The 60,948-nt window shown below is 41.2% G+C and overlaps 67 non-coding genes across 67 annotated transcripts; all 67 read right to left on the bottom strand.

Moving 5' to 3' along the window:
* Window positions 1-21,860: 21,860 nt before the first annotated feature.
* On the bottom strand, window positions 21,861-21,933 carry TRNAV-CAC (transfer RNA valine (anticodon CAC)). The gene has a single exon. It is a non-coding gene; the product is annotated as a tRNA-Val (tRNA).
* Window positions 21,934-22,030: 97 nt separating this feature from the next.
* Window positions 22,031-22,103, bottom strand: TRNAV-AAC (transfer RNA valine (anticodon AAC)). The gene has a single exon. It is a non-coding gene; the product is annotated as a tRNA-Val (tRNA).
* A 97-nt stretch (window positions 22,104-22,200) lies between these two features.
* TRNAV-CAC (transfer RNA valine (anticodon CAC)) lies at window positions 22,201-22,273 on the bottom strand. The gene has a single exon. It is a non-coding gene; the product is annotated as a tRNA-Val (tRNA).
* Window positions 22,274-22,370: 97 nt separating this feature from the next.
* Window positions 22,371-22,443, bottom strand: TRNAV-CAC (transfer RNA valine (anticodon CAC)). Its single transcript has one exon. It is a non-coding gene; the product is annotated as a tRNA-Val (tRNA).
* A 97-nt stretch (window positions 22,444-22,540) lies between these two features.
* TRNAV-AAC (transfer RNA valine (anticodon AAC)) lies at window positions 22,541-22,613 on the bottom strand. Its single transcript has one exon. It is a non-coding gene; the product is annotated as a tRNA-Val (tRNA).
* Window positions 22,614-22,710: 97 nt separating this feature from the next.
* TRNAV-CAC (transfer RNA valine (anticodon CAC)) lies at window positions 22,711-22,783 on the bottom strand. Its single transcript has one exon. It is a non-coding gene; the product is annotated as a tRNA-Val (tRNA).
* Window positions 22,784-22,880: 97 nt separating this feature from the next.
* TRNAV-CAC (transfer RNA valine (anticodon CAC)) lies at window positions 22,881-22,953 on the bottom strand. Its single transcript has one exon. It is a non-coding gene; the product is annotated as a tRNA-Val (tRNA).
* A 97-nt stretch (window positions 22,954-23,050) lies between these two features.
* Window positions 23,051-23,123, bottom strand: TRNAV-CAC (transfer RNA valine (anticodon CAC)). The gene has a single exon. It is a non-coding gene; the product is annotated as a tRNA-Val (tRNA).
* A 97-nt stretch (window positions 23,124-23,220) lies between these two features.
* Window positions 23,221-23,293, bottom strand: TRNAV-CAC (transfer RNA valine (anticodon CAC)). The gene has a single exon. It is a non-coding gene; the product is annotated as a tRNA-Val (tRNA).
* A 97-nt stretch (window positions 23,294-23,390) lies between these two features.
* Window positions 23,391-23,463, bottom strand: TRNAV-CAC (transfer RNA valine (anticodon CAC)). Its single transcript has one exon. It is a non-coding gene; the product is annotated as a tRNA-Val (tRNA).
* A 97-nt stretch (window positions 23,464-23,560) lies between these two features.
* On the bottom strand, window positions 23,561-23,633 carry TRNAV-CAC (transfer RNA valine (anticodon CAC)). The gene has a single exon. It is a non-coding gene; the product is annotated as a tRNA-Val (tRNA).
* Window positions 23,634-23,730: 97 nt separating this feature from the next.
* On the bottom strand, window positions 23,731-23,803 carry TRNAV-CAC (transfer RNA valine (anticodon CAC)). The gene has a single exon. It is a non-coding gene; the product is annotated as a tRNA-Val (tRNA).
* Window positions 23,804-23,900: 97 nt separating this feature from the next.
* On the bottom strand, window positions 23,901-23,973 carry TRNAV-CAC (transfer RNA valine (anticodon CAC)). Its single transcript has one exon. It is a non-coding gene; the product is annotated as a tRNA-Val (tRNA).
* Window positions 23,974-24,070: 97 nt separating this feature from the next.
* TRNAV-CAC (transfer RNA valine (anticodon CAC)) lies at window positions 24,071-24,143 on the bottom strand. Its single transcript has one exon. It is a non-coding gene; the product is annotated as a tRNA-Val (tRNA).
* Window positions 24,144-24,240: 97 nt separating this feature from the next.
* On the bottom strand, window positions 24,241-24,313 carry TRNAV-CAC (transfer RNA valine (anticodon CAC)). Its single transcript has one exon. It is a non-coding gene; the product is annotated as a tRNA-Val (tRNA).
* A 97-nt stretch (window positions 24,314-24,410) lies between these two features.
* On the bottom strand, window positions 24,411-24,483 carry TRNAV-CAC (transfer RNA valine (anticodon CAC)). The gene has a single exon. It is a non-coding gene; the product is annotated as a tRNA-Val (tRNA).
* A 97-nt stretch (window positions 24,484-24,580) lies between these two features.
* Window positions 24,581-24,653, bottom strand: TRNAV-AAC (transfer RNA valine (anticodon AAC)). Its single transcript has one exon. It is a non-coding gene; the product is annotated as a tRNA-Val (tRNA).
* Window positions 24,654-24,750: 97 nt separating this feature from the next.
* Window positions 24,751-24,823, bottom strand: TRNAV-CAC (transfer RNA valine (anticodon CAC)). The gene has a single exon. It is a non-coding gene; the product is annotated as a tRNA-Val (tRNA).
* Window positions 24,824-24,920: 97 nt separating this feature from the next.
* On the bottom strand, window positions 24,921-24,993 carry TRNAV-CAC (transfer RNA valine (anticodon CAC)). The gene has a single exon. It is a non-coding gene; the product is annotated as a tRNA-Val (tRNA).
* A 97-nt stretch (window positions 24,994-25,090) lies between these two features.
* On the bottom strand, window positions 25,091-25,163 carry TRNAV-AAC (transfer RNA valine (anticodon AAC)). Its single transcript has one exon. It is a non-coding gene; the product is annotated as a tRNA-Val (tRNA).
* A 97-nt stretch (window positions 25,164-25,260) lies between these two features.
* On the bottom strand, window positions 25,261-25,333 carry TRNAV-AAC (transfer RNA valine (anticodon AAC)). The gene has a single exon. It is a non-coding gene; the product is annotated as a tRNA-Val (tRNA).
* Window positions 25,334-25,430: 97 nt separating this feature from the next.
* On the bottom strand, window positions 25,431-25,503 carry TRNAV-AAC (transfer RNA valine (anticodon AAC)). The gene has a single exon. It is a non-coding gene; the product is annotated as a tRNA-Val (tRNA).
* A 91-nt stretch (window positions 25,504-25,594) lies between these two features.
* TRNAV-AAC (transfer RNA valine (anticodon AAC)) lies at window positions 25,595-25,667 on the bottom strand. Its single transcript has one exon. It is a non-coding gene; the product is annotated as a tRNA-Val (tRNA).
* A 91-nt stretch (window positions 25,668-25,758) lies between these two features.
* Window positions 25,759-25,831, bottom strand: TRNAV-CAC (transfer RNA valine (anticodon CAC)). The gene has a single exon. It is a non-coding gene; the product is annotated as a tRNA-Val (tRNA).
* Window positions 25,832-25,928: 97 nt separating this feature from the next.
* On the bottom strand, window positions 25,929-26,001 carry TRNAV-AAC (transfer RNA valine (anticodon AAC)). The gene has a single exon. It is a non-coding gene; the product is annotated as a tRNA-Val (tRNA).
* Window positions 26,002-26,092: 91 nt separating this feature from the next.
* Window positions 26,093-26,165, bottom strand: TRNAV-AAC (transfer RNA valine (anticodon AAC)). Its single transcript has one exon. It is a non-coding gene; the product is annotated as a tRNA-Val (tRNA).
* Window positions 26,166-26,256: 91 nt separating this feature from the next.
* On the bottom strand, window positions 26,257-26,329 carry TRNAV-CAC (transfer RNA valine (anticodon CAC)). Its single transcript has one exon. It is a non-coding gene; the product is annotated as a tRNA-Val (tRNA).
* A 97-nt stretch (window positions 26,330-26,426) lies between these two features.
* On the bottom strand, window positions 26,427-26,499 carry TRNAV-CAC (transfer RNA valine (anticodon CAC)). Its single transcript has one exon. It is a non-coding gene; the product is annotated as a tRNA-Val (tRNA).
* Window positions 26,500-26,596: 97 nt separating this feature from the next.
* Window positions 26,597-26,669, bottom strand: TRNAV-AAC (transfer RNA valine (anticodon AAC)). The gene has a single exon. It is a non-coding gene; the product is annotated as a tRNA-Val (tRNA).
* Window positions 26,670-26,760: 91 nt separating this feature from the next.
* On the bottom strand, window positions 26,761-26,833 carry TRNAV-AAC (transfer RNA valine (anticodon AAC)). Its single transcript has one exon. It is a non-coding gene; the product is annotated as a tRNA-Val (tRNA).
* A 91-nt stretch (window positions 26,834-26,924) lies between these two features.
* On the bottom strand, window positions 26,925-26,997 carry TRNAV-CAC (transfer RNA valine (anticodon CAC)). Its single transcript has one exon. It is a non-coding gene; the product is annotated as a tRNA-Val (tRNA).
* A 97-nt stretch (window positions 26,998-27,094) lies between these two features.
* On the bottom strand, window positions 27,095-27,167 carry TRNAV-AAC (transfer RNA valine (anticodon AAC)). The gene has a single exon. It is a non-coding gene; the product is annotated as a tRNA-Val (tRNA).
* A 91-nt stretch (window positions 27,168-27,258) lies between these two features.
* On the bottom strand, window positions 27,259-27,330 carry TRNAV-CAC (transfer RNA valine (anticodon CAC)). Its single transcript has one exon. It is a non-coding gene; the product is annotated as a tRNA-Val (tRNA).
* A 97-nt stretch (window positions 27,331-27,427) lies between these two features.
* Window positions 27,428-27,500, bottom strand: TRNAV-AAC (transfer RNA valine (anticodon AAC)). The gene has a single exon. It is a non-coding gene; the product is annotated as a tRNA-Val (tRNA).
* A 97-nt stretch (window positions 27,501-27,597) lies between these two features.
* TRNAV-CAC (transfer RNA valine (anticodon CAC)) lies at window positions 27,598-27,670 on the bottom strand. The gene has a single exon. It is a non-coding gene; the product is annotated as a tRNA-Val (tRNA).
* Window positions 27,671-27,767: 97 nt separating this feature from the next.
* Window positions 27,768-27,840, bottom strand: TRNAV-CAC (transfer RNA valine (anticodon CAC)). Its single transcript has one exon. It is a non-coding gene; the product is annotated as a tRNA-Val (tRNA).
* Window positions 27,841-28,107: 267 nt separating this feature from the next.
* TRNAV-CAC (transfer RNA valine (anticodon CAC)) lies at window positions 28,108-28,180 on the bottom strand. Its single transcript has one exon. It is a non-coding gene; the product is annotated as a tRNA-Val (tRNA).
* A 97-nt stretch (window positions 28,181-28,277) lies between these two features.
* On the bottom strand, window positions 28,278-28,350 carry TRNAV-CAC (transfer RNA valine (anticodon CAC)). The gene has a single exon. It is a non-coding gene; the product is annotated as a tRNA-Val (tRNA).
* A 97-nt stretch (window positions 28,351-28,447) lies between these two features.
* Window positions 28,448-28,520, bottom strand: TRNAV-AAC (transfer RNA valine (anticodon AAC)). Its single transcript has one exon. It is a non-coding gene; the product is annotated as a tRNA-Val (tRNA).
* Window positions 28,521-28,611: 91 nt separating this feature from the next.
* TRNAV-CAC (transfer RNA valine (anticodon CAC)) lies at window positions 28,612-28,683 on the bottom strand. Its single transcript has one exon. It is a non-coding gene; the product is annotated as a tRNA-Val (tRNA).
* Window positions 28,684-28,780: 97 nt separating this feature from the next.
* On the bottom strand, window positions 28,781-28,853 carry TRNAV-AAC (transfer RNA valine (anticodon AAC)). Its single transcript has one exon. It is a non-coding gene; the product is annotated as a tRNA-Val (tRNA).
* A 97-nt stretch (window positions 28,854-28,950) lies between these two features.
* On the bottom strand, window positions 28,951-29,023 carry TRNAV-CAC (transfer RNA valine (anticodon CAC)). The gene has a single exon. It is a non-coding gene; the product is annotated as a tRNA-Val (tRNA).
* A 97-nt stretch (window positions 29,024-29,120) lies between these two features.
* TRNAV-CAC (transfer RNA valine (anticodon CAC)) lies at window positions 29,121-29,193 on the bottom strand. Its single transcript has one exon. It is a non-coding gene; the product is annotated as a tRNA-Val (tRNA).
* A 267-nt stretch (window positions 29,194-29,460) lies between these two features.
* On the bottom strand, window positions 29,461-29,533 carry TRNAV-CAC (transfer RNA valine (anticodon CAC)). Its single transcript has one exon. It is a non-coding gene; the product is annotated as a tRNA-Val (tRNA).
* A 97-nt stretch (window positions 29,534-29,630) lies between these two features.
* TRNAV-CAC (transfer RNA valine (anticodon CAC)) lies at window positions 29,631-29,703 on the bottom strand. The gene has a single exon. It is a non-coding gene; the product is annotated as a tRNA-Val (tRNA).
* Window positions 29,704-29,800: 97 nt separating this feature from the next.
* Window positions 29,801-29,872, bottom strand: TRNAV-CAC (transfer RNA valine (anticodon CAC)). Its single transcript has one exon. It is a non-coding gene; the product is annotated as a tRNA-Val (tRNA).
* Window positions 29,873-29,969: 97 nt separating this feature from the next.
* TRNAV-AAC (transfer RNA valine (anticodon AAC)) lies at window positions 29,970-30,042 on the bottom strand. The gene has a single exon. It is a non-coding gene; the product is annotated as a tRNA-Val (tRNA).
* A 97-nt stretch (window positions 30,043-30,139) lies between these two features.
* Window positions 30,140-30,212, bottom strand: TRNAV-AAC (transfer RNA valine (anticodon AAC)). Its single transcript has one exon. It is a non-coding gene; the product is annotated as a tRNA-Val (tRNA).
* Window positions 30,213-30,309: 97 nt separating this feature from the next.
* Window positions 30,310-30,382, bottom strand: TRNAV-CAC (transfer RNA valine (anticodon CAC)). Its single transcript has one exon. It is a non-coding gene; the product is annotated as a tRNA-Val (tRNA).
* A 97-nt stretch (window positions 30,383-30,479) lies between these two features.
* TRNAV-CAC (transfer RNA valine (anticodon CAC)) lies at window positions 30,480-30,552 on the bottom strand. The gene has a single exon. It is a non-coding gene; the product is annotated as a tRNA-Val (tRNA).
* A 97-nt stretch (window positions 30,553-30,649) lies between these two features.
* Window positions 30,650-30,722, bottom strand: TRNAV-CAC (transfer RNA valine (anticodon CAC)). The gene has a single exon. It is a non-coding gene; the product is annotated as a tRNA-Val (tRNA).
* A 97-nt stretch (window positions 30,723-30,819) lies between these two features.
* On the bottom strand, window positions 30,820-30,892 carry TRNAV-AAC (transfer RNA valine (anticodon AAC)). The gene has a single exon. It is a non-coding gene; the product is annotated as a tRNA-Val (tRNA).
* Window positions 30,893-30,989: 97 nt separating this feature from the next.
* On the bottom strand, window positions 30,990-31,062 carry TRNAV-CAC (transfer RNA valine (anticodon CAC)). Its single transcript has one exon. It is a non-coding gene; the product is annotated as a tRNA-Val (tRNA).
* A 97-nt stretch (window positions 31,063-31,159) lies between these two features.
* Window positions 31,160-31,232, bottom strand: TRNAV-AAC (transfer RNA valine (anticodon AAC)). Its single transcript has one exon. It is a non-coding gene; the product is annotated as a tRNA-Val (tRNA).
* A 97-nt stretch (window positions 31,233-31,329) lies between these two features.
* Window positions 31,330-31,402, bottom strand: TRNAV-AAC (transfer RNA valine (anticodon AAC)). The gene has a single exon. It is a non-coding gene; the product is annotated as a tRNA-Val (tRNA).
* Window positions 31,403-31,499: 97 nt separating this feature from the next.
* Window positions 31,500-31,572, bottom strand: TRNAV-AAC (transfer RNA valine (anticodon AAC)). Its single transcript has one exon. It is a non-coding gene; the product is annotated as a tRNA-Val (tRNA).
* Window positions 31,573-31,669: 97 nt separating this feature from the next.
* On the bottom strand, window positions 31,670-31,742 carry TRNAV-AAC (transfer RNA valine (anticodon AAC)). Its single transcript has one exon. It is a non-coding gene; the product is annotated as a tRNA-Val (tRNA).
* A 97-nt stretch (window positions 31,743-31,839) lies between these two features.
* Window positions 31,840-31,912, bottom strand: TRNAV-AAC (transfer RNA valine (anticodon AAC)). Its single transcript has one exon. It is a non-coding gene; the product is annotated as a tRNA-Val (tRNA).
* Window positions 31,913-32,009: 97 nt separating this feature from the next.
* Window positions 32,010-32,082, bottom strand: TRNAV-CAC (transfer RNA valine (anticodon CAC)). Its single transcript has one exon. It is a non-coding gene; the product is annotated as a tRNA-Val (tRNA).
* Window positions 32,083-35,020: 2,938 nt separating this feature from the next.
* On the bottom strand, window positions 35,021-35,093 carry TRNAV-CAC (transfer RNA valine (anticodon CAC)). The gene has a single exon. It is a non-coding gene; the product is annotated as a tRNA-Val (tRNA).
* Window positions 35,094-35,190: 97 nt separating this feature from the next.
* TRNAV-CAC (transfer RNA valine (anticodon CAC)) lies at window positions 35,191-35,263 on the bottom strand. The gene has a single exon. It is a non-coding gene; the product is annotated as a tRNA-Val (tRNA).
* A 267-nt stretch (window positions 35,264-35,530) lies between these two features.
* TRNAV-CAC (transfer RNA valine (anticodon CAC)) lies at window positions 35,531-35,603 on the bottom strand. Its single transcript has one exon. It is a non-coding gene; the product is annotated as a tRNA-Val (tRNA).
* Window positions 35,604-35,840: 237 nt separating this feature from the next.
* TRNAV-AAC (transfer RNA valine (anticodon AAC)) lies at window positions 35,841-35,913 on the bottom strand. The gene has a single exon. It is a non-coding gene; the product is annotated as a tRNA-Val (tRNA).
* A 267-nt stretch (window positions 35,914-36,180) lies between these two features.
* On the bottom strand, window positions 36,181-36,253 carry TRNAV-AAC (transfer RNA valine (anticodon AAC)). Its single transcript has one exon. It is a non-coding gene; the product is annotated as a tRNA-Val (tRNA).
* Window positions 36,254-36,350: 97 nt separating this feature from the next.
* TRNAL-CAA (transfer RNA leucine (anticodon CAA)) lies at window positions 36,351-36,423 on the bottom strand. The gene has a single exon. It is a non-coding gene; the product is annotated as a tRNA-Leu (tRNA).
* A 98-nt stretch (window positions 36,424-36,521) lies between these two features.
* Window positions 36,522-36,594, bottom strand: TRNAV-CAC (transfer RNA valine (anticodon CAC)). Its single transcript has one exon. It is a non-coding gene; the product is annotated as a tRNA-Val (tRNA).
* A 97-nt stretch (window positions 36,595-36,691) lies between these two features.
* On the bottom strand, window positions 36,692-36,764 carry TRNAV-AAC (transfer RNA valine (anticodon AAC)). The gene has a single exon. It is a non-coding gene; the product is annotated as a tRNA-Val (tRNA).
* Window positions 36,765-60,948: the final 24,184 nt, after the last annotated feature.

Below are 60,948 nucleotides of genomic sequence, written 5' to 3'. Positions count from 1 at the left end.
CAAATATCAGCAAATTACGACAAATAGCCAATTTGGACACAAAACCACAGAGTAAGAATAATATAGAGCGCGCGCGAGGGGTTACAATGTGAAGCAAAGATCAGGTGAGAAGCTGACAGAGCCGTATCCTAGGAGACTTTGGGATAAACCTATTTTGTCTTTAGGAGAAAGCCGCACACAATTCTCCACAAAGAAAATATGCCTGACCATACATCCCACTTACTTTTGAATAAAATGTGCTTTTGCAGCAGAGCTGTTGTCTTTTTCTCTCTCGTTACTTTACCATTCTTGATTATACCGGATAATCCACAAAAAAGCACTTACTAATGGCAGGGCCGTCATATCAACTTTTTCCAGGGGGGTCAAAGAGAGCATGTACACAATGTACGCATATATATATACCATTTTTAGTGTATTTTCGAAAGCCAGGGGGGGGGGCACCCCCCCTCCCCCAAATGACGGTCCTGACTAATGAGCCATCATTACTTACACTTATCCTGTAAAGATGTATATAAACGAGGCGATTTTTATAAAGAACTTTATTTCAAATTCGTTTCTGATGCTTCAGGCATGGCCCCACATCCTGTAGTGGGGCCTCTAGGCTTTGATCTTTTGCGGGGTCCCTGGGCCAGACTTTTAACAGGCCCCTTCTGTAGTTAGTTTATAGCGTGAAAAAGCAGAAAAAAGTGATAACCGTCCCGGGCCCCAGGTCTAGAGCCCTGTCAGCCCCCCCCCCCGTATGTGGGGGCCATGGCTTCAGGGGCCGGGCAAGCACCTTCGTTGTTAACGTGACTCATGCGAATTTTTACTGTTGGAAATTTTAAAATTTTTTTGGCCCAAGATGGCGCTCCTAACAACCTGCCGCAAGGGGTGCACCCTCGCTTAAGCCGGCCTTAGCGTAACAAATCCCGTGATAAATGGGGGGCATGGTTCTCGTGGTCCTCCTCCTTCTATGGGAGGAATATAAATTATAACTTATATAACACTTATCTCGATGAATACAGTATGGTTCTGGTGGTCCCTGTGCTACGTGCAACTCGGGATGAATATAAGAGTAAAGTTATCGTGCTCCACCTGGTATGGACATCTCATAATGAATAGAGCATGGTTACCATGGTCCTTCTACTACGTACATCTCGTGATAAATGGGTGATGGTTCTCGTGGTCTTACTGCTACGGATATCTCGTGATGAATGGAGTGTGGTTGCCGTGGTCCTTCTACTATGAACATCTGCCAATAAATGGGATACGATTATCGTGGTCTTTCTGCTACGGATCAGAACCGTCTTAAGATCATGACGGGGGGCCCCCGGGCCAAACGATTTTTCTGAGTCCTACTAGGCGAATTTTCGAAAGTTTCGACCGAATCTCATTTTTGTGAGGCCCTCTTTTCTTGAGGCCCCCCCCTGGCCGTGCCCGGGTGGGCCCATGCCTTAAAACGACACTGCCACGGATAATTTGTGATGAATAGAGCGTGGTTGCCGTGGTCCTTCTACTATACATCTCGGGATAAATGGGTCATGGCTCTCGTTATGGACATCTCGTAATGAATAGATATTGTCGTGGTCCTTCTACTATGAGCATCTCCCGATAAATGGGACATGATTATCGTGTCATTCTGCTACGGATATCTCGTGACGAATACAGTGTATTTGCCGTGGTCCTTCTAATACAGTGGTTCTCAACCTTTTTTTGTCCATGGCCCCCTTTCAACCATTTATCATTCCTGTGGCCCCTCTAGCGAACGTGAATAGTTTTCTACTCCCCCCCCCCACCCACCCGTTTTTCCATTAGAAGATAGTTATTCAAAAATTGTCTGAAGTATATACACTTATAGTGATAAAAATCACAAAAAGTGGTAGCAAGCAGTTTTATTAATTTTATTCTCTTCATAAAAGTAGTAATGAGGGAGTAGCCACACAAATGAATCGACAGTTGAAAAGTTGAACCTTTCACATCATGTTCACCAATAATACATGTATCAACGATATAGGTTCATGTTGTAGTCCTACTATGAATTTGAAAAAATGAACTAAAATACGTGTGAAAAAATTTTAAATATTTGTTTGAAACATTCATTCCAGAGAAATCATGTACGCAGTCAGGGCCGGATTAACCACCTATTAATTCCTACCTACATATTTGCATATTTACTCTTGAAAATCGGAACCAAATCTAATTGTCACTTGGCACCACGGTGCCAGAAGTTCCCAGATGGGCCCATGCATTAAACCAAGTTCTACAGAATAAGGACATGGATTTTTGTGTGTTATTAGTGGATCAACTGTATAGTTTGATCTATAGAAGTAATAGAAATGCTACCAGGTGTGAATTACAAACTTGAGAATGTATCTAAAAAGAAAAAATACCCAATATATAACGGTGAATCGTCAGAAATAATATACCTACTGGCAGGGCCGCAACTGAATACTAGGTTAGCCGGGGCAACTACTCATTTAGGCACCCCCCCCCCGTAATGCTGAAGGGTAGGTTGAATGGTTAAATTTGCGCCCCGTTTTGTAATGCGCCCGGGGCAACAGACTCGCCTGCCCCCCCCCCCCACTAGTTGCGGCCCTGCCTATAGCCGCGTTCACATGTACAATAAAACATCCCGGGAAGTTCCCGGTAACGGGGATTTTCGCTACAAACATTCCGTTCACATGACGTTAAGTTTATGCCGGTAATCCCCCATCTTCTTTCCGGAAGTCATCACTGGTTACGTAGGTTGAACGGAAGTGATTGATTCAAGATGGTTGACGAAGGAGCTTATAGCAGTTTTCGCGGCGCAAAGGATTATGGGAGAGAAGGTCGGTGTCGACCTCCAATCCACCCCAAGAAAGATGGGCTTTTATTTGATGAGCTTCTCTCCCACCTTTTTCTTCCCTACGAGGGGAAAAAAAGTTGTCATGCCGGTAATTACCACCAAAGCGACCCCCAATCTTGCACATGTGAACGGGGCTTATTGGTAATATTATGGCCATTCTAAGAGTCAATGGTTTCTCCTTGGAGTGTTGGTACAGCCTTTATTCATCAACCGTTCGTCGTAGGGGTATGGTTATAATTTTGAAAATTCCCAAAATGTGACCAGAAATGACTATGTACGAGTTTTGAGGATGAAAATACAGTGTACACAAAATCAAAAAATTTAAATTTTTTAAACGATATCCCCCCCCCCCCGTCTTCTAACTTCCAATCAGACAGTTATTGCTCTTTCTTTTCTGAGCCCAACAAACAAATTACATGTTTTTAACTGCATTATTCCCTGAGATATTTAAATTCAAAAATCGGAGACAGATCCGAGCTTAGGAGAATTTTGCGGCCCAATGCAAAAATAATTTTTGTGGCTCCCTCTAAAAAATTTTATGTAGTTACTCCCCGACCTACAAACTTTTCGAGTTATGAACGTAAATCTTGAAGGGGAATTTTTTTTTCACAAAGAGAACGCATTCTATTACACTAATTTTTTTTTGATTATTTCAGGAACGCGTTGATTGTCTGGATCGTAATCAAACACGATCCATTGAGAGAGAATGACATTTAAATTAATTTTACAAAATTCATAAATTATTAATAATAATTAGCGCATGGTCCACCTGCTGACACTTCATCGTCGCTCGAATCATATTGAACAGTCATAAAATTTTGTCATACTTTTAAAGCACTTCATCATCTCTTTATTAAATATACGTTGCAATTAGATAAGTTCAGTTCGATAATAAAAGAATCAAGTATTGGAATTCCATGACCCCCACAAGGGTGGGGCTGACAGGCAGGATCGTTGTAATAGCATCATAGGCCCATGGATTTATATCATATAGCCGCATAGCATCATATAGTCAAGGGATTTGGAGGCCCTACCTGAAAAATTCTCGAGAAACACAACTACGTCTCGTTTTTCTGAGGCAACTCTTCTCTTGAGGCCCTTCGGGCACGGCCCGGGGAGGGGGAAGCATGCGTTAAGCACTGCCTAAAGTTCGCACCAGGCGTTCTCTTTTTTCAGTTTGAATCTGGTAACCCTATCTGAAGACCACATAATCCGTGTTTTCACTTATTTGTTCGATCATCCATATTGTCCGAATGTTTTTGTGGAAAGAAATAATTATTTTTTCTACTTAAAATCGATTATTGCAAATGTACAATTTTTGTTACCAAAATTTTCGTCTCATAAAAAAAATCTCTCTTTCATCATCACATGAGTTGCCTGAAATTTCGAGATTAGATGGCAGCACCAACAGCATATAAATCAAGCCTCCAGAGATATTATGACGTCAGCGGTCTCCGCCTTGGCAGTGCTGAGAACTGTGCCCCCCCCCCCCCACCCAGCACCTTTCGTCGGAACATCACGTGACTCGGTGAAAACAAACACGATCCCCTGTTATTTTCTTATGGCATAAGTAGGAGTTTAAAACAATAAATGAAAAAATAATTTCAGCATCGACGAGATAATTCCAAAATTAATGAAAGGGATAATAATAAAATTAATGAAAGATAATTCCAGAATGAAGGAAAGAAATAATTTCAGCATTAATGAAAGAAATGATTTCAGCATTAATGAAAGAAATAATTTCTGCATTAATGAAAGAAATAATTTCAGCATTAATGAAAGAAATAATTTCAGCATTAATGAAAGAAATGATTTCAGCATTAATGAAAGAAATAATTTCTGCATTAATGAAAGAAATAATTTCAGCATTAATGAAAGAAATGATTTCAGCATTAATGAAAGAAATAATTTCTGCATTAATGAAAGAAATAATTTCAGCATTAATGAAAGAAATGATTTCAGCATTAATGAAAGAAATAATTTCTGCATTAATGAAAGAAATAATTTCAGCATTAATGAAAGAAATGATTTCAGCATTAATGAAAGAAATAATTTCTGCATTAATGAAAGAAATAATTTCAGCATTAATGAAAGAAATGACTTCAGCATTAGTGAAAGAAACAATTTCAGCATTAATAAAAGAAATGATTTCAGCATTAATGAAAGAAATAATTTCTGCATTAATGAAAGAAATAATTTCAGCATTAATGAAAGAAATGATTTCAGCATTAATGAAAGAAATAATTTCTGCATTAATGAAAGAAATAATTTCAGCATTAATGAAAGAAATTATTTCAGCATTAATGAAAGAAATAATTTCTGCATTAATGAAAGAAATAATTTCAGCATTAATGAAAGAAATGATTTCAGCATTAATGAAAGAAATGACTTCAGCATTAGTGAAAGAAACAATTTCAGCATTAATGAAAGAAATGATTTCAGCATTAATGAAAGAAATGATTTCAGCATTAGTGAAAGTAATAATAATTAATAAAGGAAATAATTCTAGAATTAATGATAGAATATTCAAGAAATAATGAAGGAAAATTCCAGAAATGATGATAGAAATTATTCCACATTAATGAAAAAAATTATTCCGGTATATTTTAATGAAATAAATAATTTAATCTTTTTTCACCTTTAGATGAGTTCTATATTCCTTTTTTTAATCTTTAAAACCCAATATTTAGAGACCGAACATCTGTACATTTCTATGGACAAATTGCCGGGCGGGAACTTTGTTTTCACCGAATCACTTAATTTTCTTGCATTTGATGTCGCTGCCGTCGCGGTGGCTGGATGCTCCCTCCTTTAACATAATCTCTGTCGTCTGCTTTTCTCTCTAGGTTACTAGTTTTGGGCGTCTCCTTGTGTCCTGCCAAAATTACTGAACTGGCAGTTCGAACTTTCAGTTCTGTTTGTGAGCTTAGCTTGTAGGGAACCGAACAAACCGTATGTCGTCTGCTCATTAGAAGGTACTTTGTTTTTGGACGTCTCCTTATGCTCAAATAAAATAACCGAACTTTGAGTTTAAATACCCAGTTCAGTTTATGAGCTTTGTTTATAAGGAACTGAGCGGAATAAAGAATATAGTTTTTTTTTATTTAAATTTCATCATCACCACAAGAGTCGCTTTTAAATTTGAGATTAGATGGCAGCACATTACTATAAAGTAGCGTGTGGAAAAATTCACTTTTTACGATCTTATCCGTTGTCTGCTTGTGTGGAGGTCCTTTGTTTTGGAGTTTTGGATGTCTCCTTGGGTCTTGAAAAAATTACTGAACTAGAAAATTTCTTTATTGCTCCGGTCTCTTGGAGTTCATTATAATGGGGTTTGACTATATTCCCCCCCAAAATAATCTGTTATTTTTCCACTAAACTAACGTAATTGAACTTTTGCAATTTTATCTGAAAACAGTCCTTTTCATAATAATTATGTCATTTTACTTTTATAAATTTAAGAAGGGAACAAAAGGAAGAAAAGGTGGGGAGAAAAAAAGAAAAATGGCCAATAGGGGAGCGGTTGTGCGTAAATGCCTTGAAATTCCACTTGTGCGCAAGGAGATTCGCGCCTCACTCCCAGTTTTATGAAAAAATTTCACATTTATGAGACGTTTGACTACGGTTACGATTAATCTCTCTCTCTCTCTCTCTATATATATATATATATATAGCTTTCAATATTAAAATATTTCATTTATACGAAGCACAGTTTCAATTATTTGACATTTTCATTTTGACTCGAACTCCAAATCTTTGGCATTTAGACATCATTTCTAACTATCAAATCCACGAGATTTTTGCAGATTGTGAAAACGCGCCGTTCAAGGGCGTAGCGAGGGGGGGGGGGGGGACTTGGGGGTCTGGTCCCCCCCCCCCGAAATGTGAGAAAATGACCGAAAAAAGGGAAAAAGATGACCAAATCCATTGTTCTGTCACTTTGGTCCCCCCCCCTGAAATGAAAGTGGTCCCCCCCCCCGAACGAAATTTCTGGCTACGCCCCTGGCGCGCTGAATTGGTTTTGCATGCGTATTATCAACACTAAAAACCACAAATTTTTAGCTGACAGATACAAAGAGACGCATTGAGCCGGTTATGGACATTTTCAAAGTGAAGACACGTGAGAATTTATTGCACTTTTCTGAGAAATCAGCAGATGCAGTGAGTCTGTAATAAACGGATTTAAATTGCTTTAAATGTAGTGTTGTCATACGCCCTTTTAGAATTTTTTTTCTAATGTCCACAACATTGTTCTTGCAGGATAGGAAAATTGCACTGAAATTATTTCGGATGTTGCAGGCTAGTAGTAGGCCAGCAGCAGGCTTATGTAGTAGGGCAGTTAATAGGAAGCATTGTATAGAGACTGTATAGGACTGTATAGATTAAAAAAACTTCAAAGGTGTGGTGTCAATCTTAGAGAAGTCCCAATACATTATCTGCTTGGATTGTACATAGAAACCAATCAGCAAACCAAATGACGTTAAGACCGTGTTAAATATGTTTAAAATTACGTTTTTTTTCCTGTTGAATTGAAAGGAATGGCATATGAACACTTGCGATTGAGGCACAACAGCAAATTTATGCAATTACAGTTTCTTAAGTTATACAGCAATGTAGTTCTAAAAAATTTAATTTCGCGGGTATTTTTCTTCATGTATGATTTGGTCTCTCGGGTTCGTTATAACTGAATTCGACTTTATTTCCTTTTCAGTAGAGGCAATGAATTGGCATCCCCTCCCCCCAAAAATTCGTAAAAAAATACCCCAGAGCAATCATTCTTCATTCGATTTTTATAAATATATTCCTCATCAGACCACTCAGTGCCGGTTGAAGATAGCTTTGTGCTAAACTAGATGGCTATCCGTCTGTAATTGCATGAAAACGATGGGTTTTTTTTACAAGCTTTCATTATTCACCCATCTACTTCTGGTATTACATTTACTACGAGCACTCAAAAGAATGTCAACGGAATGGTCAACAAATCTTTGTCTGCTTTCTTTATGGCAGCCCTCTTTGAATGAAAAGTCTTCGAACACACACAACTTTCTGTCTTTACAGTTACTCCATTTTGCTTTAAACCTCTTCTATAGTGTGTGTCAGGGCCTACTGTCACCCTCAAGTCGTAAACCCACCGAGATTACATGCAACACTTTTTTTTATTTCCTTCCTCATGTTAATGTTACTTGGATAGAGGAAAATTTCGAAAAAGATATTCTATGCATTTTGTTTGAAATTTAATTTTTTTAGTCAGAGTGACTTGAAAAAATTTAATTTCACAAATTTCTTCGTGGCCCCCGTATCAGTAGCCGTGGCTCCCCTTTTGCAAGATTTTCATCCATGGCCCCCCTGGAATATCCTAGGGCCCCCCTGAGGCCATATGGCCCCCGGTTGAGAACTACTGTTCTAATATACAGGGTGGTAACTATCGACCGCCCAATAATCACACACGTGATTCCTTGCGAAAAACAAATATAGAAAAGTGTTTTCCGCTTTTGGATCAGACGAATTATTAAGTGAGTTATAAGGTTTTGAAATTTTGTGACGTGTCATTTTTTTAACAGTCAGTTATGTGCCAAAGTCTGAACGAAAGCACATTTCTCCGCCAGCAGCGGGTTGTCACTTTTTGAAAAATTAACTGAAATATTCAATACCATTAGAAGCCAAGTTCTGCCTGCTTCCTTCACGATTGGCGTTTTTTTTATCTCCATGTTGTGTGATATTATAACCTTGTTATTAAGTATAATTTCGTCCCCTATGTTGGCAAATTTATCACCAGATTTGTAAAGTGTTAGCCAAATGAGATCTGTGTGAAATTTTTTTTTAGCCAAATCAACACTTTTTCCTTCAATATCAAGTCAAATTTTTTTGTGGTAAATTGCATAGAGTGCGTACGTGTATACTGCGCAATCGTTACTTTACGTTGTCGTATTATTCAGATTATATACATATATACAATATAAATATTCAGATTATATGTTGACCAATATAATACGGCAATATTTTTCTTGGGTTCTCTAAATTTCCAGATACCAACCATAATATAATCCACGTGAAAATCTTGTGTGTCAGTAGTTTTATTTTATACGTAAAGACTCACTAAGAAGGAGTCTTTCGTGCTTCAACCCCTACGGTGTAATAACTGAGGCTCTCAAATGTTAGGCTATATGGAGCTCAAGCTATATAAATATAAAATTTGCTGAGTAGTTTTGTTTTATGACGTAAAGACTCACTAAGAAGGAGTTTTAGAAATTCGACCCCCTAAGGAGGACATAAGGGAGGTTCAAAGTTATATAAGATACTTAACCCCGGCCCTGCGAATATGATTCGCCATATGGGGAATATAGAGAAACATGCCGAGCCGAAACCACTGAAGCTATAAATATGAAATTTTGTCAGTATTTCTATTTTGTATTGTAGAAACTCACCAAGGAGAGTGTTCAAAATTTAACCTCCAAGGGGGTCGGGGAGGGGTGTGTTCAAAGGTTACATGTGGCAATCACAACTGAGTCAAAACCACTGAAGCTATAAATAAGAAAATTCGGCCAGTATTATATTTTGTAATATAGAGGCTCATCAAGACGGGATTTCTGAAGGTTCAACTCCCGAGGGAGGGGTTGGACCTTTGGGAGTTGAATTTTGAGGGTCATGAGGGGTTCAAATGTTATATGGGGTGAAATCATCTCCGAGCAATTTTCAAATTGCTAAAGATTACTAAATCCACGCGAGCGAAGCCACTGGTCACTGGTAATTCTTGATAAAGTACCTTGGGTCTTCTGCATATTTTCCTACGTTTAGATCTCACCAAGATGGTGTTTCAATTCACTGATGATCGTTTCCATGTCTTCTCAAACGATATTGATTTTTTTTGCCGTCGTTACGGTGTCCGCGATTGTTGTCGAAGTAGTGTGAGGTCGTCTTGGTAACTTCCTGAAGGAAAATCTTCACCCAGGGTGAAATTCGACCACTTGCCCCGAGGAACCATGAGCTCGGATGACCTGCCTGAACGCTACCTGAGCTTCCTCTCGCCCCCAGCCCCGCAGCTGGACTACGGCGACGAAGGAAGTGGTGATGAGGACGCGATCGGTAGCCGTAGCTCGGCAGTGTCCAGTGCCAGGACACCGCCTTTGGGATCCTCTCCGAAACTGGACGAGGGCGGGACTGATTCGGATGTTTCGAGGTCCGTCCAGAAGAAAGACCGGGTCTTCACGGACAAGGACAGGGCTGCAAGCGTCGTGATCGGGGAGCGAGACATCAAGTCATTGGTCGAGATACGGGTCGAGTCCATACCGAGACGGGAACGGCCGGAGTATCGTGTCGGGGCTATGTATCACAGCCAGGCCCGGTACCTGATGTCTTGTAAGAAATGGAAAACGGCCTTGTGTTACGTTGACAAGGTATGCCAGCATTTTCTTTTTATGGAGTTTATATTAGGTACTAGCTGTTACCCACGGCTTCGGTGGCAATCTGAAATTCCCCCCTTATGACCCATTTAATTGTTGAATTTTGAAAAAAAAAATGCCTTTTTAGTATGTTTTCACATCATGAAATAAAACGACTGTCTTAATTTCATATTTATAGCTTCAGGGGTTCTCTATATAATCTTTGAACCCCCCCCCCCCAATGACCTCCTTAAGGGCTGAATTCTGAAAAAAACCTTCTCAGTCAGTCTTTAGATGAAATTACTGATCAAATTTCATATTTATAGCTTCAGCGGTTTCGGCTCGGGGATGATGAATCAGCCAGTCAGTGAATCAGATCAGTCAGAACATGTTATTTATATATATATAGACAAAAAATAAAAGGGCAATAAAAAATAAAAGATCAAAATAAAAGGGCCCAGTTCACTCCCGCATCCGCAGGGGGACCTGCGATGCTGTTGAAACGGCCCGGGGTCCAAGGCTATTTTGCTAAATGGACATACTGTGTCTCTCCTAAACAAAAGGAAAAATTGATCCTTCAACACTTTGTTGCGTTGGACCATAGAAACACGTGTAAACAGCAGCAGAAAACACATTCAGCACATACTAGAATTTAGAATTTCCACGTGCACCGTTATATAAGGCCCAGTTCACTCCCGCAGGTTCACTCCCATGGTCCATAGTCCAAAGGGCTTGTCACCCACTGAAAGCTGCCGGAGACCGGGAGAATCACGTCCTCTCCAAATCAGGCAAGTTGCTGAAGGTTCTTCCGCTTCTTCCCGAAATTGATTTGCCCGTGTCTAGTCAATACCTTCTAGAGCAGACTTTCTGCTCTAGAAGGTATTGGTCTAGTACAGGCATCGTAATCCTTGCCCCCAGAGGGCGCTAACTTTTAACGAAAAAAGTAAAAATTTAACAAAATCTTCACAAACATTATGGATTCATGCAGCAGCGATATAATGACATCTAGATGTCAATGACATCTTATAATGCACACAATTACATAGATACATAATCTAATTCAGTTACATACTCTAAAAACTGGATTATTTATATTCCATGCAAAAAAAATTCAAATAAGAGCTTTGAAAAAAATTATAATTTCAACAAAATATAATAATAAGTGAATCAGAATCTGAAGATTTTTAAATTAAGAAATTGAGTATAATTTTCTCTGTAATTGTCTGTCATTCCTAGTCACAGACACATGAATATAGAACGAACAAATAAAAACACCTGACATTTTCAGTGCAGAAAAAAAAATAAAAACCCGCTAGGCAAGTGGTGAAGCGGTTTCCAAAATTTTCCTGATCCGCATTATAACTGACACAGCGGAAATCACTAAACCTTCTAGAAATTGCCACCTATTTATTTTTTTCGATTGCGTGAGCTGATAAATGCTTTCTGCCAACGCAAAATAGTAACAATAATAATAGCAGTTAAAAACAAAGAAGATAAAAAAAACTATCCTGTTTTCCCCCTGTTATTTATGCTGTACGCTTAATCGTATAACTACCTCGAAGGGAAAGGAAAAACATGCTTTTCCTCTCCCCCTTCCGTTGTCAGACTTTGAACAAAAGCTGACTCCGCCCACTGTCAGTTGATTGACAGGACGGGGGAGAGAGGAAGAATACACGTTATCAGGAGAAGAAAACTTTACAATGGCATCTGGGCTCGTCAAAGGCAAAATGAGAGGATTTTAAAAGCTATTTCGGGATTGCCAAAAAAAAGCGAAAAAGCGAAGTTAGACGAGATATCCCGGGATTTTCAATGTAAAATAGCATAACACTATAAATAAAGAGACCTTTATTTTTGCAGTTTCTTACGCATTTCACAAAGGCATTAGCAAAGCTTAGGGCCCTTACACACGGAGCATACGCGGACTTTAAACCCGCATCTTTAGACTTATTTTGTTTTCACCCAGTGAACGCTGTACGTGAATAGCGCGTTGTTTTTTATAGCATTTAATTTTTTTTAAGTTTTATTTTATTATTTAAGAATAAAGTTGTGAAGTATGAAAGGTTCTAACTGTACTAAAAATATTCTTAAAATATTTTAATATAAATTGCTGGCAGGCATCACACATGTGCTAATGTTTTTCCTCAAAACTAAGGTTTTTGTTAGATAAGGAACATTTTTTTTTCAAACATCACTCATTCAAATGTCTTGAGACCCTGTGTGTCTCTCGCCACTATGGTGTTACGTACTGTGGGGTGACTTTGTGCCAAGGTTCCGACTATGTGTCATTCACGGACTTTACGACGCAAGCGCTTCCTGGGAGCGTATGGATGAACAATCGGTTTCAAAATTTTTCATGCCGATTCAGGAGCTGTAGGTCACTCATCGAGAGCATTTATAGCATCATCTGCTGTCAGCTGTTGCCTAGAGAATTTTTTAGGTCATATTTGATTTACACGAAATTTTTCAAGTGCATGTAAGCCTCTCCTGGTGCAGGCAGTGTGTGTTTCGTGGACATTAGATAATTTAATATTTCTATATTGTAGAAGTTACTAACGATAAGAAATACCTATTTGAATTGTAAAAATACTGCATTTTGGCAGAAATATGACGCATAAACAAAAAATGGGGATTCAGGTGGTGACTTTGTACCAGCTGTTTATTCAGGGTTTTTGCCCTTTTTTCACTAGTTTGCTATTGTCCCAGCAATGGTTCGTCAGTATGTATGGAAACTGGGTAGTCGACCCTACCGCAATCACTCAAATTAAACACTTGAAGAGACTCTTAGTGTGATAAGAAACAAACAGATGCTCGCCATTTTTGATCATATTGGGGAGGCGTGTGTAGTGGCTATGAAGAAAGTTGGCAAATTTTACTCATAGCCTGACCCAGTTGGCGAAATTTGATATCCGAGGGGCCGAATCATAATGAAAATCAAGAAACCTTGACTTATTAGCAAGGATAACAACTTTGTAGTGGATTCGAAGAAATGAATGTTATTTTTTAAGAAGAACCTTATATGTTCGAGTCTGAAGTCTTTATTTTTGCTAATGTTTCAGAGAATTAAAATTTTCCAAAAAAAGCAAAAATAAATGCTTTCTTTACTTAAAAATGTCAAAAAAACTGATTTTTTAGGTTTTAGAAATTATTTTATTTAAAAATTCAAGAATGATCTAATTTTGGGCAGAAATAATTTTTCCAAAGGGTTCCAAGTAAAGTTAACAACCGAAATTCAATAAAAATGGGTGTGACGGGCGAGAAAAAGTGATGGCACATAGTCACCATCCCCCAGGGAATAACTATGTGCCACGCGAAAAAAATGCGCTGTCCTTTACTTGTCATCATAATTTTTTTTTTAAACCAGAAATCGAAAGTTGAGATGTGAGGCTACCTTTAGTAAAATCCCCACCAGCCTAGGCAAAGCATAAGGGAAGATATCAAGGAAAAGCCTCAAAAAGAGTGGCATAAAGTCATACCAGTATACGGTACTTTAACACGAGCCTTTAGGACTTTAATTGATGGTTATTTTTTTTTTATTGAAATTTAGCTTTAACAACATGCAACATTTTCAAAAATCACCAAAATTTACCCGCATTTTGTGCCATAAAATTTTTTTTTTAAATAATTTTTATAAAAAATTAAGCAGTTAAAAGTTGCTATATCTCCTTTAGCTCAGAAGGAAACGGATGGATAGACGTATGTGGGGTACACCCTTTTGACGAACAGGGACTTTCATGCGGTGTTTTTAAGAACACGTGGTATCAGCTTCGGAGGAAGGGCAGCACAGAAGGCTTTGGGGAGCAAAAAATATTTTTTCCCCGAGAAACTCTGAGTTACCACCCTTCAAAAAAAGCATTTGAATTAACAGGAATTGGTTAAAAAAATGTATAAAGTGTATTTTCTCTCTTTCGACATTTTAAATTTTTTTTTACTAATTTTTGGTTGGTTTGAGAGGGGGCATATGGACCTCACTGCGTACGACTCTTCCCTACGTGGGCCATGATCCCTCGGGATCATGCCACCACCACGGTGGTATTGCCCAGAGATAGGCCTCCGCACGCTGCTCGTGACGTTACGCAAGTAGTCCATTCTCTATTAGAATAATCGGAGAAAAAAAATATTCCGTTCCGGTTTCATCGTTGTGCGAAAAAGAAATGATCGGGCACAGAGTGGGCGATTTCTTTTCTCCACATCCAATCATCGTGCGGTATTTGGGAGCCAACCCGGAAGATTCTACGCCAAAATAATAAGAAACGAAATAGGATGCTGTTGTTCAAAATGCAGCAAACTTTTTAAGTAGTCTTATTGGACCACTTTCGTGACGTTACATATGAACTTGGCAACCTGTGCGGAGGCCTTCTATTGCACCGGTGGGGCATCATTACCCCAACAGGAAAATATGGCGGTTGATTTTAATTTACGAGTAGTTAAGACCCTTGCACACATAAATTACGACACAGAAATGGATCTGAATTTCAGTTGCATGGCAAACACTGATTACGGCTATAAATTAACAAAGAAAGGCGTTTATTTCGATTTATATACGTCAGAAATCACACACACAGAACGAAACAGTAAAAAACAATATTTTCCGCGATAACAAACACACTAATCTAGTCAGTACGTTGACGATACGGAGATGGTTTCTACATTTAATCGCTGAAGTGTAGCACTTATCGCGACCTTCCTACTACACTGCTCAAAACAATTAGGGGAAGCACATGGTTTTAACAAAATTACGCAAAGATGTATACCGATAAGTAACATAAAATGAATCATCCATAATTTAAAGCCTAGGAGGAAACGGAAAAAGAAAACTTCATATGCAAATCAAAGTTCATGACGTCAAAAACCAGAAAAAGGAGATAAGGGCAGAAATCGGGATGTTGCAGAAACGTCTGTTTTAATGCCGTAACTGTGAAATTCGATTGCGCAGTATTTTTTTCTGAGACAAGGTGACTTGAGGATGTCTCAACAACGTGATTTATCGGAATCCATGGCATGGCGTGTTATAGGCAGACTGAAATCCGGGCAAACACAACGTAATGTCGCGGACGCTGTTGGAGTCGCCAGAAGTGTTGTTGCAAGGCTGTGGAATCGATTCCAAGAAACAGGAAATGTTAGACGTCGACCAGGGCAAGGTCGGCCACGCGCCACTACAGCAACTGATGACCGGTATGTACGGTTAACAGCCCGTCGAAAAAGAACAGAGAATGCTACGCAGCTGCAAAGACGGTTGCTCTTGGCAACAGGACGAAGGGTGTCCAGCCAAACAGTACGTAATCGGCTTCATGAGGGAGGGCTCTATGCACGTAGGCTAATGGTCTGCATTCCGTTGACCCCACGCCACCGTGCGGCCCGAAGAAGATGGGCTGCTGAACATCGAGATTGGGAGCAACATGATTGGAGCCAAGTGCTGTTTACAGACGAGTCCCGATTCAGTCTGGAGTGTGACACCCGACGTGTTCTGGTATGGAGGGACAGGGGCACTCGAAATAACCCCGCATTCGTTCGTGAAAGGTCACAATACAGACGAGCTGGTTGGATGGTATGGGGTGGAATCAGCATAAGCGGACGTACGGACCTGCATATCATTCGGAATGGCACTTTGACGGCCCGAAGGTATGCAGACGAGATACTGCGACCTCATGTCATCCCTTACGCTGGAGCCATTGGAGATTCCTTTGTTTTCCAGGATGATAATGCCCGACCGCATAGAGCTCGTCTGGTGGAGAACGTGTTTGAAGCTGAAACAATACAGCGTATGGAATGGCCAGCGTGCTCTCCTGACCTGAATCCAATCGAGCATGTTTGGGACATGCTCGGACGACGCATTGCTGCGCGACCAAGGCCGCCTGTTACTGTCCGAGACTTGCAGATTGCACTTCTTGAGGAGTGGAACAGTATTCCTTAAAGTCTGATCGATAACCTCATCGCATCCATGGCAAACACGTGTGCAGCAGTCTTAGCTGTTCGAGGAGACCACACGCCCTATTAAAACTCATGCATCATGTCTAAACAGTACTTTTTTTTATCGTGTACATGTAACCAAATTGTTGCCCTAAATCATCTTTTCATGTTTTTCCCATATTTTCAAAGAATTAAAGCTTAATTCCAAATTTTTTTACGTCTTTTTTCTGTATTGCGCATTGATACGCGTGTACTATCCATTGTATGCCAATACGTGGCTGTCTCGCACGGTTTTCTTCACTTTTTTGCTTGCTCCCCTACTTGTTTTGAGCAGTGTAGTTTGCCGCTTACTTAGCATGACGGCATTATCCGCCCGTATGACGTGATTATCCAGGATTACCACTACGATCGATAAAGAAATTTCTTGTAGTCGTCTTTATTCACATAAGGCCCGTTTACATGCGTTAAGTATTTAAGTAGGAAACTAAATTTCAAGTTACTGATCGTTCAAAAAAAATGTCCACACGATAAGTGATTAAGTAGATGCTCATTGGGTAATTTTTATGGATGCCAAGCGCAACTAGCGCATGCACATAAGAGCTTGCTCAAAGGTTTTTTTTTTAAATTGGTCAATGGGGGAAATTTCTTGACGTTTATAGGAAATTCTAAGGGTTCATTAAGCATAAATATTATTTTAAGTTTTATTTTTAAAATTTAATGCAGTGCTTTTCTTAACATTAAATATTTGATTATGTATTTTTAGCAACAGATGGCAGTGAATTCATTTTTGATGAGTGGGATATATTCCGAACCCCTCCAGTTTTGAATATACAGGGTGTTTCAAAAAGAATCACCCGGTTTGAAATGCGTATATTACGAAAAATATTGAACATATAGACACTTAAGATTAATTTTATAATGCATGGCTAACCAAATTTTTTGTACAAACCAAATCAAAGGTGCTCAATATGTCCACCTTGAGATGCACGGCATATGTCTATACGGTAGTCAAATTCGTTCCAAACGTTTGCGAGCGTGTTTGCATCCATTGCTGCTGTTAAGCGTATCTTCAGTTCTGCTAATGTAGCTGGAAGGGGAGGCACATAAACGTAGTCTTTTATGAACCCTCGCAAGAAGAAATCGCACACTGTGAGGTCCGGCGATCTTTGAGGCCAGTGACGCTTAACTGAATCGTCAGGTCCCGTCCGGCCGATCCATCGTTTAAGAATGCGATTGCTCAAAAATTCTCGAACGTCCTAGCTCCAGTGTGGTGGTGTCCCGTCCTGCTGAAAAATGAACTCATCCGAATCGGTTTCTAAATGTGGGAAAAGCCGATCTTGACAAACACTGAAGTGGCGGCCGAAGGGAAAGAGTTAGCGCTACCTGTCGACAACTGCGTGAAACTTGAGATTTCCCTCTTCCTACCCATGCATTATTCGATCAAAACGGATTAAAAGCTGAATGGTTATGATTTTTTTAAATCTGATGATTCTTTTTGAAACACCCTGCATAATATATCCGCCACACCAACACCCGATATTTTTGAATCTTAAATTTTTCTCCAAGTTCTGGGAGCACGTCGACCGAATACTACATAGCTTCCATTAATTCCATCATCGATTGATTTTTAGCTTGTTTAAGGTAGTTTTTATTTCTATAGTTCAACAAACAAATAGTGGCGAATATATTCCTTTACAAACGTAAAAGGTTGTGTCCTCCGTTCATTTCGCCATCCTATACTTCCGATTAGTTCTAGGAGCAAAACGGATGGAGACGACGGAACATAAACAGGTTCACGCTTAAGATCAAAATAATCCCCCCCCCCGAGAGAAAGCAAAAGACCCCCCCCCCTCCAAGAGTGGCAGGCCATGCCCACTGGCGCATGCTCTTAGGTCTACTTAACGGAAAAAATAGAATCGGGCTTATTTACTAAATCACTTAATCACTTGCCAGCTAAACGGCGTGTAGACGGTCCTTATCGTCTGCATACATTTTAAATCACTTGACAACTTAAAATTTAGTTAACTACTTAATTTTTCTCACTCAACGCGAGTAAACGGGCCTTTATGCACCTGAAATATACCGAGCCGAGCGGACACATCGTCCTCCATCTTAGAATGGCGAAACCAGTTTCATGTTCGAAACCAGGTATAAAACCGATGCTTGACTAGCATGATTATCCCCGTACGTGAAAATTCACGCTGTGCACAAGCAGTTGTTACACACACGAACGAGCACTGTTTTTCGCGTAGGAACCGATTTCACGATAGCAGGAAAAACTCCCGTCCGTGAAATGAGTGCACGATTTTTTGCGTCCGTAATTCGTCTGGCAAGTCCAATTAATTTTTTTCCCATCCCTCAATATAGTTTTGTGCCATATTTGGCAATTCCGCGCCGTGATTTGGTGACTCTTTTGCGACAACCGGCGCTGTGTGCCGTATTTTACCGCATTTATGAACTAAATTTACCGTATTTTTCTCGACAAAATATGGTCACCCTTCGTGTCCACATTGTTTTGCGGTTCAGTTTTTGGCAATCCGTTAAAAAGGCATTGCCCATTTTGAAAATATGGATGCAGTTCTAGAAGCATCGGTACCAGTCAATGCTCTTCGCCTGACTCCCAGCAATGGCTTCTGTGGGTTTTGAAGATCTTCCGAATGAAATCCTCTCCGATATATTCTCGTATTACGCGAGTTCAAATGGCCATAAGAAGTTGATGGACAACGTTGCGAACGTTTGCGAAAGATGAAAAGATATAGCGCTAACGCCTGCGGTGTGGACTCATGTACATGCATGCGAAGAGATGAGGACTTCTATCCAAGATCTGCGAGGGTTCGCCGAAAGAGGTTTGCTATCAAAAACTCGGGATCTGAAGGTGACGTATCATCTCACGGTCCTCGGGGATGACGAATTCAAAACCCTCATCGGCAAATGCCAACGCCTGGTGAAAATAGACGTCCATGGACTAGAGTTGGGAATAGATGCGACGGACATTGCCGATAACTGTCCGCTACTGGAGGTATTACATCTGAGCAACCGCTGCGTAACTTTGACCTACGATTGCAAATTCAACATCAAAAAGTTCAAAGATGGTTGACCATCTTTGAACTGAGGGATTGTTCCGCGACTGAGGGAGTTGTGCTTGAGAAACATCGGCTTGGAGACTGACGACTCGGGCCAAGGCAAAGGGTTCGAGATGCTGGAATACTTCAACTATTACTGGGGATATTTGACCGCCGAGGAGCTCCATCAGGTTGCCGGTAAATCACCGAAGTTGCGTCGCCTCGTTTTATTGGCCTCATCAATAAGTGGTCTGGAAAGATTATCTTCTGAAGTCGTGGAGGAGCTTGACATCATCTCCGAAGAACTCCTGATACCGAGCGATGGCTTCGCCAACACATTCCGCAAGTGGAGAAGCACTTTGCGTACCTTGAAGATAACTCTCACGGAGAGTACCGACTATTATTATGGCGATGCTCTGAGGCAATTGGTGGACGAGCACTCGGACCCCCCGATAAGATCCGTCGAACTTAGACGTGGAAAGCTCAGTTTCAACGATTTAATGCATTTCATCAGGTACGCTGAGAATCTGAAGCATCTGAACGTGGTTTCCGTTGGTGGATTGCCGACAGTATTTCGGAAAAACTACACTCCTGAACATTTGACGTGTCTTCGCAAACTTCTGGTGAGCTTCAAAAGCTGATGGTTGAATTTCAGGTTTTCAGGTACATATAAGTCGCTGTAACAGAATGATTTCTAACATCCATTTTACCGAAAGACCCCGTTTCTTTGAGTAATTTTGTCTGGTTCAGTTGAACTGTTTATCGAGTTCTTTTGACGAGAATTCCCGCTTTTTCACTCATCAAATATAATCGAAAGCATGTACTGAACATAGAAGTCATTCGACGAGTCCCTATGATCATGCCACTCCCGTGTGAGAACATTGACAAACATTAATTTATATACTGCATTAGATATAAGTATTTAAATGATGTTATACACGATCGCGATCCGGTCATCAGGATTGAAATATAAACTCATTTTTCATACGTTGTTTTGTCAGTTGACTTACGTAGTTTCCGGTAATTATCATATTGAATAGCAGTGGACGCTCGGTAATCTTGCATATATGAGATCACGAGTACGCCGGATCATAGGCGGATATAGACTTGGAAGTCTGGGGGGGGGGGCACGGTCATTATTGCTGGGGGGGGGGGCACGATGATGGTGATGTCAATTCATATATACGTTTATGCATTAGATCAGTCGACTGCACCTTTGACGCTGGGGGCCGTATCTCCGCCCAAGCACCGGATAAATGTAAGGTCTCCGAAAAATCAATGCATTCCAATTATTTTTAAACAACTGATCCCCTACTACGTTCTCAAAAACTTCCGAAACGTATTTTATCACGAAAGATTACAAATAGAGAACCTGTTTATTTGGTGTTTCCTTCGAAGTAACTACCATGTGCTATTATGAATTTTCGCCATTGTTGCCACAAAGATGTAAATGTGGATTGCAAGTCTTTTTGTTTTTTTTCGTCACATCCTCAAGGGCGTTCGTCGCTGCACTTCTTCGGAACCTGAGAATCGTTGCCCCTTAAGCAAATTGTTTATCGGAGGAAAAAATTAACATAGGGCAGATCAACGGGAATAAGCTGGTAATGAAAGTATCGGTAAGTGATGTTTTTTGACAGGTAATCTGACACCACGAGGGACCTACGAGTCCTTGAACGTCTTCATGATTTTGTGGTATGTAACCGACCAGATCTTTGAAGTCCAAGTCGTCCATCACGACAACGCACCGGCTCGCAGGTCCCTCATGGTATCAGATTACTAGTCGAAATACCAGCCATATTTTCATTAACAAAACGCCATATGAAGTCAAACAATAAACTGAACTTTAAGGAAGCCCCTGAAAATCAACTTTGGATCGTTACCCATAGCTGAAGAATCCCCTACTATAAAGTGCATTTGTACGACTCATCTAGGAAGCCAATGCGACCCATAGGTTAAGAACCGCTATTCTAGACTATGGGTTGTTGGGATTTTTATTTCTAACTTTTTCTATGAAAAATTGGATAGACAAGGTCGGTTTCTGTATAACGCGGGTATTGAATCGGAGGGTCCGTGAGTCTAAGAATCTGTGAGTGACCAATAAACTCAATGTTTTCACGTCGTTATCATAATGACGTAAAAAAATGTGTTATGATTAGGGATGGTACAATTAAAACGATTAATAGCGTCGGTTAATCGATCAATTGCTAATCGCAGTTAAAAGCTTCAGTTGAGTTAATCGGCATGATCAATTTGACTAAAACTCGATTAAAGTAAATATTAAAGTTCATGAATTAACTTCATTTGTTTTGAACAAACTGATCAAATACGTTTTGCAAACATGTTTAATCTGGATCTGCCAGGGATAGAACCTGGGACCTTCCATGTATAATGCAGATGTGATAACCACTACACCACACGAACTGACCATGCGCGAAAGAAATAGCATTACATGAATCATTGATAAGAATTTAATTACTTATAAGAATTGAAATATACGATGCTTTGTGTTACGATATGTTAATCTGTACTTGCCAGTAACACGGAACCTTCCACGTGTAAGGCGGATGTGATAGCCACTACACCACAGGAACGGACCAAACACGCAAGAAATAGCATTACATGAACCATTGGTATGAACCTTGTAACTAAAATCAAAACACACGATGTTTTATATTACGATACATTATCTGCACCTGCCAGGGATCGAACCTGAGACCTTCCGCGTGTGAGGCGGATGTGATAACCACTACACAACGGGTACGGGCGGAGCGAGAAAGAAATAGCATTACATGAATCATTGGTATGAACCTTGTAACAATAATTAAAACACGCGATGTTTCATATTACGATACATTAACTGTACCTGCCAGGGATCGAACCTGGGACCTTCCGCGTGTTAGGCGGATGTGATAACCACTACACCACAGATACGGGTGCGGGGTGCAAGAAATAGCATTACATAAATCTTTGGTATGAACCTTGTAACAATAATTAAAACACGCGATGTTTCATATTACGATACATTAACTGTACCTGCCAGGGATCGAACCTGGGACCTTCCGCGTGTGAGGCGGATGTGATAACCACTACACCACAGGTACGGGTGGGGCGTGCAAGAAATAGCATTACATAAATCTTTGGTATGAACCTTGTAACAAGAATTAAAACGCACGATGTTTAATATTACGAAACATTACCTGTACCTGCCAGGGATCGAACCTGGGACCTTCCGCGTGTGAGGCGGATGTGATAACCACTACACCACAGGTACGGGTGTGGGGCGCAAGAAGTAGCATTACATGAATCATTGGTATGAACCTTGTAACAAGATGTAAAACGCACGATGTTTTATATTACGAAACATTACCTGTAACTGCCAGGGTTCGAACCTGGGACCCTCCGCGTGTTAGGCGGATGTGATAACCACTACACCACAGGTACGGGTGGGGCGTGCAAGAAATAGCATTACATAAATCTTTGGTATGAACCTTGTAACAATAATTAAAATACACGATGTTTCATATTACGATACATTAACTGTACCTGCCAGGGATCGAACCTGGGACCTTCCGCGTGTGAGGCGGATGTGATAACCACTACACCACAGGTACGGGTGGGGCGTGCAAGAAATAGCATTACATAAATCTTTGGTATGAACCTTGTAACAAGAATTAAAACGCACGATGTTTTATATTACGATACATTATCTGTACCTGCCAGGGTTCGAACCTGGGACCGTCCGCGTGTGAGGCGGATGTGATAACCACTACACCACAGGTACGGGTGGGGCGTGCAAGAAATAGCATTACATAAATCTTTGGTATGAACCTTGTAACAATAATTAAAATACACGATGTTTCATATTACGATACATTAACTGTACCTGCCAGGGATCGAACCTGGGACCTTCCGCGTGTGAGGCGGATGTGATAACCACTACACCACAGGTACGGGTGGGGCGTGCAAGAAATAGCATTACATAAATCTTTGGTATGAACCTTGTAACAAGAATTAAAACGCACGATGTTTTATATTACGATACATTATCTGTACCTGCCAGGGTTCGAACCTGGGACCCTCCGCGTGTGAGACGGATGTGATAACCACTACACCACAGGTACGGGTGCGGGGTGCAAGAAATAGCATTACATAAATCTTTGGTATCAACCTTGTAACAATAATTAAAATACACGATGTTTCATATTACGATACATTCACTGTACCTGCCAGGGATCGAACCTGGGACCTTCCGCGTGTGAGGCGGATGTGATAACCACTACACCACAGGTACGGGTGGGGCGTGCAAGAAATAGCATTACATAAATCTTTGGTATGAACCTTGTAACAAGAATTAAAACGCACGATGTTTTATATTACGATACATTATCTGTACCTGCCAGGGTTCGAACCTGGGACCCTCCGCGTGTGAGGCGGATCTGATAACCACTACACCACAGGTACGGGTGGGGCGTGCAAGAAATAGCATTACATAAATCATTGGTATGAACCTTGTAACAAGATGTAAAACGCACGATGTTTTATATTACGAAACATTACCTGTACCTGCCAGGGATCGAACCTGGGATCTTCCGCGTGTGAGGCGGATGTGATAACCACTACACCACAGGTACGGGTGGGGCGTGCAAGAAGTAGCATTACATGAATCATTGATATGAACCTTGTAACAATAATTGAAACACAATAAGTTTTCTGTTACGTTACATTATCTGTACCTGCCAGGGTTCGAACCTGGGACCTTCCGCGTGTGAGGCGGATGTGATAACCACTACACCACAGGTACGGGTGGGGCGTGCAAGAAATAGCATTACATGAATCATTGGTATGAACCTTGTAACAAGATGTAAAACGCACGATGTTTTATATTACGAAACATTACCTGTACCTGCCAGGGATCGAACCTGGGATCTTCCGCGTGTGAGGCGGATGTGATAACCACTACACCACAGGTACGGGTGGGGCGTGCAAGAAGTAGCATTACATGAATCATTGATATGAACCTTGTAACAATAATTGAAACACAATAAGTTTTCTGTTACGATACATTATCTGTACCTGCCAGGGTTCGAACCTGGGACCTTCCGCGTGTGAGGCGGATGTGATAACCACTACACCACAGGTACGGGTAGGGCGTGCAAGAAATAGCATTACATAAATTTTTCGTATGAACCTTGTAACAAGATGTAAAACGCACGATGTTTTATATTACGAAACATTACCTGTACCTGCCAGGGATCGAACCTGGGATCTTCCGCGTGTGAGGCGGATGTGATAACCACTACACCACAGGTACGGGTGGGGCGTGCAAGAAATAGCATTACATGAATCATTGGTATGAACCTTGTAACAATAATTGAAACACAATAAGTTTTCTGTTACGATACACTATCTGTACCTGCCAGGGTTCGAACCTGGGACCCTCCGCGTGTTAGGCGGATGTGATAACCACTACACCACAGGTACGGGTGTGGGGTGCAAGAAGTAGCATTACATGAATCATTGATATGAACCTTGTAACAATAATTGAAACACAATAAGTTTTCTGTTACGATACATTATCTGTACCTGCCAGGGTTCGAACCTGGGACCTTCCGCGTGTGAGGCGGATGTGATAACCACTACACCACAGGTACGGGTGGGGCGTGCAAGAAATAGCATTACATGAATCATTGGTATGAACCTTGTAACAAGATGTAAAACGCACGACGTTTTATATTACGAAACATTACCTGTACCTGCCAGGGTTCGAACCTGGGACCTTCCGCGTGTGAGGCGGATGTGATAACCACTACACCACAGGTACGCGTCGAGTGCGCAAGAAATAGCATTACATGAATCATTGATATGAACCTTGTAACAATAATTAAAACACAATAAGTTTTCTATTACGATACATTGTCTGTACCTGCCAGGGATCGAACCTGGGACCCTCCGCGTGTTAGGCGGATGTGATAACCACTACACCACAGGTACGGATGCGGGGTGCAAGAAGTAGCATTACATGAATCATTGATATGAACCTTGTAACAATAATTGAAACACAATAAGTTTTCTGTTACGATACATTATCTCTACCTGCCAGGGATCGAACCTGGGACCCTCCGCGTGTTAGGCGGATGTGATAACCACTACACCACAGGTACGGATGCGGGGTGCAAGAAGTAGCATTACATGAATCATTGATATGAACCTTGTAACAATAATTAAAACACAATAAGTTTTCTGTTACGATACATTATCTGTACCTGCCAGGGATCGAACCTGGGACCCTCCGCGTGTTAGGCGGATGTGATAACCACTACACCACAGGTACGGGGTGCAAGAAGTAGCATTACATGAATCATTGGTATGAACCTTGTAACAATAATTGAAACACAATAAGTTTTCTGTTACGATACATTATCTGTACCTGCCAGGGATCGAACCTGGGACCCTCCGCGTGTTAGGCGGATGTGATAACCACTACACAACAGGTACGGGGTGCAAGAAGTAGCATTACATGAATCATTGGTATGAACCTTGTAACAATAATTGAAACACAATAAATTTTCTGTTACGATACATTATCTGTACCTGCCAGGGTTCGAACCTGGGACCCTCCGCGTGTGAGGCGGATGTGATAACCACTACACAACAGGTACGGGTGTGGAGTGTAAGAAGTAGCATTACATGAATCATTGATATGAACCTTGTAACAATAATTGAAACACAATAAGTTTTCTGTTACGATACATTATCTGTACCTGCCAGGGTTCGAACCTGGGACCCTCCGCGTGTTAGGCGGATGTGATAACCACTACACCACAGGTACGGGGTGCAAGAAGTAGCATTACATGAATCATTGGTATGAACCTTGTAACAATAATTGAAACACAATAAGTTTTCTGTTACGATACATTATCTGTACCTGCCAGGGATCGAACCTGGGACCCTCCGCGTGTTAGGCGGATGTGATAACCACTACACAACAGGTACGGGGTGCAAGAAGTAGCATTACATGAATCATTGGTATGAACCTTGTAACAATAATTGAAACACAATAAATTTTCTGTTACGATACATTATCTGTACCTGCCAGGGTTCGAACCTGGGACCCTCCGCGTGTGAGGCGGATGTGATAACCACTACACAACAGGTACGGGTGTGGAGTGTAAGAAGTAGCATTACATGAATCATTGATATGAACCTTGTAACAATAATTGAAACACAATAAATTTTCTGTTACGATACATTATCTGTACCTGCCAGGGTTCGAACCTGGGACCCTCCGCGTGTGAGGCGGATGTGATAACCACTACACAACAGGTACGGGTGTGGAGTGTAAGAAGTAGCATTACATGAATCATTGATATGAACCTTGTAACAATAATTGAAACACAATAAGTTTTCTGTTACGATACATTATCTGTACCTGCCAGGGATCGAACCTGGGACCCTCCGCGTGTTAGGCGGATGTGATAACCACTACACCACAGGTACGGGGTGCAAGAAGTAGCATTACATGAATCATTGGTATGAACCTTGTAACAATAATTGAAACACAATAAGTTTTCTGTTACGATACATTATCTGTACCTGCCAGGGATCGAACCTGGGACCCTCCGCGTGTTAGGCGGATGTGATAACCACTACACAACAGGTACGGGGTGCAAGAAGTAGCATTACATGAATCATTGGTATGAACCTTGTAACAATAATTGAAACACAATAAATTTTCTGTTACGATACATTATCTGTACCTGCCAGGGTTCGAACCTGGGACCCTCCGCGTGTGAGGCGGATGTGATAACCACTACACAACAGGTACGGGTGTGGAGTGTAAGAAGTAGCATTACATGAATCATTGATATGAACCTTGTAACAATAATTGAAACACAATAAGTTTTCTGTTACGATACATTATCTGTACCTGCCAGGGATCGAACCTGGGACCCTCCGCGTGTTAGGCGGATGTGATAACCACTACACAACAGGTACGGGGTGCAAGAAGTAGCATTACATGAATCATTGGTATGAACCTTGTAACAATAATTGAAACACAATAAATTTTCTGTTACGATACATTATCTGTACCTGCCAGGGTTCGAACCTGGGACCTTCCCGTGTGAGGCGGATGTGATAACCACTACACCACAGGTACGCGTCGAGTGCGCAAGAAATAGCATTACATGAATCATTGATATGAACCTTGTAACAATAATTAAAACACAATAAGTTTTCTATTACGATACATTGTCTGTACCTGCCAGGGATCGAACCTGGGACCCTCCGCGTGTTAGGCGGATGTGATAACCACTACACCACAGGTACGGGTGTGGGGTGTAAGAAGTAGCATTACATGAATCATTGATATGAACCTTGTAACAATAATTGAAACACAATAAGTTTTCTGTTACGATACATTATCTGTACCTGCCAGGGTTCGAACCTGGGACCCTCCGCGTGTGAGGCGGATGTGATAACCACTACACCACAGGTACGGGTGTGGAGTGTAAGAAGTAGCATTACATGAATCATTGATATGAACCTTGTAACAATAATTGAAACACAATAAGTTTTCTGTTACGATACATTATCTGTACCTGCCAGGGATCGAACCTGGGACCCTCCGCGTGTGAGGCGGATGTGATAACCACTACACCACAGGTACGGGTGTGGTGCGCAAGAAGTAGCATTACATGAATCATTGGTATGAACCTTGTAACAATAATTGAAACACAATAAGTTTTCTGTTACGATACATTATCTGTACCTGCCAGGGATCGAACCTGGGACCCTCCGCGTGTTAGGCGGATGTGATAACCACTACACCACAGTTTCGGGTGTGGGGTGTAAGAAGTAGCATTACATGAATCATTGATATGAACCTTGTAACAATAATTGAAACACAATAAGTTTTCTGTTACGATACATTATCTGTACCAGCCAGGGTTCGAACCTGGGACCCTCCGCGTGTGAGGCGGATGTGATAACCACTACACCACAGGTACGGGTGGGGCGTGCAAGAAATAGCATTACATGAATCATTGGTATGAACCTTGTAACAAGATGTAAAGCGCACGACGTTTTATATTACGAAACATTACCTGTACCTGCCAGGGTTCGAACCTGGGACCTTCCGCGTGTGAGGCGGATGTGATAACCACTACACCACAGGTACGCGTCGAGTGCGCAAGAAATAGCATTACATGAATCATTGATATGAACCTTGTAACAATAATTAAAACACAATAAGTTTTCTGTTACGATACATTATCTGTACCTGCCAGGGATCGAACCTGGGACCCTCCGCGTGTTAGGCGGATGTGATAACCACTACACAACAGGTACGGGGTGCAAGAAGTAGCATTACATGAATCATTGGTATGAACCTTGTAACAATAATTGAAACACAATAAATTTTCTGTTACGATACATTATCTGTACCTGCCAGGGTTCGAACCTGGGACCTTCCCGTGTGAGGCGGATGTGATAACCACTACACCACAGGTACGCGTCGAGTGCGCAAGAAATAGCATTACATGAATCATTGATATGAACCTTGTAACAATAATTAAAACACAATAAGTTTTCTATTACGATACATTGTCTGTACCTGCCAGGGATCGAACCTGGGACCCTCCGCGTGTTAGGCGGATGTGATAACCACTACACCACAGGTACGGGTGTGGGGTGTAAGAAGTAGCATTACATGAATCATTGATATGAACCTTGTAACAATAATTGAAACACAATAAGTTTTCTGTTACGATACATTATCTGTACCTGCCAGGGTTCGAACCTGGGACCCTCCGCGTGTGAGGCGGATGTGATAACCACTACACCACAGGTACGGGTGTGGAGTGTAAGAAGTAGCATTACATGAATCATTGATATGAACCTTGTAACAATAATTGAAACACAATAAGTTTTCTGTTACGATACATTATCTGTACCTGCCAGGGATCGAACCTGGGACCCTCCGCGTGTGAGGCGGATGTGATAACCACTACACCACAGGTACGGGTGTGGTGCGCAAGAAGTAGCATTACATGAATCATTGGTATGAACCTTGTAACAATAATTGAAACACAATAAGTTTTCTGTTACGATACATTATCTGTACCTGCCAGGGATCGAACCTGGGACCCTCCGCGTGTTAGGCGGATGTGATAACCACTACACCACAGTTTCGGGTGTGGGGTGTAAGAAGTAGCATTACATGAATCATTGATATGAACCTTGTAACAATAATTGAAACACAATAAGTTTTCTGTTACGATACATTATCTGTACCAGCCAGGGTTCGAACCTGGGACCCTCCGCGTGTGAGGCGGATGTGATAACCACTACACCACAGGTACGGGTGGGGCGTGCAAGAAATAGCATTACATGAATCATTGGTATGAACCTTGTAACAAGATGTAAAGCGCACGACGTTTTATATTACGAAACATTACCTGTACCTGCCAGGGTTCGAACCTGGGACCTTCCGCGTGTGAGGCGGATGTGATAACCACTACACCACAGGTACGGGTGTGGGGGGCAAGAAATAGCATTACATAAATCTTTCGTATGAACCTTGTAACAAGATGTAAAACGCACGATGTTTTATATTACGAAACATTACCTGTACCTGCCAGGGATCGAACCTGGGACCTTCCCGTGTGAGGCGGATGTGATAACCACTACACCACAGGTACGCGTCGAGTGCGCAAGAAATAGCATTACATGAATCATTGATATGAACCTTGTAACAATAATTAAAACACAATAAGTTTTCTATTACGATACATTGTCTGTACCTGCCAGGGATCGAACCTGGGACCCTCCGCGTGTTAGGCGGATGTGATAACCACTACACCACAGGTACGGGTGTGGGGTGCAAGAAATAGCATTACATGAATCATTGATATGAACCTTGTAACAATAATTGAAACACAATAAGTTTTCTGTTACGATACATTATCTGTACCTGCCAGGGATCGAACCTGGGACCCTCCGCGTGTTAGGCGGATGTGATAACCACTACACCACAGGTACGGGTGTGGGGTGTAAGAAGTAGCATTACATGAATCATTGGTATGAACCTTGTAACAATAATTGAAACACAATAAGTTTTCTGTTACGATACATTATCTGTACCTGCCAGGGATCGAACCTGGGACCTTCCGCGTGTGAGGCGGATGCGATAACCACTACACCACAGGTACGCGTCGAGTGCGCAAGAAATAGCATTACATGAATCATTGATATGAACCTTGTAACAATAATTGAAACACAATAAGTTTTCTGTTACGATACATTATCTGTACCTGCCAGGGTTCGAACCTGGGACCTTCCGCGTGTGAGGCGGATGTGATAACCACTACACCACAGGTACGGGTGGGGCGTGCAAGAAATAGCATTACATGAATCATTGGTATGAACCTTGTAACAAGATGTAAAACGCACGATGTTTTATATTACGAAACATTACCTGTACCTGCCAGGGTTCGAACCTGGGACCTTCCGCGTGTGAGGCGGATGTGATAACCACTACACCACAGGTACGGGTGTGGGGTGCAAGAAATAGCATTACATAAATCATTGGTATGAACCTTGTAACAAGATGTAAAACGCACGATGTTTTATATTACGAAACATTACCTGTACCTGCCAGGGATCGAACCTGGGACCCTCCGCGTGTTAGGCGGATGTGATAACCACTACACCACAGGTACGGGTGTGGGGCGCAAGAAGTAGCATTACATGAATCATAGGTATGAACCTTGTAACAATAATTGAAACACAATAAGTTTTCTGTTACGATACATTATCTGTACCTGCCAGGGTTCGAACCTGGGACCTTCCGCGAGTGAGGCGGATGTGATAACCACTACACCACAGGTACGGGTGTGGGGTGCAAGAAATAGCATTGCATGAATCATTGGTATGAACCTTGTAACAAGATGTAAAACGCACGATGTTTTATATTACGAAACATTATCTGTACCTGCCAGGGATCGAACCTGGGACCCTCCGCGTGTTAGGCGGATGTGATAACCACTACACCACAGGTACGGGTGTGGGGTGCAAGAAATAGCATTACATGAATCATTGGTATGAACCTTGTAACAAGATGTAAAACGCACGATGTTTTATATTACGAAACATTATCTGTACCTGCCAGGGATCGAACCTGGGACCCTCCGCGTGTTAGGCGGATGTGATAACCACTACACCACAGGTACGGGTGTGGGGTGCAAGAAATAGCATTGCATGAATCATTGGTATGAACCTTGTAACAAGATGTAAAACGCACGATGTTTTATATTACGAAACATTATCTGTACCTGCCAGGGATCGAACCTGGGACCCTCCGCGTGTTAGGCGGATGTGATAACCACTACACCACAGGTACGGGTGTGGGGTGCAAGAAATAGCATTACATGAATCATTGGTATGAACCTTGTAACAAGATGTAAAACGCACGATGTTTTATATTACGAAACATTATCTGTACCTGCCAGGGATCGAACCTGGGACCCTCCGCGTGTTAGGCGGATGTGATAACCACTACACCACAGGTACGAGTGTGGGGTGCAAGAAATAGCATTACATGAATCATTGGTATGAACCTTGTAACAAGATGTAAAACGCACGATGTTTTATATTACGAAACATTATCTGTACCTGCCAGGGATCGAACCTGGGACCCTCCGCGTGTTAGGCGGATGTGATAACCACTACACCACAGGTACGGGTGTGGGGTGCAAGAAATAGCATTACATGAATCATTGGTATGAACCTTGTAACAAGATGTAAAACGCACGATGTTTTATATTACGAAACATTACCTGTACCTGCCAGGGATCGAACCTGGGACCTTCCGCGTGTGAGGCGGATGTGATAACCACTACACCACAGGTACGGGTGGGGCGTGCAAGAAATAGCATTACATGAATCATTGGTATGAACCTTGTAACAATAATTAAAATACACGATGCTTGATATTAGCAACGATGGGGATGAATCTTTCTTACACATCTCAGGATACGATACTTTTTTGAGAAATAGATCTGATAGGAAAGGGGGTGGAGTGTTGATATACGTGAAATCATGTTTGAAGGCTAGAGAGTGTAACGTGCAGAGAAGTGATATTGAAACCATATGGGTTGAACTTGAGAACAAAAGACGTCATAAGCTTATTGTTGGGGTTTGTTACAATCCACCGAATAGGGATCAAAACTACATCGCCAAAATGCATGATGAAATTTCCTACATGTGTAAGCGAAAGAGGGTTCTCATACTAGGGGATTTCAATTACCCGGGTATTGATTGGGAGAACCTTTCATCTAGAGATCAGTATGAAAGAGACTTTCTTAAGTTGGTGTTCGAAAATATTTTGTATCAGCATGTATCAGTAGCCACTACGGGTACTGCTATTTTGGATTTAGTTCTTACTAGTTCTGAGGATCTAGTTGAACATGTTTCGGTGGGGGAAGAGTTTTCTTCCAGTGATCATCGTATCGTCAGATTTCACTGTAACTTTTCCTCGGGTAAGGTTGATAACAAAAGACTGGTTCCTTGTTTTCGGAGAACTAACTTTGATGTTTTGCGAAGAAGGTTAGCGGAAGTTTTGAAAGACCGGTTGGAATCAGTAGGGGTGGTAAGTCAATGGGACGAATTTAGTACGAAGCTATCCTCTGTTTTGCACGACGTCATACCCTTTGTTCGAAAAAAGCGTGTTTGTACATCACACCCTCTATGGTTCACGGATAGCGTGCGGAACCTTTATCTTGAAAAGAAAAGAGCATTCAGAGAGTATAAAAGTGGACGAGGTGACCTATCATTGTTTACTGATAAAAGAAGACTGTTGAAGAAAGCGATAAGGGATAGTAAAAAGCAAGTTGAATCTAGGTTGGCAGATAACATTGGCTCTGACCCAAAATCATTTTTTCGATACGTCAATAATGGATGTAAGGGGACAGTTGGCCCCCTCTCGATAGGAGGCTCAAAAGTAGAGAGCAATGTAGGCATGTGTAGTGCTTTCAATGACTTTTTCGCGTCGGTTTTTAATGGAGATAATGATATTCGATATACGGGTGTTGCATGGGGTAATAAAACGCTCAACGATATTCAAGTGGAAGACGTGGAGGTCCTAAATCTTCTAAGAAATGTATGTGCAAGCAAAGCACCAGGACCAGATGATATCTATCCCAGGGTTCTCAGGGAAGGTGCTAATGAATTGTTGGGGCCAGTCGCACAGATATACAGGAGTAGTGTTGCTGAGGGTATCGTCCCGAGAGATTGGAAACTGGCTAACGTTGTTCCGATATTTAAGAAGGGTAGTAGAGAAGTGGTGTCTAATTATCGTCCAGTGAGTTTGACGAGCTCCCTCTCGAAAATTTTGGAAATTATCATCAAAAAACAGTTTGTGAAGTGGATAGACGAGAATAATGTATTGTCGGATAATCAGCATGGGTTCAGGAAGGGGAAGTCATGTGTAACTAACCTCCTTTGCTTCTATGATTACGTGACTAAGGCTTTGGGTAAGAGAAATGTCGACGTTGTTTACCTTGATTTCCAGAAGGCATTCGATCGGGTCCAACATGGCAAACTCTTGAAGCGTTTACACGAGATTGGAATAGGGGGCAACTTGCTGAATTGCATAGAATCGTGGTTAAGAGATAGGTCGCAACGAGTTATGGTGAACGGGGAATTCTCTGGTTGGACAGACGTCACAAGTGGAGTTCCTCAGGGAAGTGTCCTTGGCCCCATACTTTTTTCACTTTTTATCGACAAACTCGATCAGGGTATCGATGGAATTACTAGCAAATTCGCAGATGATGTGAAGCTAATGGGGGTAATCGGAAATGAAAGCGATAGGGAGTTGCTCCAGACCAACTTAAACAAGATTGCAGCATGGGCAAATGAATGGAGCATGACGTTTAGCGTAGATAAGTGCATGGTCGCTCATTTTGGTTCGAACAACCCACGGTTCTCTTACGAGTTGAATGGTGTCACTATCCCGGATGCAACTAGAGTCACCGATTTGGGAATTCTCATTGACGAGCGACTTAAGTTTTCTGAACATTGTTCAGCGGTTGTCAAAAAAGCGAATAGAATGCTTGGTCTCATTTTCAAAAAGGTCTCTTCGCGTTCTCCTAAAGTCATTCTTCCGCTTTTTCGAGGCTTAGTTCGTCCTGGACTGGAGTATGTTGTAAGGTTTTGGAGACCATACCTACAGAGGGACATAGACTTGGTTGAAGGGGTGCAGAGAAGAGCTACGCGTGTCCTTATTGGCATACAGGGATTGAGTTATGAAGAAAGACTTCATTTTTTGAATATGTTTACATTGGATGAACGCAGGTGTCGAGGAGATATGATCGAAGTGTTCAAAATTTTCAATGGTATGGATAGGATGGACCATGAACTTTTAGTACACCGCCAATCGACTGCTTTTACAAGGGGACACCAGTATCGATTGGTGAGGGACAATGCAAGGTTATGGTGTCGCAGGGAATTTTTCTCCAATAGGATTGTTAATAAATGGAATAGCTTACCCCCGGAGGTAGTAAATTGTAACACAATTGACACGTTTAAAAAGAAATACGATAAACATGTTGGGGTAAATCGAGAAGCTATCCATTCTTAGAATAAGACAACCATAAGTATTCTTTATGGGCATTGTATAATATTTTATCATGTGTATATATTGTTTGTAGTTTGTGTTAATTGCATTTTTAATTGGGTTGCTGTATTTTTGAAACATATGACATCCATATTTTTATGGGCATCTTTTTATCAGCCACCTCGTTGGGCATTTTGCCTGTTGTGGCGTTGTATTTGTATTACGATGCATTACCTGTACCTGCCAGGGATCGAACCTGGGACCTTCCGCGTGTGAGGCGGATGTGATAACCACTACACCACAGGTACGCGTCGAGTGCGCAAGAAATAGCATTACATGAATCAATGGTATGAACCTTGTAACAATAATTAAAACAGAATAAGTTTTCTGTTACGATACATTATCTGTACCTGTCACGGATCGAACCTGGGACCTTCCGCGTGTGAGGCGGATGTGATAACCACTACACCACAGGTACGCGTCGTGCGTGCAAGAAATAGCATTACATGAATCATTGGTATGAACCTTGTAACAATAATTAAAACAGAATAAGTTTTCTGTTACGATACATTATCTGTACCTGTCACGGATCGAACCTGGGACCTGCCGCGTGTGAGGCGGATGTGATAACCACTACACCACAGGTACGCGGCGCGCGTGCAAGAAATAGCATTACATGAATCATTGGTATGAACCTTGTAACAATAATTAAAACACAATAAGTTTTCTGTTGCTATACATTATCTGTACCTGCCAGGGATCGAACCTGGGACCTTCCGCGCGTGAGGCGGATGTGATAACCACTACACCACAGGTACGCGTCGAGTCCGCAAGAAATAGCATTACATGAATCATTGGTATGAACCTTGTAACAAGATGTAAAACGCACGATGATTTATATTACGATACATTATCTGTACCTTCCGCGTGTGAGGCGGATGTGATAACTACTACACCACGGGTGTGGGGTGCAAGAAATAGCATTACATGAATCATTGGTATGAACCTTGCAACAATAATTAAAAACACGATGTTTCATATTACGATACATTATCTGTACCTGCCAGGGATCGAACCTGGGACCTTCCGCGTGTTAGGCGGATGTGATAACCACTACACCACAGGTCCGGGTGTGGGGTGCAAGAAATAGCATTACATGAATCATTGGTATGAACATTGCAACAATAATTAAAACGCACGATGTTTTATATTACGAAACATTACCTGTACCTGCCAGGGATCGAACCTGGGACCTTCCGCGTGTGAGGCGGATGTTATAATCGCAACAACACAGGTACGGGTCGAGCGTGCAAGAAATAGCATTACATGAATCATTCGTATGAACCTTGTAAGAAGATGTAAAACGCACGATGTTTTATATTACGATACATTAACTGTACCTGCCAGGGTTCGAACCTGGGACCCTCCGCGTGTTAGGCGGATGTGATAACCACTACACCACAGGTCCGGGTGTGGGGTGCAAGAAATAGCATTACATGAATCATTGGTATGAACATTGCAACAATAATTAAAACGCACGATGTTTTATATTACGAAACATTACCTGTACCTGCCAGAGTTCGAACCTGGGACCTTCCGCGTTTGAGGCGGATGTGATAACCACTATACCACAGGTACGGGTCGAGCGTGCAAGAAATAGCATTACATGAATCATTGGTATGAACCTTGTAACAAGAATTAAAACACAAAAATGTTTTTTATTACGATACATCATCTGTACCTGGCAGGGATCGAACCTGGGACCTTTCGCGTGTGAGGCGGATGTGATAACCACTACACCACAAGTACGGGTGGGGCGTGCACGAAATAGCATTACCTGAATCATTGGTATGAACCTTGTAACAAGAATTAAAACACACGATGTTTTATATTAAGATACATCATCTGTACCTGCCAGGGATCGATCCTGGGACCTTCCGCGTGTTAGGCGGATGTGATAACCACTACACCACAGGTACGGGTGGGGCGTGCAAGAAATAGCATTACATGAATCATTGGTATGAACATTGCAACAAGAATTAAAACGCACGATGTTTTATATTATGATACAGTATCTGTACCTTCCGCGTGTTAGGCGGATGTGATAACCACCACACCACAGGTACGGACCAACCGCGCAAGGAATAGCATTACATGAATCATTGGTATTAACCTTGTTATAAAAGATTTATATTAACTATGTTTTGTATCACAATATGTTAATACAGAATACTGTGAATAAGTGACTAAATTAAAAAATATTTGATTCGATATTTTGACAGAATTCGATTCGATAAAAACTGATGATTCCAATTTCAAATTGAATTTGATTGGAATTTTCGAGCCAATGCCAAAATTTATTGTCTCCACTACGAACAGTAGTTTTCCATATTCTTGCAAGAATCAGCTCCTCTCCTCACAAGTACCATTCGAGATGAGTTTCTAGAAAAACAATTAACAAGTGTAATCGAAAGTAGTTTCGAAACCTGAAATAATAACCAAATATAACCTTTAAAAAAAACGATAAGACCCATGTGAAGTAATTACAAGTTTTGGCAATTATATGAAGTTATGTATGAGGGGTCCTGCTGCGGTGTTGGTTTGTGGCTTAGTGTGGGTGGTTTGCTAGCTTGGATGTCGTTGGATTTTTCCACCGTGGAGTACGTCTCCTGAGATGGACCAGCTTACATCCCCTGGGGGGACAGAGCGGGGGTCACGGTTGGGCAGGTGGTGGCAATTATTAACACCGTTCCCCTGTTCTGGAGGAGACCCCAGTTGTCTGGATGGGCGCACCAAGAGGAAGCACCGCTCCCCATCTCCAGAGGTAGAATATGGGCCCATCCAGACACCAAGGGTCTTCATTTGGTGTCTGGATGGGCTCACCAAGAGGAAGCATCGCTCCCCATCTCCAGAGGAAGACCCTTGGTGACTGGATGGGCCCACCAAGAGGAAGCACCGCTCCCCATCTCCTGAGGAAGACCCTTAGTGTCTGGATGGGCCCACCAAGAGGAATTACACTCAACAACTAGATCCACCCCCACAGTCAACACTCATATTCTTTGTAAATATCTGCATATAATCTGAAATGTGCCTACTGCCTGAGATGGGCTGTTTCCGCAGCTGATGCCCATTTTTGTATGTACCTATTTTGAATTCACTAAACAGTCCTGGGAGGCCGTGGTCCAGCCGAGAGGTGAGCAGGGACCCACTGAGTTACCCTGATGGAATGGTCTGGGGAATCAGATGCTTGGAGGGGCGTTGCCCATGCAGGTGTCGGAGGCTCCGGATTGTGTTGGAAGCCTTTTTTACGCTTCAATCCACCCCCTCGGGGGTAGCAGGCAGTAAGTCATATTTTGACAGGCCTGGTTTGATGTCGGATGTAACTGTAACTGGTGGCAATTATTATGTTCAGCATGTTAAAAATTGCTTGAATCGGGCAACCTTAATTTCTTAACCTATTGCTATATATCAGTGATTCCCAACGTGCGCGTTAATGCCCCCTGGGGGGCGATGGAATGTTCCAGGAGGGCGGTAGAAGCTACGGATATAACATAGGATTCTATCGGTTAGATTGCGTTGGGGGCCGATGGGAGAAAAAAAATATCTGAAGAAGGGGGCGATGGGACAAAAAAGGTTGGGAAACTGCTGTTATATGCTTACCTCTACCGAATAGGTGAGTGAAATGTATGAATTATATTTTTATAGCATCTTATTGTTGTTATATGGTCACAAAAAAAGTATTCAATTAATCGATTAAAAACATTTTCATTAACCAGTTAAAAATTTTAATCGATTCTCAGCCCTAATTATAATGTGTACACACCAAATATTTTATACAGGATATTATCCTGAAAAGTTGGCCTGTGGCCTTCATCTTTATTGCACCCAAAACGTCAAGAATCTCTGCTACGAAAAAGAAAATTCAATTAGTTGGAAATGTGCCGTGGGCCACTTGAGTGATCTAGAACGGTGCCACGCGTCACTTTTAAGTGAAACGTCACGGGGGTCACTTGAGTTAAATGTGCCGCAGATAACTTAAGTGATCTGTCAATATGCTGCAGTTTACTTGAGGCATGCGGAACTGTGCCGTGTGCCACTTGAGTTATCTAGAACTGTGTCATATGTCACTCTTAAGTGAAACGTCACGGGGGAGTCAATTGAATTGAATGTGCCGCAGATAACTTAAGTGATCTGTCAATATGCTGCAGGTCATTTGAAGCATGAGGAACTATGCCTTGGGCCACTTCAGTGATCTAGAACTGTGCCGTGGGCCACTTCAGTGATCTAGAACTGTGCCGTGGGCCACTTGAGTGATCTGGAAATGTTTTGTGGGCTGCTTAAGTCCTTTGAAGCTGTGCCGTGGATACCTCAAGTGATGTATAAATACGCCGAGGGTCACTTGAGTGATGTGCCACGGGTCGCTTATGAACTCTGTGTATGTACCACGGGTCACTTGAAAGCTTTTTAAATGTGCACGGTCCGTTTAAGTGGTCAGGCACTGTGCAGCGGGGTCACAGAGATATCTGTAAATGTAGCGCTTAGTTAATTTTTAAAAAAATTAGGATTTGAGTTCACGGGCCACATCAGATGGCCCCTATTGGCTCGCGGGTCATGGGTTGAGCATGTTGGGCATGGGTGGCCCGCAAGTAGACTTGATAATTCGATTCTAACTGAATGAGGGATTATTCAATTATTTTAATTGATATTAATGATATCCAATATTGGCTTCAAATAAAAATTGTATATTCATACTTAGATTCACCATACGTCATCAAGGAAAATGCGGGAAATTACGATTCTAAATACGGGACATCACTAATTGCAGCCAAAAAATGCAATTTACGTCAAATGTACTAATTACTGCAAAAATGAGCAGTGGAGGGGCAATAAAGGCCTGCTACAAATCGCAGCAAAAAAAAGTATTTGACGTAAAAAAAACCATTCAAATGACTGTATGACCATATTTCATTGCCTAAAATAAGGGGGCCCGGGATCTTAAATACGGTAAAATACGGGACGTCACAAATTGTTATCACAAATTTTGTATAATTGGGCATTAATTTTGAACCTGGCAAATATGTAAGATGAACATGCACAGTGAAACCTCGATATAACGATACTCTGCGGACCAAAAAAAAAAAAGAAGAGGGAATTATATCGAGTGTCGTTGTAGCAAAGTTTCACTTGTATGCTTGCTTTTGATGGCGGGGGGGAGGGGTGAGGGTTGAATGATGCTTACGTCATCATCCACCCTCCATAAAAATATGAAATATTCTTAATGGCATCTAGGGTCGCGACTGGGGGGTGGGGGAGCTTGCGGGTTCTGGTGGCACGGGCACCGGAACAGGAGGGGCAACGAATTCATCCTTTCACTGCTCCTTTTACATGCAAGGGGCGACGAATTCATCCTTTCACTGCTCCTTTTACATGCAAGGGGCGACGAATTCATCCTTTCACTGCTCCTTTTACATGCAAGGGGCGACGAATTCATCCTTTCACTGCTCCTTTTATATGCAAGGGGCGACGAATTCATCCTTTCACTGCTCCTTTTACATGCAAGGGGCGACGAATTCGCCTTTTCACTGTTCCTTTTACATGCAAGGGGCGACGAATTCATCCTTTCACTGCTCCTTTTACATGCAAGGGGCGACGAATTCATCCTTTCACTGCTCCTTTTATATGCAAGGGGCGACGAATTCATCCTTTCACTGCTCCTTTTACATGCAAGGGGCGACGAATTCATCCTTTCACTGCTCCTTTTACATGCAAGGGGCGACGAATTCATCCTTTCACTGCTCCTTTTACATGCAAGGGGCGACGAATTCGCCTTTTCACTGTTCCTTTTACATGCAAGGGGTGACGAATTCACCCTTTCACTGCTCCTTTTACATGCAAGGGGTGACGAATTCACCCTTTCACTGCTCCTTTTACATGCAAAGGGCGCCAAAATGCCAGCTTTTTCCGGGTGACAAAGTATCTATTTGGTGCCCTGATGGCATCTTACTCGGTGCGCCAATAACGAGATAAACCTTTCGCTAGTTTGTGGGCATACACACCTGAACTAACATTCTCCCTGTTAATAAATTTCCTACAGTTACAGAGCCATTTTAGTGATCTCTAAATCTTTCGCTGATCCAAGTGATCTGGAACTGTGCCACGCATCACTCAAGTGATCCGTAATTATGCCGCGGATCACTCAAGTAATATGGGAATGTGCCGCGGATAACTTGAGCGATTTGTAGAACCGCGCTTAAGTCTTCTAAAACTGTGCCACATGTCACTCAACGGATCTCTTAAGTGTTCTGGAACTGTGTCGCGTGTCACTTGCATCACTTGTGATCTGTGATTACCGCTTAGTTAATTTTTACAAAACTATGTTCAAGGTGGTGGGGCCACATCAGATAACCCGAGAGCCACATTTGGTAAGGGGTCATTCAAGTATTAAGTAAGCAGATTTTTAGCCATTTTTGACCCCCTCCCCTTGTCAGAAAAAGTCAGCAAAACACTGACCCCTCTCCCCCCCCCCCCGGTCAGCAAAATTTCGTCAGCAGCTTAGAATATTTCATATCTTCAAAAAGGGTGGCTGATGACGTAAGCAACCTTCAAACCCCCCTCCCCCCTTGTCATCAAATGCGAAACCCACCTCCCCCCCCCCTCGATTCTGAGGTAATACTTGAATGACCCCTAACCCTAAGCGGTCCATGGGTTTAGCATACAATATGGATTAGAGGGTGGGTGGGGCAATGAATTTCTTAAAGATAGATCTTGAGTTCTCAAATAGCATTGAAATTAACAGAAGTTGATTATAATAACACATACATATAAAGGTGTTATAGTGACGGACTCGCGATGCGAGGATCCGGGTTCGAACCCCACAGTGGTGGTCGGCCGAAGTTGGTTTTCTGTGGTTCCCCACTTCAAGGCGCAAATGCGAGCCGATCTCCCCGTTAAAAAGTCTCGCCACAGAGAGCAACAGTCCTAAAACGATAAATCATTCAATCATAACACTTCACTCATAGTTAGAAAAACTGGTGGCAGATGGCAGCACTACACACAACAAGCATTACAGAGAAACAAAAAACTTCATGTCAGGTTTCACTACACGCACATTCCCGCATGTACCGATTCGTTGGGGGGTTCCACGCGAGGGGGGGGGGTTTATGTGTGGTGTAGCAGTAGTAGGTAGGGCCTCCAAAAAATGGCTCGGGGATCCATGATGTTCTTAAGTCAGCCACCTCGTTGGGCAATTTGCCTGTTGTGGCGTTGTATTTGTATTTCCTTCCAAAATTTTAATTTTTTTTTAAATATTTTTGCATTAAAAATATAAATTTCCGATCGTCTGAAGGGTGACGCCCCCCCCATGCGCCCCCCCTTTCGTCTCTGGTCCCACCAATATGTGTTGGGAGGTGGGGGCATAGTTGACGGAATTCTGCTGACAAGTTGGGGGGAGGGAATTAAAGATTTTCTGACATTTAAAAATACCTAAAATCAATGATATTCAATGGTGGAATATTTCCTTAAAAAAATTGAAGAAATTTGAGAAAATTCGAATAAAAACTAAAAATAACCTTGAAAACATAAATATAATGCGATTTATATGTATGTTACTGCCAAAGAACGAAATTGGCAGATTCACGACTTTTCCAATTTCGTTACATATTGACCCGGCCAATGTCGGAAATTTGTGCATTGGCCGGCCAGTTCGCGAAGTAGCCGGTGATCCCTGGATAAAGTCTGATAACAAAAGACATGATTCGGGATCATCACCGAGTTGGCGTATTTTTTCGTGATAATTACTGTCTGCCCATGTTAGTTATTATGGCAACCCATCAAACCGCAGTAACGATGTGGTAATAATTTTTGTTCTCCAAAATTTGACAGAAAAACAATTGTTTTTGTGGTTTTCCTCTCAAATTTCACTTTTTTTTCCTCGTCATGTGGAGCTAATTCAATACACCTGCTATATATAGACAAGTACCACACGTTGGCGATTAAAAAAAAATGGATTTGGTACCATGGCCAAAGCTGGATATCCGGCCACTTCGCGAAATGGAAGGTCAACGTCTTTGAATCATTTCTGCAATCCGGACTTTGACCAAAACTCTTAGCTAATTCGTGAAGTGGCCGGCCCCCGTCGCTAATCGGCCGCACTTCATGCTTTGGCAGTGATATATATTGTTACGAAGGGTAGGAATTTGAAGAGGCTCGTGAACGCATGCAAGGTACGCGTGGCGTGCGATTTTTCGAATTATAGAAGAGCGAGATTCTAGGGAGTTGGTGTTCGAAGTGTTAACTGCCAAAACCCGAAGTTGGCCACTTCGCGAATCGGCCAACCCAGTTATAACGACGAATGTCCAAACTTCGGGCTTTCGCTGGGCTTTAGCCGGCCCCTATATCGATCCCTACGTCAATTTCTATAATTCGGGGTCATCGCTATGTTGGCGTATTTTTTTTGTGATAATTATGGCAATTTTTAATTAGCTAAAGCTAACGATAGCTATGGCAACCCCAAAGTTCAAAGGAATCTGATTATGGATATCCATATATATGGCTGTATAGGGGGTCGACATATAGGGACAGGCCGAAGCCCGGTGAAAGTCTGAATTCTCCGGGCTCATCTGGGCTGGCCACTTCTCGAAGTAACCAACGTCGAGCTTCGGCAGTGACATATATAATAGAAAAAATTCTAAACGTATGCACTCATTCTAAAATTTTGGTGATTTTATGCATTTAGATGCACTAACTGTAGAAAATGTTGAAATATGCAATTGCATATACACTTATGTATTTGCATATGATCCGGGCAATAATTATAATCATTAACTATCGTGTCATTTGAAGGCTCTCGAAAAGGACCCGAACCAAAAGGAATGGATCATTTCGAGGGCGACGTGCAATTATAGGCTGTTCGAGCTGCAAATAGCCCTGGATGATGTCGACGGACTCATATCTTCCGATGGCGGTGATGATCTGTTATTTCAAGTAAGTTATTAAGTACCAAAAAAAATTATATACATATACACACACTTCAGAAAGTCCATATAAAAAGCGGTTTGCAGGGTTAGCATCGCTAGGTCACGGGGATTTTTTTAAGACAAGGGGAAAAAAAACTAAAAAAAACAGCCGATATGTGGTGCTGGTATGAGCGACTTCGGTGGAAATATGCAAATGAGATGGTTATAAGAACTTGCGCTCCTGATCCACAACCAGTTCACCGTTGTAAACCGTGTGGGTAGGACTGCGGCACTCTGCTGTTGCTGGATTTGTGACTCGCCTGCAATGTGTTATTCCCTGTGGTGGCGGTCACGTGGAACACATACTGCTGTAATAAACGATTTGGAGGCATTCTGTTCGTTATTTGCGGATCTTTGATTTGACTTGCGTACGTCAGCGCCACCTATCGGCTGTTTTGAGTTATTTTTTTCTCCTGTCTTAAAAAAAAATCCCGTGACCTAGCGATGCTAACCCTGCAAACCGTTTTTTATTTCTGTTACTTTTTCGGTTTTTATGAATTTTTAAAGTTTCTACGGACTTTTTGCCCACCCTGTATATATATATTATATGTATATGAGCACAAATATTTTAAATCAGGTTAAAGAATTTTCTTAAAAGGAAACATACAAAAATTACCAAATAACATACCAACACTAGCGCCCAAGGCAGCCTGAGTATACAGTGTGTTAAAAAAAAAAGTCAACGGAGATGAAAATTGAATGCAAATAGCTTAGAGCAAAAATGAAATACGAAAGTATTAAACAGTATATTAAAAGTATTAAATAGTATTAAGTAAAAAGTATTAAGTAAAAAGTATTAAGTAAAAAGTATTAAGTAAAAAGTATTAAGTAGTATTAAGTAAAAAGTATTAAGTAGTATTAAGTAAAAAGTATTAAGTAGTATTAAGTAAAAAGTATTAAGTAGTATTAAGTAAAAAGTATTAAGTAGTATTAAGTAAAAAGTATTAAGTAGTATTAAGTAAAAAGTATTAAGTAGTATTAAGTAAAAAGTATTAAGTAAAAAGTATTAAGTAGTATTAAGTAAAAAGTATTAAGTAGTATTAAGTAGTATTAAGTAAAAAGTATTAAGTAGTATTAAGTAGTATTAAGTAAAAAGTATTAAGTAGTATTAAGTAGTATTAAGTAGTATTAAGTAGTATTAAGTAGTATTAAGTAAAAAGTATTAAGTAAAAAGTATTAAGTAAAAAGTATTAAGTAAAAAGTATTAAGTAAAAAGTATTAAGTAAAAAGTATTAAGTAAAAAGTATTAAGTAGTATTAAGTAAAAAGTATTAAGTAGTATTAAGTAAAAAGTATTAAGTAGTATTAAGTAAAAAGTATTAAGTAGTATTAAGTAAAAAGTATTAAGTAGTATTAAGTAAAAAGTATTAAGTAGTATTAAGTAGTATTAAGTAAAAAGTATTAAGTAGTATTAAGTAGTATTAAGTAAAAAGTATTAAGTAAAAAGTATTAAGTAAAAAGTATTAAGTAGTATATAAATTACGAAAATTTAAAATATTCAGTCGAAACAAAATGTAAAAGTGATGTGAAGAAACAGAACCATCTCTGGATTCTTCAGCATATATATACGTTTTGATGAATTTCAAGATAAGATCAAAAAGACTTGCCCTCAATCAGAGCCGCAACTAAAGGCAGCAGACGGGTCTGCTCAAAGCCACTGTCCATGTCCTGCTGATGTAGTCTAGAATGCCTTCATCTGGTGCCCCCGGAAGCCAGACTGGCCGAATTTAGGGGCGGGGGGGGGGGGGAGTTGTTAAATTCACCCTTTAACATTACACAAGACGCGAATACGTGACCAAATATATAGTTGGGTCTATATCGTCTAGGAAAGAAGGAGGAAGAGGGGCGTAGAAAGGGAATGAATTCGGAGGGGGGGGGGGTAGAGGGAGGAGCAAAAGAAAAAATCAGAAAATAGACAAGGGAAAGGGGGCAAATATTCATTCATTAAAGAGGAAAGAAAGAGACAAAAAATTTGAGAAAAAGCAGAAATTCTGAAAAGGACAAGGATAGAAGATTTCTTAAAAGGGGAAGGAGTCAGAAATTCTCAGAAGGTCAAGGGGACAAAAGTTATGAAAAAGTCAAGGAGAGAAAAGTAATGAACAAGGTAAGGAAACGAGAAATATTTGGGTCACATCACCTTAAGGCAATTTCAGCTCATTGTCAAGGAGGACAAAAATCTGAAAAATTCAAGGAGACCAAAAACTGAGAAACGAGTCTTAAAATTCTGAAGTGGTCAGATGGCATCACCGCATGCAGGGGTGGGAAAACCTGCTACAATTGCTACAAGCTGCTACAATTTCCGGCGTTTGCTACATTCTGCTGCGAAAATGCCTAAATTCTTTAATTCTGCGCCACATCTTGCGCCAAAAGCAAAATTTTCCCCTTGAGAAACTTTGAAGTGGCATCATAATAGAAGCTAACTTTTCGATAGCATCATTTGTCCTCCCCGAAGTTTTATTTCTTGGGGGGCCACAAATGGAATTAACTTGAGGGGAGGGGGCCCCTCCACAAGATTCAGCGCTCAGGCTTCCGACAACGTATAAAATGGGGTCAAAATATGCAAATTGCCACTCATCCACAGAACAACGGGAAAAAAAAACCCTTCAATTGCTTTTTTTCAGCTATATTTTTCACGAAAAAGAAGTTGACTCCTTTGATTTATGTATTCCTTAAGTAAATTATTTTTTAAATTACGTCAATTTCCGCTGTCTTGCTGTATTTGACGAAGCATTCGTGTATCCTTTAACCCATAGTTTCCCAACCTTTTTTGTCCCATCGCCCCCTTCTTCAGAAATTTTTTTCTCCCTATCACCCCCGAACGCAATCTAACCCATAGGATCCTATGTTAAACCCGTAGCTTCTTCCGCCCCCCTGGAACATTCCAACGCCCACGTTGGGAATCACTGCTTTAACAGAACGGAAAAGTTTGCGCAAGAACGTATAAGAATATATTATCACATTGGGAAAACAGCAATGACAAATCCGTCGTCACCATCGGGAGTTGCGACACAAAAGCCGTCGGTAAATTCAGGGTGTCTACGATCATGGAAAAGTGTCATCTCAGAAACGTTGTGAATTCGTGGAAATTTTATGACGTTGGAATTATATGTAACGCGAAATTCCCACGTCACGGAATTTCCGCCAATCAGGGTTCACAGCATTTCTGACATGACGCGATATCACGTCACGTCAGTGTAGCATGCTTTGGCCTCAATTCAGACATTGATCGTTTAATATGTCTTTCCGTAGGCATTACACTTGAAAGGGAAGATACTTTACATAATGCATGAGCCCGAAGAATCGTTGGTGTGTTTCGTACGAGCCCGAAGACTCCGTCCGACCGATGCCGAAGTGTCACGTGCTATAGCGAAAGTACAGAAATCGATTAGAAATACTCTTGGCTTGGGTAAGTAGGTGTCTAGGCCTTACTTCTAGAGTTTCTTCAATCATCTCTATCGAATCGATATCGATTGCATTCACGACAGTGATGTTTTCGTGCTAGGTTGGAGTAACCTAAGGTAACCATACGTCCCGTATTTGCTGGAGGGACAATCCCGGTTTTCTCTGTTTTTCCGACTGTCCCGACTTTTTTGCAAAAATGTCACAAAAATTTTTCACGTATTTTCAACTAACTTGACTTTTATTCTTCAAATCAACGATTATCTTTCCAATTCAGAAATTACATTACGATGTGTATATATTGTTTATAATTTTTGTTAATTGCACTTTTAATTTGGTTGCTGTATTTTTGAAATATATGACATCCATATTTTTATGGGCATCTTTTTTTCAGCCACCTCGTTGGGCATTTTGCCTGTTGTGGCGTTGTATTTGTATTTGTATATGTATTATTACCAACTACACGTAAAATTATTTTTCCTACATATTTGTCATGGTCCAGGGAAAGGCTTCCGAAACACACTGACGATGATAACAGTTGCAAGTAGCTGTTTTACAATGTTATTTATTTTACCACTCTGTTCTACTGAGTACTGAAAATGCACTATTGCATAAAACTTCTATATTTTCTTAAAATTTCCTTACATTACTTCTACCTCTTTACCTCTTTAAAACAAACCGTGTCCATAAATTAAAATGAATTCGAAGCATTAAATTTCATCAAATCTAATATGAACGGACTCAGGAAATCCACTTGACTTACCGGGAGGGAACTTGTCACGACCTCCTAGATAACCTAGGAGGGGGCACCTAGGTGTAACCTAGGAGGTTAGGTTGTGACTTGGTGCGATCTCCTGATTTACCCTTTCCGCGGAAGAGTGCCAAAGCTGAAATCACTTGGCTGTCACCACACCTTTCCCAGGTTTCATGGAAAACCAGAAACCAAGGAAGCAAAGCACCCACAGCTTTCACTGGGAATGGTTACACTTCCCTTCTTCATCGAGGTTAAACCAAGTGGCATATGCCCTTACATCAGGAACATCCTATAATTCATGTTTGAAACTCGTACCCCAATCATTTTAATTTACATTGGGGGTATAACACGGTTTTAAAAGAACTCGTGTAGTCCTTCATCAGGACACGAATCCGTTTTAACACAAGTTCCTCGACCCACCTCATCGACCAAATCATTCTAATACCCTATTTGATATGGTCTCCCTCCCTATCCGAGAATTTACTTTATGCAACTTTTGAGCCAGTTGAAGCCTTGAAGGCGAATGAATGACATGGGAGTCACACAACCTCTATTTATATTATTCGCAACAATGACAAGAATCATTCCGATTGTTTGAATAAACAATACTTTAATGTTACATTGTTGATGAATTTCAATAGCTTTCATTTTACAACAAACCTTAATGAACCCGAGCGCTTCCCATTGTTGTGATTTCATTCGCGTTTGGGGCTTGAGAACTTGTTTAGCAGTTGGCCCCTGAATGTCGAACTAAAGGAAAATTCGCCTATACTGTCAGTCTGTGTGTGTGGCAACCAGTTGTTCTATAATCCTTTTATTTTCAATAGATAAACTGGAATTTGTCGCTGCGGCGGGCGTTGTGGTTTGTTGCGTTTAATCGTACGCATTCACTTTTACGTTTCCGAGACATTCTGACCACTTTTGGCTTCGTTAATTTTACTCTCTTATACAAACGATCCTAGTTCTGGAGAGATTTTGATGGGCCGTTCAAGTATTACGTAAGCAAGTTTATAGCCATTTAGGACCCCCGTCAGCAACATTTCGTCACCGGCTCTGCCCTCTACCTCTTAACCCATATTGGTGAGATCAGAGACGTACGCGAGGGGGGAGTGGGGCTCGTCCCCCCCCCCCCTCTGACGATCAAAAATTAATTTTTCTAAACCAAAAAATATTTTTTTTAAAACGCAATTTTTCCGAAGAAAACACCTTTATATGTCATTGTAATCAATTCATGTTAATTTCAATGCCATTTGAACAATTTAAAATTCCTCTTTAAGAAATTCAACCCACCCTCTCAGCCATATATGATAAACCCTTGGCCCACGGACAAAATGTGGACCTGGGGTTATCTGATATGGCCTGCCCTCCCCCCCAAACCTAATTTTGTGGAAATAAACTAACCGGCACATTTATAGATCGCTTATTGACCGGTGGCGTGTTAGAACACTAAAGAAGCACCCAGTGCGGTTCTACATCACTCAAATTACCCGCGGCCCATTCCCAGATTACTTTAGTGATCCGCGGCATAATTATGTATCGCTTGAGTGACGCGCGGCACAGTTACAGAGCACTTGGATCCGCATAACATTTAGAGATCACCAAAGCCGCTCTGTTGGGGCACTTATCAATGGGGAGAATGTTAGTTCAAGTGGCCACAAATTATCGAAGTTTTTTCTCATTTTTGGTGCACCGAGTAAGATGTCATTAAGAATATTTCATATTTTCATAAAGGGTGGTTGATGACGTAAGCATCTTCCAACCCCCCCCCCATCATCAAAAGTCGGCAAATCGGAAATCCCCTCCCTCCCCATCGATGCTGACGTAATACTTGAATGACCCGTTACTCTAATTAATTTCTGTTCATTTCGATGCTATTTGAAGGCTAAGAACTCAAAATGTATTTTAAAGAAATTCATTGTGACCCACCCACCCTCCAAGCCATATATGCTGAACCTATGACCCACGAACCAAATGTGGCCCTCGGGATTATCTGACGTGGCCTGCCACCTCAAACCTAATTTTACAAAAATAAACTGAGTGGCACATCTAAAGATCGTTTAAGTTACCCTTGACGCAATTTTAGAGAATTTAAGCGGTCCGTGGCACATTTTCAGATAACTCAAGTCGGCCCGTGGCACATTCACAGATCAATTAAGTGACCTCGGCACAGTTTTGCCGAACACTTAAGAGGTCCGTGGCACAATAAGAGATCGCTTGAGTGGCATGTGGCACAGTTTTAGAGTAGGTAGTTAGGTACTTAAGTGGCCCCCAGCGCCGTTCTACGTTACTCATGTTACCTGCGGCACTTTGCTAGATTCCAGAGACCAGCGGCACAATTACGAATCACTCGAGTGACGAGCGGCGCAGTTTCAGAGCAATTAAGCGGCCTGCGACACACATTTCTAGAGCGTTTGAGTGACTCGGACTCATTTCCAGATCACTTGAAGGATCGGCGGAACATTTAGAGATCACTGAAGTGGCGCTATTCTAACCCCACCTACCCCCACCCCTTGTCGTCAAAAGTCAGCAAACCCGAAACCCTTCCCCCCACCATCGATTATGACGTAATACTTGAATGACCCCTTTTGAAGGTATTCAGTTAGTTACTGGTGTGGCGATCGATGTCTGTTGCATAGATGGACAGGCAACTTTCGTGAAACGTAGACTGACCATATTTGCTCGATAAAAATACGTGAATTTGGCTTCAAAATACGGAACATTGCCAATTATCGCCAAAAGTGATGCCAAAAGTAAGTAAACTCGCCGACTCGTGCTTAAGTCACAGAAAAGGCGCCGATCGAGGGAAATGACGCGCCACTTCACACATTGCAGTGATTTAAAAAAAATAAATCATCAACCACCTTTTTTGAAGATATGAATTGTTCTGAGCTGCTGACGAAATTTTTCTGACAAGGTGGGGAGGGGGTCAGTGTTTTGCTGACTTTTGCTGACAAGGGGGGAGGGGAGTCGAAAATAGCTAAAAATCTGCTTACGTAATACTTGAATGGCCCCAAAGAGTCGGGGCAGCCAGAAAAACAGAGAAAACCGGGACTGAGTCAGGAAATACGGTACGTATGGTCACCTTGGTCAATCGTCATAATGTTAGGGGGGGGGGGTGGGTGGGATTTTCTCTAGGGGTGAATAAACTTTCACCGAAAAGAAACGAGAAATCATTCTTCTACTCATTTATTTCACATACAAAAGATAAAACATGATAAAATATGCACGGATAACTACACAAAAAATGAGGCGGATGGGGGGGGGGTGTTGGCTGGAGACCGTCTTTCTTCATAGTCAAGCCCCGTGTGCCAACAAGGGCACGCGTAGCTCTTCTCTGCACGCCCCTCAACCAAGTCTATGGTCCCTTTGTAGGTGTGATGGACGAACCAGAAATGTATTTATAGTGGATCACGCTTATAACGGTTTTCAAAAAACTGTCATGAAAAAAGCATTGTAAGCGGGAAACGGTTTAAACGGGAAATCTTGATGGCAATAAGTTAGACTTGGTTACTACGAAAGTAAGTCGTACTAAGCGGGAAAACGTTCCAAGTGGGAACGTTATAAGCGAGATCGACTATAATTGAAGTTTAGTGAATGGCTGTGGCATATAGTGTAAAGGGGTCTCCGCCTCCCTCAGTATTTATGGTTTACGGAAATTTCGCCTCCGATGCGTCGCCGGCACAATTCCACATCCCAGGACATTTCACCCCTAACATTTCATCCTGGTCATTTCACCTGCCCTGACCGTGTGAGTGACCAATTGAGTGGCTGAGTGACCAAGTGAGTTACTGAGTGAATGACTGTATGAGTGATCGAGTTATTGAGCGTATTTGAGTGATCGAGTTATTGACCGTATTTGAGTGATCAGGTTAATGACCAAGTGAATGACTGTAGGAGTGATCAAAATAATGATCGTATGAGTGATCAATTGAAGTGATGAGTGACCGTATGGAAGAGCAAGTGAGTGTCGTCTCGTCTTTCATACAGTCACTGACTTCATCACGCATATGGTCGTTCCCTCGGTCATTCATACGACCACGCACTTGGTCTCTCATACGGTCACCCCACTTACACGGTCACTCTCGCTGTCAGTCACTCACTCGCTCACTCATACAGATCAGGGCAGGTGAAATTTCTCGGGCGAAATATACTGGGGGCAAAACGTACCAGGAGCGAAATGTCGGAGGCAAAATCCCAGTATGTATCTAAGTTCCTGTGGTTTCCAACTTCGAGTCGCAAATGCGAGCCGATCTCCCCATTAAAAAGTCTCGCCACAGAGAGCAATAGGCCTACAACGATTAATTATTCAATCATTACACTTCACTCATAGTTAGAGAAAACGGGTGGAAGATGGCAGCACTACACATAACAAGCATTACACAGAAACAAACTTCACATCAGGTTTCACTACACGTACACGCACATTCCCGCATGTACCAATTCGTTAGAGGTTCCGCAAAGGAATATGGACGAGGTGCATGTAGGGGGTTTAGTAGTAGTAGTAGTATGTATCTAAGAGGTCATCAGGTGCTTTCAATCAAACTCTTACTGAGGCTGGGATTACACTATAAACGTTTTGTGAAAGCTCTTTGATAAAACTCGAAAAATTCAACCAATAAGATCACCGATTGCGCTTGCTCGAATGTAACCGATGCGCTTATTGGTTGAATTTTTTCCAGTTTTATAAAAGGTCTTTTATCAAAGTTTTCTAGTGTAATCCCGGCTTGAGAAACATCATCGTGCGTATCGAACTGATATTTTTTTGATACTGTTCACGAATAGATAATCACACGTATTTAATGAGCCATTTCTGCCTTGTTTCCCCACCAGGTGGCGAACGTGACGCCATCGGGAAATCCAAGAGAAACTTCATCGCAAAAAAGGTAAATCTAATTCGATGTTCGATCATTTATACTCATTGATCATATCATGGTTTTGAAAAAAAGAGGCCCAAAATATTTTCACTCAAACAAAGAGTGCATTGGTGGCATGAACAGAGGTGGACTTCTGTGGTTTTCCAACTTCAAGGCGCGAATACGACCCGATATCAAATTTAAAAAAAGCCCCTCTACAGAAATCACACAATTAAAATTCAACTACGATATTTCAAGTTCACGCTTAACACATCACAGATAATATAACCTACTGAATTGTTTGCTTCTGAATTTGGAAAACAGATGGCAGCGATGCATGTGTGGTTTAATAGCAACTATTGCCACCGCCCCCCCCCCCATACAGCTTCCAGGATAGTTAGTAAGAGGGATATTTTTATTTTAAAAAGGGATAATTTTTGCGAAACAAATTTATTTCGTTCAAAATTACGAGAAAATACGGGAATGCCCACGGAAATAGGGGTCACGTGGTCACCCTATGCATATCACACTATCGCCCTAAATTAGATGTTTCATCTAAATTTTTTTTCTCTAAAAACATGATGGATGACAATAAATTTTCGAGGAAATTACAGTCTGTCTATCACGAGAAGGGACTTGGCCCCGCCTGAGAGCACGATTATTTTGAAATCTTCCTACTTGGCGATCATAGTGCCATTTTGGCTTTTTAATGATTCAATTTTTGTGTAATTGGCTCTCAAATGAGCAGGGCATTAAGCTAACTGTGAACGTGCTTAAGTTTTTTTGGTGCAAGTGCCTTCTATGCCACACTTTTTATTTTTAAATGGCCTTGGAGAATGAGTTTGTTGTGGTACAGACTATATTAATTGTAATTAACAGCGTATAAGCTGTTGGCGATAAACTCGAATGATCTGTATTAGACGTATAGGCGATGAATAGCCTATACTAAACTACAAAGACAACAGGTATCTCAATCTTTCCTTACAGCTCGGGTGCCCTGAACGGGACCGGTCATGGACAGTCGCACCTAAGGGGTTATTCAAGTATTACGTCAGCATCGAGGGGGGGAGGGTTTCGGAATTGCTGACTTTTGATGACAAAGGGGGAGGGGGTTTGAAGGTTGCTTCCACCACCCCTTTTGAAGATATGAAATATTCTAAGCTGCTGACGAAATTTTGCTGACGGGGGGGGGGGACAAAAATGGCTGAAAATCTGCTTACGTAATACTTGAATAGCCCTAACTCACGTCAAAGCTCATAATTGCTCTGACACTGAGTCCAGTTCTTTCCTTCCTAAATTCATCTCCGCATCAGCCAGCTGTTGGAAATCTTCGTAATTAATAGTATACTGTGTGTATTATATAATTATATAATAGTAGACCAATAATGCCCTTTTTTTTCGTTTTAGGAAGAAAGGAAATTATCATCAAAAGCTTCCCTAAAAAAGTTTCCTTCGAAACATCCACAAAATGGTGGCCAAAAACTCAATAAGCTCAACACACCGGATACAATTCACTTCAAAGATGAAACAAAGTACGTAGTACATAGCATTTGATGACTGTATTTCAATGCCATGAAACCGGAACTTCGTGCTAAATATCGCTAATGCTATCCAATTATCGTCAATTTTCGCTAAATATAATCTGTTCACGACAAAGTGCATTGCGAAGTATTATCCTGATGACCATATTACCCCTTATTTTACAACACATTCTTGTATTTCAGAAATAATTTTTATTCATCGGGATTGGAAGTTGAATGAGGGGGGGGAGGGGTGTTCGCTATTGGTATGTGGTTGGGTTCGATATTCAAGAAGAGTAATAAAGAAACCGTGTCAGTAGGGGAGAAATGGTGGAACTGGGACACAATAGGCATCCCCACGAGAACAATGGGTGCTCCCCTTTGCTCCCACGCGATAAGGGATGCTGCTGCCCCGCGATAAGAGAATGAGGGACACTAGATGGCGCTTTACTGTTTTTTTTCCTAAATTAAATTGTTTTATTGGGGGGTCATTATTAAATTAAAATTTTTATGCCACGTCAGGGTTCTTTCCCAAATTACATTTTTATTGGGGGGTCGTTATTAAATTAGAATTTTTTATGTCACACCACGGATCTTTACTGTTTTCTTTCCTAAATTAATTTTTTTATGTCTAAGAGGGGTTGTTCTTGAAATAAAATTTTTTCAGCCACAAGCCGTTCTTACTTTTTTTTTCAATGTCAAACCTTTCCTAAATTAAACTTTTTTTATGTCAGTTTTTCAATCTCAACAATGGCGTCACCCTCTGTATACCGGGGCTATGGGGCACTCAAAGTCACGTGATCAACTGGGTGCTACTTTTTTTCTCCCAATCATCCTAGAAAGCTAATGACGAAAATTAAAGTTTCCAACATCATTAAATTATCGCATGATGTCACATTAGGGATCGTTCTTAAATTATCGTTTTCTCTAACTTACTTTTTTTCAAACAGGTTTGATGAGGGCTTAAATTATGTTTTAAAATAAAAAAAATTATCGTGTTTAGCAAATACGATACCAAGGAACCTTTCCCAAATTAAATTTTTTATATCGCATCAGGGATCTTTCTTAAATTGCATCCTAAAATATTGTTGTTTTTTTTTTCAAAGAAGTTTGATGAGTGTTTGAATTACTTTAAAATAAAAAATTATCGTTTTTTTTTTTTTTACGATGAAAGTCGTTCTTACTTTTTATGTCAGTTTTCCCAAGTCTGACTAAGAAAAGTCCCGATAAGTTTCCACGCTTTTTTAACCGTTCTTAATTTTTTTAATGTAAAAAGTTTTCTTCCCACACAAATTAAATCCCTAAAAAAGTTCTCACCGAGATGAGCTTAGCTGTAAAAAAATAATAAAACAAGGGAGCAATAAAATACAGAGCCATTTTATGCGAATCAAGTTTTCATTTATTTCAAATAATTTTCTTCTATCTTTGATTTCAAAACATCAAAATCAATCGCATCAAAACATTTTTCTACGACATTGTAATTTTCCACAAGAATTTTTGCGACTTCGCGAAAGTCAATCAAAGTTATAGCGTGATCGGAATATTTGTAATACATGTCATCTACCTGCAGACATTCATGGCCCAGCTGATTGGCATAGCCCATAGAGCATCCGTGACAATCAATAACATTTCCAATGGTAACTGAAAGTTTTTCACTCACCAGTTTAGCGAGAACATCTGTAATATCCAAAGAGTTTGTCCCTTTAGTCTGGATTTCACGCACACACAATTTGAGATAGTCCAAGCAGAGTGTTTTCTGGATGAACTTGGTGATAACACTATGAAGCTGTTGTTTTTCATCACACCAGAAAAGTTTATCTGCTACGCAAAACGACATCTTGACGATGTTTCCAAAACACTGAAACTTTTCACCGTTGCGATGAATAGGTTGAATGATCACAGCATCACCGCTGTAATCCGCTATCAAATTCTCGGACACTAAGAATGTTCTGCCGACGCGTTGAGACATACTACGACGGGAGAATTCAGTTAGCAAGCATTGCCACACGTATGGAGAAAGAGTCACGCCGTTCTTGCCTGGCTTCACGAGTCCCTCTTCTTCGTAGTATTCGCGTATGTGAACTTTCACTTCCCCGTTGAAGATCACTACACTAACATAAAAGTTCTCTTCGATGTGGAATATGTTGGTTGGTAGTTGGCTTTTATCGAAGCCACTGCTGCGAGATCTCTTAGCTGGTGGTGATTCTGCCACGGCTTTCCTCTTTGTCTGGACTATTTTCCGGAACGTGAGACTAACGCGAACGTCTTTGACTTTCGAGTCCTTTGGAATCGCGTGACGCCACAGCTGGTTAGTTGGAGGTAGCATTGTCAAGAGGCTGTTGTGCTCGAGGATTCGGTCCACGGACTTGTGCTCCCGACGAGAGAAGATGATTTTTCTTTCAGCGCCCAGGGAGAGGCAAGCGATGGGATGATCTTTCACGAGCTGCGCCTCGTCATCAGAGTGAGGGGAGATGCTCTTCTGTCCATCAGAGTATCGGTTGATGACAACGAAGTTGTAGTCATAACCTGTGATGCTCTCGACCACAGCTTTCAAATCCAATAGGAGAGGCGTCCACGGTTGGGCTTGGAGCTTCATTCCAGAAAATTTGTAGAATAAATCGGGGTCGCCGTAGGCTGCGTGTTGGCGGGGCATTGGATAAGTCCTATCACCGAACTTGAAGATGCATTCCTCGGCCGGACGGTATACGATTTCCCTTTCAAGTTGTCGTAGCACAGCATTGGGTTGTTCCAGAACGTTTTGTGCGTATTCAAAGCAAAGACTTGTCATTTTTTTTTTTTTTCTAAACGAGAAGAGTGACAACACATTCAATCCGCAAATCTCACGATAAGAAAAAATAGATGAAAATTATTCCCCAAACCAATGAAATATATTTTTTTTCGATTACGCATAAACAAATAATTAAAAAAAAATTGTAACTATTATTAAAAAAAAAAAATTAGAAATTAATTTTAACTCTCTAACCATTCAGCGTACGCCATGACCTTCCTTCTAGCACAATGACCCTTTTGCAGAGGGTGAAAGCTGCAAGAAACGCTGTTTGTCGCTATCGATTTAGGAAAGTTCAAGACTTCTACCGTTTTCAAATTAAATCGCTGCTCTAGAAATTTTTTTTTCTGCATGCAATTAACATAAATTTGACTAAACTTATTATTTACGCTTACGAGATGAATTTTCATCAATTTATAGTCGAAAAGACCTTCTTCCCATCCAATATTATGGATATTTTTACTAACCCAAACCATTTGCTTAAAATCTTCATCTGCAAGCTCATCGCTAGAAAAAGGTGGCAGATAGAGTAAATGATACACTCTCCCTGTGCCTAAATTGAAGCAAGCCATTTCCTTAACTACATATAGTCCATTTCTAAGCATTACCCCTTCCAGATCAAGTACACAATGAGTAGTGGTTATAGTGCCGGACTCGTGATGCGAGGATCCGGGTTCGAACCCCACAGTGGTGGTCGGCTGAAGTTGGTTTTCTGCTGTGGTTCCCAACTTCAAGGCGCAAATGCGAGCCGATCTCCCCGTTAAAAAGTCTCGCCACAGAGAGCAACAGTCCTACAACGGTAAATCATTCAACCATAACACTTCACTCATAGTTAGTAAAACTGGGGGCAGATGACAGCACTACACATAACAAGCATTGCACGGAAACAAACTTTACGTCAGATTGCACTACACGTACACGCACATTCCCGCATGTACCGATTCGTTGGGGGGGGGGGGGTGCATGTGTGGTGTAGCAGTAGTAGGTAGGGGCTCGGGGATCCATGATGTTCTTAAGTCAGCCACCTCGTTGGGCAATTTGCCTGTTGTGGCGTTGTATTTGTGTATTGTGTATTGTATACAAGAAGCCATAGTTATAAAAAAAAAAATTCTTACCGAGTGAGATTTGCGGAGAGAGACAGAGAGCGTATCCAAGTGAACCGGAGAACTGAGTGAAGCAATTGCGTCTACCACACAGTTTATATATAATTGAACTAGTATGTGAATATACTATGTTGGAGTCAAATATAATCAGTACTATTGCATTGGCAAGCGCAAAAAATAAACAGTACCCCATTTGGTGATTTGATAGCACCAAAAAATAATCAACAGTATAACATTCGACTGTATAAAAAATAATCAGTACTATATTTGGTTAGTCAAAAATAATCAGTATTGGCGAGCACAAGTTGAGTCAAAAATAATCAGTAGAGTGAGATTGTCACGAGTACCCAGATGCATGTGAGTCACCGCGATGACCGTCGGCTGTACATGAATCATCGATAACGCTCTGGTCATCACCTTTCGCGATAAAAAGTGTCGTCTTCACACGATCTCTCATTTCGTTTTTGATCTCAATAGAGTCAACTTCATTTCAGCTTTCTTTCTTCGTTCGCATTGGAAGTATGAGTTCTTTCGTGAATTTCGGGATTAATGAAGAAGATCTAGTTAGGTTGTTTGCTGATGAACAAAATTTCATTGATGAATGTCTCAACGATAATTTAATTAGTGGAAGTGAATTTAAATTTTTGGTAGAAGACGAGGAGAATTTCGTCAAACAATGTATGAGCATGAATAAGCGTATAATGGACGAAGCTGGACCGAGTGGTTATGCTCCACCAGAGAAGAAGAAAAAGGTCAGTGTTTTCTTTTAATTTTTTTTATTGGTAGAACTTTTTCGATCCATTATTTTATTTCATGTCGCGAGTTAAATTTTATTGCGTTTAAATTTCATTTCATGTCACGAGGTAAATTTATTTCGACACAAGAATTCAAATACATAGAAAAAAATATATTTTATTCAGTTGTATATGAGCACATCCGCAGACTCGTGAATCAATTTATACATTTGCGCACTGGTGAGATTAACGGCTTTCGTAGTGGGCGCATTTCCGCTAAAATAGCGCATATCGTAGGTTTTATTACAATACGTGAGAAAAATATTTCCTCCCAGCGGAAGAGAGGAATTACATCTTTCAAAGTCCAAAGTTGTTGTTGCTATAAGAGTAAATAATATAACAATCAGTATCGTGAATATGGCGAACATTCTCTTGTGTCTTATCAGTTCTCCATTACTCTCCAATTCGTAGGACCAGCAGCTCGGTAAATCGAATGACGGTACATCCGTTTTCCATGCGATACCCTGCTTTCTATTGTTTTGATCGTAGATCACGGCTTCCACTGTTGTTGGCATTTCAAAGCTCTAACCAAATATGTTTCAAAAATGGGTTTTTTATATAATCTCTCGGAGCTCCGGTTTCTTCTAGCGCTTTCAGGAAAATTTCTTGACCCACCACGGGTGATTTTCTCCGACCGACCACACTTGATATCAAATCGCGAATGTCGCTTCCTTTGATGAGTCTGCTCTTATAAACGATCGAACCGTTAGAATTAATTTTTAATATGTTCGGATGCTTATTTATATGCGTGATAATTTTTTCTGAGTGCCCTCTTTGCGATTTCGGGACAGAAATCAGAGCTATTGGTGATTCGTCAACTTTCTTTTTCTTCTCTTTTTCTACTTCTTGAATTTTCGGTTCTGGTAACCGCGGTGGATTATTCTCGGCGACGTTGATTCTCTTGTTCAGCAGATTCTGATAGAGTTTAATTTTTATAGCTTCAGGCTCTTTGCTTCGCAGTATTTTCAACATCTCGTTGTCCAACTCAGAAAGCTGCTCTTTTGTGGTCACATGACGCGATAACAATTGTTCTGGAACCAGAGCGAATTTCTGTGCGTGCTCCATTATCTCGTGAACAAAGTGGCGAGGGTTTGTATGGCGGCTGGGATTAACTGGAACAAAAAACCTCCTTTCTGAATCAGCACGCGCTTTTTCTCGTATAGCGGCGTCTTTTTGCAGGCGAGTTTGCGAAGTGTATTTCTGTGCCTTTTCAGTTTATTTTTCTGTTTTGAGGATAACGGTATGACACCCTTCAAAATATTGAGTGAGCACTCGCAGACTGTCTTTAATGCTGATTTCGGTAATTTCTTCAACAAATCCTTACATTTATTCCTCGGACAGGCAGAGAGTAGACGAAGCACTTCTTGCTTCTCCAATGCCATACTTTTAAATAACGGTATTTTTATTCCAACCATATGCTATATGCTATAGCCTTCTTCAGCGCGCAGTGCTTTATCATGCTTTCGTGGCGACAACAGTTCGCGCTCACTTCTGGCAAGTCCACAATATTGGGGCAGAGAATGGCATCGAGATTATAAACCTTTAACCCGTACTGTTGCAGTAGCATCCGACACTTGTCGTGGCCTTTCGTATACAATACGACTTTTGATAATCGCTGCAAATGTTGCTCCAGCATTTCAAAGGGTACATCACCCGCCGACCACGATATTTCGTGTATGTTGTTGGTGACGTAGAGACATTGGTGTCTATCTCTAGGAGATAATTCCGAAAATTTTTTGGGCGGTTTGTATACAGAGTGAAAATTCTCTCTCGAATGCATGAAACACCACGCCAACTCCTTGATTATGAATGTTCTATCCGACAGCTGGAAACCCTCGACCTCTATCACTGCCGTCATTTTCAAAAATGGAAAGTTTCATTTCCTGGGTTTATAGATATATTGCGTCTGCCCAGGTAACACGTTAGTGCGCAGGCGCAT

This window comes from Pholcus phalangioides, unplaced genomic scaffold (assembly GCF_987345545.1).
Source record: "Pholcus phalangioides strain wild (caught in Gottingen) unplaced genomic scaffold, Ppha-v1.0 ptg000032l_1, whole genome shotgun sequence".
Classification (NCBI taxonomy): Eukaryota; Metazoa; Arthropoda; class Arachnida; order Araneae; family Pholcidae; genus Pholcus; species Pholcus phalangioides.
The sequence above is the reverse complement of the archived record's forward strand: the minus strand, read 5'-3'. Positions and strand labels throughout refer to the sequence as shown.